This window comes from Hibiscus syriacus, unplaced genomic scaffold (genome assembly GCF_006381635.1).
Source record: "Hibiscus syriacus cultivar Baekdansim isolate YM2019G1 unplaced genomic scaffold, ASM638163v2 tig00111877_pilon, whole genome shotgun sequence".
Taxonomy (NCBI): Eukaryota; Viridiplantae; Streptophyta; class Magnoliopsida; order Malvales; family Malvaceae; genus Hibiscus; species Hibiscus syriacus.
In genome coordinates this window covers 34,483-106,571 of record NW_024063208.1, presented here as the reverse complement: position 1 = coordinate 106,571, position 72,089 = coordinate 34,483, and the positions used below count along the sequence as shown (strand labels likewise).

General features: G+C 33.6%; 7 protein-coding genes and 1 pseudogene across 8 annotated transcripts; all 8 read right to left on the bottom strand.

Annotated features, from left to right (window-relative positions):
* Nucleotides 1–6,678: 6,678 nt before the first annotated feature.
* On the bottom strand, nucleotides 6,679–8,755 carry LOC120172729. The gene is made up of 2 exons (XM_039180127.1): nucleotides 8,725–8,755; nucleotides 6,679–7,704 (listed from the first exon to the last, which is right to left on the bottom strand). Exons 1-2 carry the CDS (start codon nucleotides 8,753–8,755, stop codon nucleotides 6,908–6,910), a joined length of 828 nt encoding a protein of 275 aa, XP_039036058.1. The 3' UTR covers nucleotides 6,679–6,907.
* On the bottom strand, nucleotides 7,693–10,214 carry LOC120172635. 2 transcript variants are annotated; one of them, XM_039180046.1, is made up of 3 exons: nucleotides 9,678–10,214; nucleotides 9,416–9,512; nucleotides 7,693–8,111 (listed from the first exon to the last, which is right to left on the bottom strand). In XM_039180046.1, exons 1-2 carry the CDS (start codon nucleotides 10,050–10,052, stop codon nucleotides 9,504–9,506), a joined length of 384 nt encoding a protein of 127 aa, XP_039035977.1. In that variant the 5' UTR covers nucleotides 10,053–10,214; the 3' UTR covers nucleotides 7,693–8,111; nucleotides 9,416–9,503. The 2 variants fall into 2 exon arrangements, with proteins under 2 accessions (XP_039035977.1, XP_039035978.1); XM_039180047.1 differs by having other exon boundaries at nucleotides 7,693–8,042.
* Nucleotides 10,215–21,673: 11,459 nt separating this feature from the next.
* LOC120172674 lies at nucleotides 21,674–24,412 on the bottom strand (annotated as a pseudogene).
* Nucleotides 24,413–32,817: 8,405 nt separating this feature from the next.
* On the bottom strand, nucleotides 32,818–40,344 carry LOC120172637 (disease resistance protein RPS6-like). Its single transcript, XM_039180050.1, has 4 exons — nucleotides 40,334–40,344; nucleotides 33,679–34,114; nucleotides 33,278–33,586; nucleotides 32,818–33,182 (listed from the first exon to the last, which is right to left on the bottom strand). Exons 2-4 carry the CDS (start codon nucleotides 33,802–33,804, stop codon nucleotides 32,895–32,897), a joined length of 723 nt encoding a protein of 240 aa, XP_039035981.1. The 5' UTR covers nucleotides 33,805–34,114; nucleotides 40,334–40,344; the 3' UTR covers nucleotides 32,818–32,894.
* LOC120172636 (disease resistance-like protein DSC1) lies at nucleotides 39,376–43,002 on the bottom strand. Its single transcript, XM_039180048.1, has 4 exons — nucleotides 41,863–43,002; nucleotides 41,459–41,788; nucleotides 39,794–41,320; nucleotides 39,376–39,709 (listed from the first exon to the last, which is right to left on the bottom strand). Exon 3 carries the CDS (start codon nucleotides 40,822–40,824, stop codon nucleotides 39,832–39,834), a length of 993 nt encoding a protein of 330 aa, XP_039035979.1. The 5' UTR covers nucleotides 40,825–41,320; nucleotides 41,459–41,788; nucleotides 41,863–43,002; the 3' UTR covers nucleotides 39,376–39,709; nucleotides 39,794–39,831.
* LOC120172728 (disease resistance-like protein DSC1) lies at nucleotides 41,033–42,890 on the bottom strand. Its single transcript, XM_039180126.1, has 4 exons — nucleotides 42,068–42,890; nucleotides 41,881–41,963; nucleotides 41,459–41,788; nucleotides 41,033–41,320 (listed from the first exon to the last, which is right to left on the bottom strand). Exons 1-4 carry the CDS (start codon nucleotides 42,888–42,890, stop codon nucleotides 41,033–41,035), a joined length of 1,524 nt encoding a protein of 507 aa, XP_039036057.1.
* A 43-nt stretch (nucleotides 43,003–43,045) lies between the features above and the next one.
* On the bottom strand, nucleotides 43,046–45,028 carry LOC120172727 (TMV resistance protein N-like). The gene is made up of 3 exons (XM_039180124.1): nucleotides 44,938–45,028; nucleotides 44,719–44,794; nucleotides 43,046–43,532 (listed from the first exon to the last, which is right to left on the bottom strand). Exons 1-3 carry the CDS (start codon nucleotides 45,026–45,028, stop codon nucleotides 43,046–43,048), a joined length of 654 nt encoding a protein of 217 aa, XP_039036055.1.
* A 1,065-nt stretch (nucleotides 45,029–46,093) lies between these two features.
* On the bottom strand, nucleotides 46,094–46,999 carry LOC120172726 (pollen-specific leucine-rich repeat extensin-like protein 3). Its single transcript, XM_039180123.1, has one exon. The coding sequence runs from the start codon at nucleotides 46,997–46,999 to the stop codon at nucleotides 46,094–46,096; it is 906 nt and encodes a 301-aa protein (XP_039036054.1).
* Nucleotides 47,000–72,089: the final 25,090 nt, after the last annotated feature.

Below are 72,089 nucleotides of genomic sequence, written 5' to 3'. Positions count from 1 at the left end.
AACTAATAGATTATATAAGTTATAAAAATTTAAGATATTATTATATTATATCATATTAAACATTTATTTTAATTTTAATGATATAATTTATAATAATATTTTAATCGAGTGATAAACCAAAATATCTTAATGATTATAAGATACTCATTATCTCTAAAAATTACCGGTTCAATCTCCCGTTATTACCAAAGTATTTAAATATTTATTATTAAATAATTAAGAGTTTTAAAAATAAATACTACTAATTAGAATCACTCTAGATTAATACAATAAAAAACCTAAACTGTATTATACCCTTAAAAATAAAATACACAATGTTGTATTTAATGCTTGGATGTAGTGCAGGTCCGTATTTATACCTGGTAGTGCTATAACTTTGGAAAACGAGCCCATAGGCAGTGAAAGAGAAACGATGGGACGAAGAAAATCGAGGTTCAGTTATCTATGTAAAATAATGGGTAAAATACAAAAATATCCCCAATTTATATAATACAACTTTGTTGAATTACAAAATAATTCTTTAATTATATGGTGCTATTATTTTTAGTCTATCCGATTATCAAAAGTTATAAATTTATTTTTCGACAATTCATATATTATGAATTCATCTTTTTCATTAAAAAAGTAATGATAATTTAAACTGGATGTTAATATAGTGGAATATGATGTCAAATCTGATTTTATTTAAAATATAGGATAATTTATGTATTTAGTACATAAACTATAAATTTTAATTAGTTTTAAAATTTAAACTTTAATTTTTTTAAATCATGCCTAAAGTTCACTTTTTGTTTCATTTTAGTACATGTCGTTAAAAACTTTAGTTTTTGTTTAATTTTAATATCTGTTCAAAATTTAACGTTAAGTTTTGAAGTTTTTTTTAAAGTTTAAGTTCTAAAAATGACCAAAACTGACAGTTAAGTACTAAACACGTTAAGTTTATAACGGCAATGTACTAAAAGTAAATGAAAAATAAATATTAGCCATGATTTTAAAAAAACTAAAAGTTTAAGTACTAAAATAGATCAAAACTAATAATTTAGGTACTAAATATGTAGTTTACCTTAACATATGAATCCTAAGTTTGTTTTTTATTAAGGTAAAGTGATTACAAAGTGATATCTGTTATAAATGTTGGAAAATACGAATGAATTGATTATGACTATTCATGAAAATAATTAATTCTTTTCATTAAAAATAGTTATTTCATTTCACCCCAAAAGTAATGTCTTTTCATGTTAACTTTTTGATCAAAATGTTATGATTTTTAATCAAATGGTTAAGTCATTTCATTTAAAGGTCCTAACATTTCAATAAAGGTCTTAACATTTCAATACAAATTCTTATCCCTATATAAAGGCTAAATTGTGACACATCTCAACACAACTTTTTACTATTCCTTTCAGTTACTTTCCTTTTAATTCTCCGATTCTTCCAAAGTCATTTTCCGGTGATAGATAAAGACAAAGATTGTGTTTGATTGTTCACTACGGTTGTGCTTACTGTTGTGAACGTTTATTGTTGTATCTTGGGAGACCGACGTCCAACATTACTCAAAGCACCGAGGAGAGGACAAATCTGTCTTAAGGAAACTGTTCATTCAGGCCTCAACAAAACTCTTCTTCTATTTATTCAATTCCATCCGATTACAGGTTCTATTTTAATTTCAAATTTTTTTAACTTTATTATTGAAACGAAATTTTTATATTATAATACTACAACACTATTTTTCAATAATTTTCAACAATCTTAAGACATATTCCTTGTGTTGTAGTTCAATCTAAAATCAAACAGATTATCGTGGTAATAGTTAGGTTAATATGTATTTCGTTTCATATTATATTTATTATTTCGGTTTTGATTCCGATTACAGAAAAATGTTTGATACTTCATCCAATTCACAATCTAACGCGGTTGTCGCTACACAGACTCAGACTACGAGCCAAACGTTACCTATGACCATGAGTCATAATGAAAAGCCTGCGAAATTTAATGGAGAGAATTTCAAAACATGGCAACAGAAAATGTTGTTTTATTTGACGACATTGAATCTGGCCAAATTTTTGAAGGATGATCCTCCTATTATTAGAGAGGATGAAGTGGATGCTGCAACCACATTCAACATTAACGAAGCATGGAAGCACTCTAATTTTCTATGTCGTAACTACATCTTGAATGGTTTATCTGATGCACTTTATGAAGTATACAACGTAAAAAAAATGACTAAGGAACTATGAGAATCATTGGACCATAAGTACAAAACTGAATATGATGGTGCTAAGAAATTCTTAGTTGCCAAATTCTTAAACTTTGCAATGGTTGATTCTAAAAATGTTGTGAATCATGTGCAAGAATTCCAACTGATCATTCATGGTATTCTCGCAGAAGGGATGATTATAAGTGAATCCTTTCAGGTGGCAGCCATTATTGAAAAACTTCTGCCTACTTGGAATGACTTTAAGAATTATCTTAAGCATAAGAGAAAAGAAATGACAGTGGAAGATCTGATTGTGAGACTTCAGATTGAAGAAGACAATCGATGAACGGCTAAAAGGCTAAACAAAACAGCCAATCATAACATTACCAAGGCAAATGTGATGGAAGTCAAAAAGGACTTCAAGAAAAGAAAGCAAGCTTAAATTGAGTCTAAACTAGGACCAAGAGGCGGTATTTCTAAGAAGAAAAAATTCCAAGGGAAATGCTTTAATTTCAATAAGATGGGACACATGTCATCTGAATGTGGGCTTCCAAAAAGGTCCAGAACAAAATAGGCTAATGTTGTGACAAAAATTTCCAAGGAAGTATCTAAACTTGACCTATGTGTTGTGGTCACTGAAGTTCACTTGGTCGATTCAAATCCAAGAGAATGGTGGCTTGATACTGGTGCCACACGCCATATTTGTTGTGACAATGACTCCTTTGCAGAGTTGGTTTCTTGTGAGAAAGGAGAAAAGCTCTATATGGGCAATGTTGCAACTTCCAAGATCAAGAGGAAAGTCACTGTAATTTTAAAGATGACTTCTGACAAAGAGTTGAAACTTCAAAACGTGTTGTATGTGCCTGACATACGAAAGAACCTTGTCTCTAGGACCCTCCTAAGTATACATGACTTTATGATGGTGTTTGAATCCCATAAGTTAGTTTTATCAAAAGGGGGAATATTTATGGAAGGGGATATGTATTGAACAATGTGTGGAAACTCAATGCTATCTCTGTAAAAGCTAAAAATATAAATAAGAATGTTTCTTCTTCTTATGTTTATATGATTGAGTCATTAAATTTATGGCATGGTAGACTCAAACATGTTAATTAGGATACTTTACGTAGATTAATTAACTTAGAACACAATCCCCTATTTAACATTAATTATAATCATAAATATGAAACATATGTTGAAGCTAAACTAACAAGGTCTTCATTTAAACCTGTTGAAAAAAATACATAACCTCTTGATCTAATACACAGTTATGTTTGTGACTTAAAATTTGTTCAAACTAGAGGAGGGAATAAATATTTTATTACCTTCATTGACGATAGCACAAAATATTGCTATGTATATTTGCTTAAAAGCAAAGATGAAGCTATAGAAAAATTTATTCTCTATAAGCAGGAAGTTGAAACCCAACTTAACAAAATGATTAAGAGGGTGAGAAGTGATCGTGGTGGTGAATATTTTGAACCATTTGGTCAATATTGTACATAACATGGTATTATTCATGAAGTAACGCCATCATACTCTCCTCAATCGAATGGAGTAGCAGAGCGAAAAAATCAAACATTAAAGAAAATGATGAATGCTATGCTAGGAAGTTTTGGGTTGTCACAGAACATGTGGGGGAAGCTGTCTTATCAGCAAATTACCTTTTAAATAAGGTATCCCGCAAGAAAAAAGACAAGACACCATATGAGTTGTGGATAGGCAAGAAACATTCTTACAATTACTTGAAAGTGTGGGGGTGTCTTGCAAAGGTAATGACTCCTTTATCAAAGCAAATGAAAATAGGTCCTAAAATAGTGGATTGTATTTTCATTGGCTATGCTCACCACAACAATGCATATCGATTTCTTGTGCATGAATTAAAGAATCCATAAATTCATAAGAATATGATATTAGAATCTAAAAATGCCTCATTCTTTGAAAATATATTTCCTTGTAAAATTAGAGAAGTTGGCTCAAGTTCAAGGAAACGAACTTTAGAAACTATTAATGATAATAGTTAAGACTTCCAACAAGAGGTTGAAGTCGAGATAGAGCCAAGAATAAGTAAAAGGGCACGGGTAGAAAAATCCTTTGGATCGGATTTTCTAACCTATATGCTAGAGACTGAACCTGTAACTTATAGCGAAGTTATACGTTCATCTGAAAGTAATTTTTGGAAAGAAGCCATCAAGAGTGAAATTGATTCCATCATGCAAAATCATACGTGGGAATTAGTGGATCTTCCTCATGGAATTAAACCATTAAATTCTAAATGGATTTTCAAACGAAAAATGAAAGCAGATGGAACAATTGATAAATACAAAGCCAGATTGGTTATTAAAGGGTACCGACAAAAGGAAGGTCTTGATTACTTTGATACATATTCACTCGTATCAAGAATAACTTCTATAAGAATGATACTTGCAATTATCGCTTTACGAAATTTAGAAGTACATCAAATGAACGTTAAGACCGTTTTTCTTAATGGAGACCTTGATGAGGAAATTTATATGGAACAACCTGAGGGTTATGTAACTCCAAGACAAGAAAAGAAAGTATGTATGTTGGTAAAGTCATTATATGGACTTAAGTAAGCACCAAAGCAATAGCATGAAAAATTTGATAGTGTTATGATATCATATGGATTTAAAATAAATGAGTGTGACAAATGTGAGCATGTCAAAATCACTGTTGATAGATATATAATCCTATGCCTATATGTTGATGACATACTCATTGTTGTAAGTAACAATGAAATGATAAAACGTACCAAAAATATGTTAAATTCCAAATTTGACATGAAAGACATGCGACTTGCTGACATGATTTTGGGCATCCAAATCTAAAGGTCATATGAAGGTCTCATATTGACTCAGTCACACTATGTAGACAAGATTCTTGAAAATTTTAGCAAGGATGATTCTGGTGTAGTCAAAACTCCGATAGATATAAGTCAACATCTATCTAAAAATAAAGGTGAAAGTGTTAATCAAGTGGAATATACAAGGATCATAGGCAGTCTAATGTACCTTATGAGTTGCACTAGACCTGATATTGCTTTCACTGTAAGCAGTTTAAGAAGATTTACAAGAAATCCAGGGGAGAAACACTGTAAAGCAATTGTAAGGGTATTGAGATATCTCAGATATACTCGAAACTATGGATTGCATTATTCTAGAGATCCTGCTGTGTTAGAAGGATTCTCTAATGCCAATTGGATATATGATATTCAAGATACCAAAGGCATAAATGGTTATATTTTCACATTGGGGAGAGGAGTTGTGTCATGGAAATCCTCAAGACAAATAATTATAACCAGATCCACGATGGAATCTGAGTTTGTAGCCTTGGACAAAACTAGAGAAGAGGCATAATGGTTACGAAATTTTTTGGAGGATATTCCTGAATGGCCAAACATGTACCCAAAATATGTATATATTGTGATAACCAAACAATAATTGGTAGAGGACAAAATGTAATGTATAATGGTAAGTCAAGACACATGTGACGTCGACACAATACCATTAGATAACTGATCTCAACTGGAGTTATTTCTATTGATTTTGTAAGATCAAAAGATAACATTACGGATCCGCTAACTAATGGGTTGAATCGATATCAAGTTGATAAACATCAAGAGGAATGAGACTAAAGCCCATGAATTGTTAAGGCTTTATGTGAAGGAACACCCAACCTAGTTGACTTGATATCCCAAGATCTAGGTTCAATGGGACAACCTACTTGCATAGACCTGGTGAGGTCATTGTGGGGGGGTTTTCATCCCCAAGCCTATTCCTATGATGAAAACAGTGGTTAAAATGTGGATAAGGTTAAACAATGATTTTAATGACCAATATGTGTTTCGTTGAATCGAACAACAAAGTCACCTATGTGAGAGTGAAGTGGAGAAACTTCAAAGAGACTATTGGGGCATAGTTCTCTAAGCTCTTGCAGAACCAAGAGATATCCACTGCTATATGGACATAACCATGAGAACCAAACTCTTGTCAGTAAGATCTTTGTGTGAGGTATGTCATCGCTTACACAAACGACAGGACAGTTCAAAGACATCACATTTACTGGACAGCCAGTAAGGTAAACACATTTTCATAAGGAAAGGTTCAAAGGGGGACGCTACCTATCCTATGCAAATATTTAGCGTCCCCCTTTTTATACGTAGAATCTCCATATATATACGTAGGTCAGATACATTACAACACTCATCCCGTTCCGGATGAAGTTGTTAAATTCTAATTTTTATCTGACCTTTTTTTCTTTCAACTTTTAACTACTTACTATTTAAAGTATCTTATTGATTTTATAAAACTATTTTAAATGTAGTAGTTATTAAATATATATTTATAAAATTAAAATATTTAAAATCGTTGATATTAAAGTTAAAAAATTTGATCAAGTCAACTCTAATATTTTAACCGAGATAGAACAAATATAATATAATATATAAAAATAAAATAACATATTATAAAAGTGAATAGATTTCATGAACGAAAGCCATGGAGCCACGCTCAATGAATCTCACTTGCATTCAAGAAATGGTAGAAATTAGAAATATGACGAACTGCAGATTGCGTTACAGTTTTCACTTTCAACCAACAAAAGATCTACACGGAAAGCAAAAACATTGCCTATTCGTTTTATTTAGACCACTAAACTCCTTTTCAGTCCGAAAGCTTAGCAGCACTGCCATCACTGATTGAACAAGAACCTTCCGAGCATAGATTCCCTCGGCTTCTTCGTATCGGGATTATCATGACTGCTGCTACATTGTCTTATAAAGCTATCTTCCATGGAGGTTGACGAAAGTGTAGCGAAACTCATGGTGGCAATGCCGCTAACATCTCTAGTTCCACCGTACAGCCCCCTGCTTCCAGTAACAAGGATACCCTTTTTCTCGTCGGTAGCAGTTAGAACCGCTGGTAGTACATCAATCAATGGAGGGTTGCTCTGAGTTGAGCTGCTGATGAGCAGCCGGAGAGTTTCTCTTGCACCTTTCTCCACCACAGAATTGGTAGCATCGGGTAATAATGGGTTCACAAGGTTTGGATGCAATGGAGGGATTGTAGTTGATATGGTAGGACCAGCACTAACCAAGTAGCCTTGTCCTGAAGAGCAAACGCCGATGACCGGAATATGAACTATGGGATCACAAATCAAAGGTGTGAAGGTTGGAATTTGCTGTGACTTGCCAAGGGCAGTCGGACCAACGGTTCTGGGAGGAAAGCTGGAAAAATCAAGGGAGGGAACATTGGCACGACCAAGAGGAAGAGGAGGTTTCAATGAGCTGGATACACCATTTGTTGGCAATATTGACGAAAGTGGCGGAAGCTTGAAAGATCCGATTGAGGAGGCAGGGAGATGAGAGGCGGCTGTGTGTTGCACAGTAGATGATCCAGGGGGCACCAACAATAGTAAGGAGAAAAGAAGGGAGAACCTAAGGTGGAAACTTGGGAAACACTGCTCAGAGTTGGAGGAACCGTAAATTTCTCAAGTGATTCAAGGAAACTTGGAGTAAATGAACAACTCTTGTCGATTTCACATTCCAAAGAATTGTTTGTAATAGGTGAAGCAATTGTAAGGTTCTCAGCTACCAGATGATAGTTATCTCCGCGCCTTCGTAACTTATCCTTGGCAGTGCTCCTTGGGAAAGATAAGTTTCAAGCCAATTCCTCTTTGAAAGAACTCGATCTTGGACTTAAGCAACCTTGATAAAGAACCGTATATCCACGAAACAGCAGCAGCCAATCATATACATAATATAGGAGATGAAACTACCTTTATTTCCTCAAAATTCAGAGATCATTACAGAATACGCCCACTTTACCTACAAGCGAAAAGATATATTTATTTGGAAGCATGAACATGATGACCAACAACAAGCTGAAATAGAACCCTGCAATTTCTACTAATTATCAACAACAAGATATACACCTTCCATTCAAATTGTCAAGTACAGTAAACGTGGTACTACAGAACAGATTTCAACACATGAAATCAATTCAACTAGTTGCTAGATTAGAACACTATAAGCAAATGTTAATAGAAGATACAGATATAGAGTTTTTTACAGACAAAAGTAACCAAAGCATGATAAATTAGACAAAACTCCAAACTTCTAACCATGCTTTGAATGCAACCAGATAAGATGCACCAATATAATAAATCATGAAATTGATCAGATATGGACTCAACACAAGGCTATATTAAGAATAATGCCTTTAGTAAACATCAATCATGATCAAAAGAGAAACAATCACCACAATTAAGAATTAGACCAAATTCAAAGATTAAGAAAAGGGTTGGAGCCGCCAATGTAGCGAAGTTGAGTTAATATAAGAAAAACAAGGAAATATGTTACTTGCAAATGTCAGTAAATGTGTGATAATACATTACATGCAAACTTACATTATTATATATGGGTTACATACTATGACAACCAGAACATTCTAAATCATATATGTTTTATAATTATATCAGCTGCCTGCATGGAATATTGAAAGCATTACCGTATAACATTATGCGGTTGATTAAAACCATCTTAATTCCCAAACAGAGACAGAAAGGGTAGAAAAGAGTTGCAGTAATCCAAGGCAATTTGCCTAAATGCTATAAGCTTAAAGACTATGAAAGATAAAAGGTATCACTAATGAATAAGAATTATGGAAGAAAATCTAGGGAAAGGTGTGCTATATCCATAATTAGTCTGTAATATTTCAAACTAAGCATTAGCTCACTAATTTGATAGTTCCATAATTTCAAAAATAAGATCAAAACCCTAAAAGGGCAGAAAAGAGTAGTAGTAATCCAAGGTAAATTGCGAAAGTACTATATGCTTAAGGATCATGAAAGGTCAAAGGAATGAGACCATTACATTATGGATAAAAATCTAGGGGAAAATGTGCTACATCTATAATTTGTCTTTAATATTCCAAACTAATGATTAACTAACTAATTTGACGATCCCAGATTTAAGTGAAACAAATATACCATGAAAGAATAGTTTCTAGAGAGAGCAGAATGTAAAAATTCTATAGAACTTGTTGACAATATATAAGCATATGGCTGTGTGACATATGTCATGGATAAATGCTCATGGTTTGCAACAACAAAGAATAATATATATTCATAAACTGAACACGATATCCAGGCCAGGTTAATCTATGATAAATCCAACAATATCAATAAATATTCAATTACCTTAAAGCAGTAGGCTGAAAATGAATCCCTTGTTTGTTGATCTTCCCCACTCGAATTGAAACCAAAGGTATGCAAAAACACGTCGCCATCATACCAACTTCCGATGGCTCAAAGTGTTGAGATTTTATGAAAACAAATCAAATTAAACACACAAGCAAACCAAATCGAAAATTTTACGAAGCAAGTACAAATTTCAACTAAATTTTCATGTTAAGAGTTCAATTAAAACGGATAAACAAAAGCTTCAAATTTATCAATATACCTGACTCAAATGAGCTAACAATCGATCCTCGGCAACGCCGTTTGAGACACTGGTTTTCAACAAAGGCTTTAACCTTTCATTGGTCCGACAGGCGCCTATTACTTGCACATCCAAAGCTTGTAACCATAGCAAAATCCTATCCTCTCGATCGCTTTGTTGAAACAGCAAATCTCCATCGTTTTCCTCAACGATTATGTCGGTTAACCGCTCCGTGAGTCCGATTCCGTTCCTTTCCTCGCCGTTCTGTCTCGATGCCATTCCAGAGGCCTCAACAATGCCGTTCATTGAAGATGACGCGTCCGATGAATCGATCATTTCGTTGCCGCTTTGATCCAAGCGATCGTCAACGAATTCACGGTTTCTAGAATTAGACATCTTAGAATTCAAACAATCAAAAAATTACCTCAAGAAATCAAATTCTTCGATTGATTGCGAAAAGAAATAGGAAATTAAACGGGCCAAGTTCGAACGGAGAAAGCATCAAACGAAGTGATTTTACAGAGAGTGAGAGGGGAAGATTTTAGAGAGAGACGAAAATATCTGCCCCACAAAAATGGTTTAATTAAATATTAAGGCGATCCCCTGGAATTGGTTATAAACCCTATATCCTAAACCATAACTTTATTACCCCCTAACACTAATTTAGGGTTTAAAATTAATCTTATTACATATTTACATTTTAACACTGACTTATAATTTAATATTTTAAGTTAGGAGAATAGTTATACATTAATGTAATGTAATTGAGTAATTTCGATGATTAAATTAATATAAAAATACGATAGAGACAAAAAATAATAAATTAAATTTACTACAAAAACAAAAATTACTCTTTTACCTATAATATATCTAGCGAATGTTAGAGTGCTCTTAGAATACAATTAATTGTTGTCATTTGAGATTCGTGTTTGATTTGATTAAATTAATCACTTATTTTATATTTTTGTTTAATTTATGTTATCTGTTACAGTAGGATGATTGAGTATTTACAATCAAATGGTTGATAGTATATATAACATATATTAATTTGTAATCAGCTTAATAAAATAAAAAATCATAATTTTATTTAAAAAATAAAATTTTAATATTTTTAATAATAAAATAGATAAAGAGTGAATACCTAAATCTAAATATATTATTCAATAAAATAAAATTAATTCAAATGATAGAAATATTAATTTCACACTATCTATCTATCCATCTATCTATTTATCTAAACTTACCTACTTACCTATCTACTTATCTACTTACCGACCTATCTATCTATCTATCTATTTATCTATCTATCTATCTACCTACCTATCTACCTATCTGTCTATATTATTATTATTATTATTATTATTATTATTATTATTATTATTATTATTATTATTATTGAGTCTATTTTAATTTGACATATTCATATTAATAGTTTGATTGCTTGTAATTAGATTGATGGTATAAATTATTTTCTTAAATAATCTTAAGCATTTCGTTGACAGGTTAACATATAAATTTATTACAAATTGAATATAATTGATTGAGTTTTCATAATTTTGATTTTAATTAAATAATAATAAATAAAATGTTTGATCTTCACTTTAATCGACAATAACTATGCCAAAAATTAAAGCCTACGAAAACACTAGCGGGTGTTGATGAAAATACTTTTATTTATTGGTATGAAAGTTTTATCTCTAGAAGACAAGATACACAGTGATCCCGAAAGCAATTTACTATCTTGTTCGAAGAATGCTAGACATGGGAATTAAGTTGAAGAACAACCATGAATTCCACAATCTTGGACTGCATTCTCCGACAATTTCGCCTTCACCGTCCATATACAGGTCATAGTTCTTGAGTTGTAACACACAGACAACTTGGAGACGATCCGGTACCGCTCTTTTCTGAGAAAGAAACTCCTGAGACACACACTTCATCGTTGGCCGGAACTTTGCGTTCGACCTTAAGCAAGCAAAGGCAATTGTTGCCTCGCCTCGACTCAAACCTTGGTATAAGCAAGCTCTGCATTCACAAAACTTCGACAATTGATGAGACAGTTAAAATAAGAGAAAAAAAAACAAGTAAACCCTAAGCTTGGAAAGTTTACCTGGTGCAACATATCCGTAGGTACCAACAAGCATTGTTTGATTGGATGAATCAGGATCAAGGAGTCTAGCGGTGCCAAAGTCCGAGACACAAGCCTCAAAATTCGAGTTCAATAAAACGATATTGCTCGATATGTCTCGATGAACTATTGGTGGGTGGCAATCATGATAGATAAGCTAAAACGCTTGCTGTATCTTTGATTACTTTTACTCTTTTGCTCCAATACATCTCCTCTGCTTCCGCATCGTCCATGAAGATAGAAAATAAGCTCCCTCGGGGCATGTATTCGTAGATTAGAAATATGCAGCGATTGTGGAGACAAAAACCATGAAGCTTCACGATGTTCTTGTGTTGTATCTCAGATAACATTTTGGCTTCGTTCTTGAAACTCTTGCCAAAAGCTGGGACCTCTGTTCTCTGCGGTGAAGTTTCTTCAAGGCAACAATCTTTCCGCTCGGTAACTGTGCTCTATAAACACTACCATAACCGCCGGTGCCGATACAGTATCAGATGTCAAAGTCGTTTGTGGCCTCAATGATGTCCTGGAATGCAATTCTTCCATCAAAGTTCCAAATGGAGAATAAATCTCCATTTTTTGTGGCATTTGGTTCAGGGGTTTTATATTTTGGTCTGCATCTAAGCCAGAGTAAATATGCTGAACATAGCAAGGCTAAAAGTCCGAAAACTGGAACAATGATTTTCACCTTGTGTATCACTTTGCTGCTTGCTGTAGTGCTTCCAATGGGAGGATAAGGGCAATCAGGGAAGCCTATGACATGTCCACATAAACGGTTGTTGCCCCGAAATGAGTCAGATCCAAATGAACTCATGTAATATGTGATGGGACCGGACCCTCTAGGGAATTATATGATAGATTGACCTTTTCCAAAGGGAACAAAGATTCAGGGATCAAGTCAGATTATTGTGACTAAGATCCAAAACCCTGAAGCAAGTCCGGTCACCATATCGTGGAGGTATTTTTCCTTGTATGAAATTATGGCTTAGATTAAGAATACTTACACTAAGAGTACCAAGACAATAGAATAATTGAATGGGAATGCTTCCAGTTATATGATTGTTACTCGGAGACAATTCTTGCAAAGTCCCGCAATCCCCAATATGAGATGGAATTGGTCCAGTCAATTTGTTATTGGACAAGTGAAGGTAGCTTAAAGCTTTGAAATTCCCCAGTTCTAAAAGATTTGAAGCAAGGTACAACCATTCCAAACTGGATAAATTAGATAGCGATAAAAGGATCAAAACATTGAGGATGTTGTTGACGAAAACGGGTAAAGAAAACGAAAGAACACGAGAATTTTACGAGGTTCGGCAATGTGCTTACGTCCTCGGTGCCTAGGCGGCGCTAGAAGTTTTATTCAATGATATTTTAGGTCTAGGTTACATCTCTATTTATAATAGAAAACCCTGGTACATAATTACAAAATCAACCCTGTACCGTACCGCGGGGGCTGCGCCCCCACACCCCCAACCCACATAATTCGTAACCCCACAACGAGACTTTTTATGAGCCATACATAACAAATCTCCACCTTGGCGAATATCCTGCCCCTTGGAAACTTCAATGTGGCTTGGGTTACCTTGCTTCTTTAACAACTCGAAACATTCAACAAGTCCAAGCAATGCTTGAACTTGTCTGTCGTAACTGGCTTGGTGAACATATCAGCGGCATTCTCATCAGTATGTACCTTCTGAAACAAAACCTCTCCAGATGCAACCAACTCTCTGATCTTGTGGAACCTTACATCAATATGTTTAGTTCTAGCACGATACACCTGATTCTTAGCCAAGTGAATAGCACTTTGATTATCACAAAGCAACTGAACTCCACCTTGTTGAACACCTAACTCCTTCACTAAACCAGTAAGCCATAAAGCTTCTTTTGCAGCTTCAGCCGCTGCCATGTATTCAGCTTCAGTTGTAGATAGTGCCACGACAGATTGAACAGTAGACTTCCAATAAATAGGCCCTCCACCAAGAGTAAACACATACCCTGTCGTAGATCTTCTATTATCCAAGTCACCTGCATAATCTGAATCCACATATCCTACAACCAAAGGATTATCCCGCTGACTCCCAAAAACAATTCCATGTCCCACAGTACCCTTTAAGTACCAAAAGATCCACTTGACTGCATCCCAATGTTGCTTACCAGGTTTAGACATGTACTTACAAACTTGACTAACAGCATGAGCTAAATCAGGACGAGTACATACCATCGCATACATCAAGCAGCCAACAGCATTAGAATACGGAACCTTTGCCATATTTTCAGCTTCCTTATCTGTCTTAGGACACTGTTCTGATGAGAGCTTAAAGTGATTCGCCAATGGAGTGCTAACTGGTTTCGCGCTGCTCATCGCAAACCTTTCTAGCATTTTCTCAACATAACCCCGTTGAGATAGCCGCAGTTTCCTTGAGTCTCTGTCCCTGCAAATTTCCATTCCAAGAATTTTCTTTACAGCACCTAAATCTTTCATATCAAATTCCTGACTCAATAAAGTTTTCAAACCGATAACATCATCCATGTTCTTCGCAGCAATCAACATATCATCAACATACAGTAATAGAAAAATAAGAACCATCATCAAGGCTCTTAACATAGACACAACAATCATACTCACATCGGTTGTAGCCAATCTTGATCATATAGGAGTCAAACCGTTTATACCACTGTCTCGGAGACTGTTTCAACCCGTACAAAGATTTCTTCAATCTGCAAACTAAATGCTCGTTTCCAGGTTGAGTGAAACCTTCAGGTTGCCGCATGTAGATCTGCTCCTCTAAATCACCATGCAAAAAAGCAGTTTTAACATCCATCTGCTCTAAATGCAAATCCCAACTAGCCACCAATGCAAGTACTGCTCGGATTGAAGTGTGCCTGACCACAGGAGAAAAGATTTCATCATAATCAACTCCTTTCTGCTGTGAAAAACCCTTCGCTACCAAACGAGCCTTGAACTTCTCCCCCTCTTTTTCTGTTACTACTGGTTTTCTTCTTATACACCCATTTGCAACCAATCGGCTTCTTACCCTCAGGAAGGGGAACTAACTCCCATGTGCGATTGTGATTCAAAGACTCCATCTCCTCAACCATGGCTGCCATCCACTTGTCGTTTTCCTGACTAGTAACGACATCATGAAAAGTAACTGGATCATCACTGCTAACAGTAAGTGCAAAAGATACCAAGTCTTCAAAACCCAATCTGTTCGGAGGCTTTATATTCGTCCGTCTCACCCTGTCTCTGGCGAGACTATAATCCTGCAAATCATCCGTAGTGGAACCACCAGAAGTCGGTTGAGAAGTTTCTGGTTTCTCAACTGGAAACTGCTCGAAATCTACCACTGTCGTGTCTTGCTTCTGCTGCAACATAGACTGTTCATCAAAAACGACATCTCTACTAATCACAACTTTCTTCGCAACTGGATCCCAGAACTTGAATCCTTTGACACCTTTCTTGTAACCCAGAAAAATGCACTCCTTCGATTTTGCATCAAGTTTGGATCTCTCATCAGCAGGTACATGCACATAAGCAGGACAACCAAAAATCCGTAAGTTATCAAAACTAACATCATGACCAGTCCATACCTCTTCTGCAACTTTCCCAGCCAGCAATGCCCTTGGCAATCTGTTGATAAGGTAACACGCCATGTTAACAGCCTCAGCCCAGAAGTGTTTGGGAAGCCCCGCATTCAACCGCAAACATCTGGCTCTTTCATTCAACGACCTGTTCATTCGTTCCGCAACACCATTCTGTTGTGGTGTCTTGCGCACTGTAAAATGCCTCTGAATCCCATGCTCCTTACAGAATTGTAGGAACTGTGAATCTGTGTACTCCGTACCATTGTCAGACCGCAAACACTTGATTTTTCGTCCTGTTTGGTTTTCTACCTCAGCTTTCCACAGCTTGAACTTCTCAAAAACTTCAGATTTCTGTTTCAAAAAATACACCCAAACTTTCCGTGAAAAATCATCAATAAAAGTAACATAGTACCTAGATCCACCCAAAGACGATGTCGTGGAAGGCCCCCATACATCAGAATGCACATAATCAAGAATCCCTTGAGTTGTGTGCTTCGCAGTCTTGAAACGGACTTTAGTCTGTTTACCAAGAACACAATACTTGCAAAAGTCGAGCTTACAGCTTTTGACACCATGCAACAAGTTTCTCTTGTGTAATTCTGCCATACCACGTTCACTAAGATGAGCAAGGCGCATATGCCACAATTTTGTCGTATCATCACAGGACTCAACAGAGTGAACTCCACCTGCAACGGTACTCCCTAACAATCTGTAGATATTCCCTGCAGTCATCTTGCCTTTCATCACAGTCAATGCTCCTTTAACAATCCGAATGGTTTCCCTATCCTCGTCAGCCTTAGGGATAAAACCATTCTTGTGCAAAGTGCCCAAGGAAATCAAATTCTTCTTCAAGTCTGGGATATGTCGAACACCACTCAACATCCGAACGGAACCATCGTGCATCTTAATTCTGACATCACCAATACCAACAATATTGCAACATCGATCATCACCCAAATAAACCGAACCAGAATTAACCGGCCTGTATGTCGAAACCATTCCCTATTTGGCGTGATGTGATAAGAACATCCAGAATCAAGATCCAAGCATCCGTCAATTGTGTCGTTGAAATAAAGCATATCACCCTCACTGCAATCAGAATTATCATCCTCGACCACGTTCACAGACTTGGATGAGCCATCACTCTTCTCATCAGTCTGCTTTTTCAACTTCGGACAGTCTCGCTTCATATGTCCCGCCTCCTTGCACTTGTAACAGTGAATCGTCTTCTTATCCCTGGATTTAGATCTGGAATTCCGCTTCCCGGACCCTGCCTTCTCTGGCTTCCGTCCACGATCTCGATTACCCTTGACATATAAGCTATCGGCTTGAGAGCTTTCCCCTGCATTCTGCTTCCGCTGGTTGTCAGCCAACAAGGCTGCAGTAATCTCCTCAACATTGATAGTCTCTTTCCCATATGTAAGAGTAGTCACCATGTGTTCGTAAGAGGAAGGTAACGAACACAACAGAATCATCGCTCTGTCTTCATCCTCAATTTTCACATCAAGCCGAGCCAGATCAGAAACGATTTGATTGAAGACATTCACGTGTTGCGCCAAATCGTGATCGTCCTGCATCTTCAGCCCATACAGCCGCTGCTTCAGATACAGTTTTGTCGTTAAGGATTTGGACATAAACTGACTTTCCAACTTCCTCCAAATTTCGTCTGGAGACGATAGATGCATGACGTGATACATGACCTCGTCCGCCAAGCATAATCGTATGGTTCCTGCCGCTCGCTGCTGCAATTCTTCCCAATCTTCCTCATCCATCGACGCCGGCTTTATAGGTCGCAAAGCCTTCAAGATCCCTTGCTGCGCCAATAGATCCTTCACCCTCGTTTGCCATAATCCGAAGTTACCCTGACCATCGAATTTTGCGACTTCGAATTTTGCTCCTGACCTATGATACCAATTGTTGACGAAAACGGGTAAAGAAAACGAAAGAACACGAGAATTTTACGAGGTTCGGCAATGTGCTTACGTCCTCGGTGCCTAGGCGGCGCTAGAAGTTTTATTCAATGATATTTTAGGTCTAGGTTACATCTCTATTTATAATAGAAAAACCCTGGTACATAATTACAAAATCAACCCTGTACCGTACCGCGGGGGCTGCGCCCCCACACCCCCAACCCACATAATTCGTAACCCCACAACGAGACTTTTTATGAGCCATACATAACAGATGTTGTTACTGAAATTTAATGTAACTAAATTCCTCATCTATCCTATATCACGAGGGATTGGACCTCCCAAAAGATTTGAACCGATGAAGGGACCCGGCCTTTCAAATTATTTTCATCAAGATGTAATACAACCAAACTTTTCACGTTTCCTAATTCTGATGGGATGAAACTACTGATTTGGTTTGAAGTAAAACTCAAAATGTTCAAATTGATTAAGCCACCCAAAATTAAGAGGAATTGCCCCACATGATCGAACCAGCAACTAGAGCTGAAACAGAGCCACCCCCAAATGCAATGGAAACATAAGAAAAACTAAGTGTGATGAACCAAATAGGCGAGATCATTTCTGTAGCTATTGATAATAGCATATGTTAGTGATTATGCAGGCTTATTTCTTAATCCAATTTAAAGCAAGTTTTCATTGCCTTTCAAGTCAAGGTCTTCCCTTGTATCTTTTCATTTGTGCCCAGTCATTACGGCAAGGGACCATTCATGTATTTATTCTAAATTTCTCCATTAACATCATTCCTCAAAATACCCCAAATGCCATGTTCTTCCTCTGGGGTCGGACTCTAATTTTCCTTCCTTGAAACTTCTGATAATGCAACGATGATCAATGTTGTAGACTTCCAATGTTGTTTGAAAGCAAGCTCAGACAAAAATTAAAAGTAACGATCAAGTTCCTTCTTCCTTGAGTTGGGGCAATGAAGGCTGGTTTTAGTTACTAATTTTTTTAGGGTAAACTACAAGTTTCTCTACTGATGTTTTGAAAATGACGATTTGATCCCTAACATTATCGATTTATAATAAATTAATTATTCAGTCATTAACAGCTGTTACTAGGGTAATGGAATGTTAATGTGACACCTTAAATCGACTGACCTGACACCATGCGAGACAGTCATTTAACGAACCATTTTACTCCCCTCTCCAAAGAAGACCCCAATCCCTGAGAAACCCCAACTTACTCATTCTAGCACTTCAAACAACGTTCAAACATTTCGGCAACCTAAGAGGCGCCATAATATCTCAAATAAATGTCATTAGAAGAAAGTGCTTGCATGAGTTATAGAGAATCAACCGCAAATTATCACAACTTAGCATGTTCGATCAAGATTCTAGACAATCACTGTTTAAAATATACTGATGACAAAGAACAAAGTTGCTTTTACAGAAACCTAATATGAGAAAACATGATATTAGCTATATCTTACCTTCACCGTGTGTAAAAAAGATCCCTCATATTATAGAGTTTATTCCATCCAAATGCAAACTTAATTCTTCTTATCACCATATTTTCAGCAGGAATTAGATTATAACAGTTGATGTGTGATTCGCAATGTTATGTGACTCGAATATCTAACTAAATCTGACATACAGGAGTGCTGGTTGGGATCTTGCGAAATCTGACATACAGGTGTGCTGGTTGGGATCTTACGAATAATATAACTACGACTTCTCTTCCGTAAACCCCAGAGTGCTTCTTAGGGAGTGCTCAATTTTGCTTTCTACTCAACACAACCATCCAGTTTGCTGCTCTCTATGCTGCAATTTGTTATACTAGTTACCAGCTATGCAACAGCATTACAGAATCCTCAGATGGACCCTGGCGAGGAAGATCTGTTGGCCGGCACACGGGATTCTCATTAGGAGCGTTCAAAATTCGGTTTTAACCGAATTAATCGACTGAACCGAACTAATTCAGTTAATTCGGTCGGTCACCGAAATAGCTCGATCGGAGAACAGTTAAGGTTTTTATGTATCTTCGGTTAACGATTAATTAGGTTCGAAATCAATTAATTAACCGAATTAAACTTAATATATATATATATATATATTCACCTTAGCCCGTCAGCCAGCTCAATTACCCCAATCCATTTAAAAGTTAAACCCATTTAAAACTCAAATGGCCTAATCTCTATCTATCTCTCTAATCTCAATTTTGCTCTCTCGATTCAGGTTAGTTTCCTAACTTAAAAATTCTAGATTTTCTCTTTGATTAGTTTACTTACCCCTAAAAAATTTAATTACTTGCTTGATTTAGGGTTTGTGATTTGATATCGTTTTTGTTATGTGTTTGAGATTTTTGCTCTTTTCTTTCATTTGTTTAATGTTTTTGGAATTTACATGATTTTTTCCTATCTATTAATTATCACTCGAATCATTATTACTATTTCGTGGAATCATAAGAAGAATTTATCAGAAGATGAGTATGTTTGTTTTGTTGGATCTGCAAAGACCCTGTTTATCCGCTAGAAACAAAAAAGAAAGAGAAACCTGAAGAAAGAGGGGGAGAGAGAGCTTAAGTGGTAGTAGAAGACTACAAAAGAACAAGGGAAAATAAAAAAGATAAAGCAATGGAAAGAGAGAGAAACGTGAATAAATGTGGGGGTTTTGCTTATTTGGGTAAAAAAAGGATTTTTTTAAGCCTATTTCAATTTCCACTCTTGAAAATAACCTGTTATGAACTGGGATGCAATATCAGAAATGGTCATATACAATGGAGATAGTTTCCCGGATGTTTCGAGTCTGAACTATTATTGTCTTGCTCTCGCTTTCATTTCTTTTGTATTCTTTTCTTTTAAAAGTTATAACTACAATGCAATTGAGAAATCTTTCAAATAGCTGCAATCGAGACCGTTTTTTTGGTCGAATGTGTTACTATGGAGAAACAAGAAAGGATTTTGTATAGCTACAATTCAGTATTGTTGGGTTTTTAAACTAAATTGATAGATACAAATATCTTATTTTAATATAATGTTTGAATCAAATTAATTTGATATTGTAAATTGTTTTTAATTTAAAAAATATTAAATTTTAAAATTCTAAAAAATTTAGGTTAATTCGAAAATTAACTGAGTTAATCGAAATTTATTCGGTTCGGTTAATATTTTCATAAAAAAGTTCGGTTCGGTTAATGGTTAAAGAAGAAAGAAAGTTCGGTTAATTCAGTTAATAGTAGTTCGGTCGGTTCGGCCACCGAATTAACCGAATGAACAACCCTAATTCCCATGATATATGTAGTGGACCTGTCTAAATCGAGGATCTAGTGACTAAATTGTTACTTTCGAAACATCAATGGGAAAATAGAAACTTATTCAAATATTAATGATCATTCATGTAGTTTACCCTTTTTATAATACCATTGTTTAATCTATTTATCGATTACATCAATTTCATAATAAAGACCACTTTTTTATTCAAACGTCAATGACCATTTATGTAGTTTACCCTTTCATGAAGATTAGGAAAACCAAACCATTTTGCAACCATGACATGCAAAATATAATGCAGAGAATATAGATGAACTGAAAGGTCAGCCTCCTCAAAATAGACCATATTTAATATCTACAGTATTTCGAGCAAAATTGCAAGATGTCAAAAATATATTTGGAAAAGTAGCTGCTCATGTCCATGTAGGGATGGACATGGGACCCGAACCCGACCCGATAGGATCAGGTTTTTTTTTAAAAAATTTGAATTCGGGTCGGATTCGGGTTCAGGGTGAAAAATATCCGACCCAACCCGACCCGAAAAAATATAATTTTACCTTATATATTTAGAAATAATTACAATAATACCCCTCTATATATTATTTTTTTCAATTAAATCACTGTTTTTATTAAATAAAAATAATTTTTTTATTATTTCGGGTCGGGTCGGATTCGGATTTTCTCTCAAAAAATCGTGTCGAGTTCGGGTCGGGTGGAGGGTATATATTTTTCGAGTCGGGTCAGGTCGGGTGAAGGATATAAATTTTTTGGGTCGGGTCAGGTTGGTCGAAATCCGACCTAAACCCGACCCATGCCCATCCCTATGTCCATGTCATTGAATTTCAGAAAAAGAGGAGTGCCCCATGCAGAAAACAATTTGTTTAGAGAGTTGGGATCATACATCAAAAGCAATGTTCAGAGAGTATTTTGCAACGCAAACAAAACATAGCAAAGCAAGAGAACATTTGTATAGAGAGTATCCTGAGCATTATGTATGGACAGAGACTTCAAATTTGCAAAATTGGATTCTATCCAGTTTATCATCACAATTTAGTGAGAGTACCAATTAACAAGATACTGTTTAGACTTCAGATTTGCAAGCAACAGACACAAACTGAAGCATTCAAAATTACTATTTCACAACTAACAAGCATCTGATACCGAAAGGAAACACAAGAAATGAAGAGACCGAATAACATAAAGATGCCTCGCATTATTTGAAGAATGCTAGACACGCATTAAGTTGAAGAACTTAAATGAATTTCACCATCTTGAACCACATTCTCAGACTGAATTTTCCCTTCACCGTCCATATACCGATCATGGTTCTTAAGTTGCAACACAGAGATAACTTGGAGACGATCCGCTACCGCTCTTTTCTGAGAAAGAAACTCTTGAGACACACGCTTCATCGTTGGCCGGAACTTTGGGTTCGACCTTAAGCAAGCAAAGGCAATTGTTGCCGCAAAAACAATATCCTTTGCCACTCTTCGATCCCTCGGAAGTGATAGACGTGGATCCAATATATCACTCAACATTATATTATTGGAAGATAGTGTTGAGAGTGATACCAAGAGCTCACCAGGATGCTTTCCCACGAGTATTTCAAGTGCCAATACTCCAAAGCTATACACGTCACATTTTTCAGTTACAACCATGGTATAAGCAAGCTCTGCATTCACAAGAACTTTGACCACTTGTTAAGATTGTTAAAATAAGATGAAAAAAAAAAAGCAACTCAAACCTTGAAAATTTTACCTGGTGCAATATATCCGTAGGTACCAACAAGCATTGTTTGATTGGATGAATCAGGATCGAGGAGTCTAGCGGTGCCGAAGTCCGAGACACGAGCCTCGAAATTCGAGTTCAATAAAACATTGTTGCTCGATATGTCTCGATGAATTATAGGTGGGTGGCAATCATGATGCAGATAAGCTAAAGCGCTTGCTGTATCTTTGATTACTTTTACTCTTTTGCTCCAATCCATCTCCTCTGCTTCCGCATCGTCTATGAAGACAGAAAATAAGCTCCCTCGGGGCATGTATTCGTAAATTAGAAACATGCAGCGATTGTGGAGACAAAATCCATGAAGCTTGACGATGTTCTTGTGTCGTATCTCAGATAACATTTTGGCCTCGTTCTTGAAACTCCTGTCAAAAGCTGGGACCTCTGCTTCTCTGCGGTGAAGTTTCTTCAAGGCAACAATCTTTCCGCTTGGTAACTGAGCTCTATAAACACTACCATAACCGCCGGTGCCGATACAGTATCGGATGTCAAAGTCGTTTGTGGCCTCAATGATGTCTTGGAATGCAATTCTTCCATCAAAGTTCCAGATGGAAAATAAATCTCCATTTTTTGTGGCATTTGGTTCAGAGGTTTTATGTTTTGGTCTGCATCTGAGCCAGAGTAAAAACACTGAACAGAATAACAAGGCTAAACCACCGACAACCGGAACAATGATCTTAGTGATTTTCACCATGTGTATCACTTTGCTGTTTGCTGTAGGGCTTCCAATGGGAGGATAAGAGCAATCAGGGAAGCCTATGACATCTCCACATAAACGCTTGTTGCCCCGAAATGAGTCAGGTCCAAATGAACTCATGTAATATGGGATAGGACCTTCTAAAAGATTTGAATCAAGGCACAACCTTTCCAAACTGGATAATTTAGATAGTGATGAAGGGATGAAACCACTAAGCTTGTTTTTACCTAGATTCAATTCAAATAAATTCTTCAAGTTTCCAATATCACGTGGAATTGGACCTTCTAAAAGATTTGAATCAAGGCACAAATAGTTCAAACGAGATAAAGTTGGTATTGACGAGGGAATGAAACCAGTGAGGCTATTGTTACTGAAACTCAATGTAACCAAATTCTTCATATATCCTATAGCATGAGGGATTGGACCTCTCAAAAAATTTGAACCCAGCTTGAAATCCCCCAAATTAGATAAATTTGATATTGATGAAGGGATCCGGCCATTCAAATTATTTTCATCAGATGTAATACAATCAAACTTTTCATGTTTCCTAATTCTGATGGGATGAAACTACTGATTTGGTTTGAAGTAAAACTCAAAATTTCCAAATTGATTAAGCCACCCAAAGTAAGACGAATTGCCCCACTGATTTGGTTATGTGATAGGTCCAACCGTTTCAAATTGGCTAAATATCCCAGGGTAGAAGGGATGTGACCACTGATTTGGTTATTGGATAGGTCCAACTGCTCCAAATTGGTTAAATTACCCAATGTGTACGGGATGGGACCACTAATGTTGCAGCTCAGCATTTGTAGGGACATCAAACTCTTCAAGTTTCCCCAATCTAGGGGGATAGAGCCGTCAAAAGAGTTAAAAGATAGGTCGAGATGTTTCAAACGAGCAAGTTTTGCAAGGGATTGAGGTAACTCGCCTGTTAGAGAATTGTGAGAGAGATTTAGGTGCTCCAGTGATGACCAATCACCTATTTGAGGCGGGATACTTCCATTAATCCCATACGAAGCAAGGTCAAGATAAACAAGGTTGGGGAAGCAAGAGAAATTCAATTTCTCCAGTACATCTACTACGGTTGCCTCCATATAATGTAGATCAATGCGGGTGACGCTTCCGGCTTCATTGCACGTTATACCTGTCCATTCGCAACGCTTTGAGGTGTTGTTTCCATACCGACTCCAGCAACCGGTATGGAGGATAGCTTTTGCTTCCATCTCTAGTGACAATGCCGTGGCTGACATGATCGAACCATCAGCCAGAGTTGAAACGGAGCCAACCCCAACACTGATCAAGACATAAGAAAGAACAAGGGTAATGAACCAAAGAGGAGAGGCCATGTTTGAGCTTGCTTTCTGTAGGTTTTGATGATTGCATATGTTAGTGGTTTTGCAGCCTAACTAATATCTTAATCCAATTTAAACACGTTTTTACTGCTTTGGAAGTCAAAAGTCTTCCCTTCTTTCTTTTCGTTTCAGCCCAGTCGTTACGGCTTGCTAGCCAGAGTGGACCCACACACTGACCCACACGGAAACCCTTAATGTACTCCACGACACTGACACAGTCAGTCATTGCTCTTATGCTCTTCACTTTGAAAATTACACTGCACCAGAAGCAGGAGATCAACATACGTTTTCTGGACCTAGAAAAATTAAATGAAAAGATTCTATGATACAATATCCAGAAGAAGGGAAAAAACATGAAACGAAAATATGTTAAGGCAATTTCAAGTATTTTTTATATAATGCTTAAACAATCATATCCCTAAATTAAGACTCGATTAATAAACTAAATTATTAGCTTGGCAAGTTATATGAAAATAAAATAACACAAACACAATTATGGCCCGAGCATAAAATAAACCAATTTAAGCATGTTTAAGGGACCAAAACCAAAATTTGACCCGAGAAAAATAAATAGCACAATCAATTAGATGAGCAAATCAATATATAATGCCGTAGGAAACATGGTAATGGTAATGGTAAAGAGCTGGCAACCAAGGCAAACGACAATCTGCAGTTTGAAACCCGAAGCTGGTCCTAACACCAATTAAGCTAGGAAGAATAAGATAGATGAAAGCTACTTGGAAATTATCATCACTTATTAAATAAGCCATGACCAACTATACCACAAAATTCAATAAACTAAAGACCAATAATTGTGTTGAACCTATCAGAATTCACGATGTAACCTATTAGAGTAAGGCTTACTATCATGCTAATGGAGTTAGGACTCAATTAGATTAAAGAATAACTTACAGATAAGTGTATTTGAACTCTTGTTTTAAATATTACAATAATTATCATGTTAATTAAGTTGAACTCAATCAATTTATAAATTAAATTATTAATTTGACAAATTATAAAAATATAAAATAACATAAATACAATTAGGTCGAGGGATATATTTTCCAGCACAGATAATTGAAAGATCCTTGTACTATAAGGTTAGTGAACGAACAATCAGTTGATTTAATGAGTTAGGTCTTTTAAACAAAATTCATGGTTTAAATTTCGATATTGTGAATGAAATAAATTGAATTGGGTGGCTTATCCTCATAATGAGACTCTACAACATTCAATATGGATTTTTCGATCAATGAATTGAATACTAATGAAAAAGAATTAAGAGCAAACTAACCATTCAAACGTGTATGACAGGTTTCCATATATGATTACTTGCATTTTAAAAGTTCAAAACCAAATCACATCCTAGTCACACCAAACCAAATCTGAATAATTAGGAAAACAATGCCCAAAAGCCAAAACAAAACAGTTGAAGAGGTCTCTGCATAAGGAAAACACAACAACAAGTGATGGCAGATAGGGATGTAAAATCAGGTAGTCGTTCAGGTTTTAGTCGGATCCTGTCAAGTTAGGTAAAATCGGATACAAGTCATGTCAGGTCAATTTAATGGTTCGACTCGGATCAGGTCGGGTCTAGGTCAAATCAGTTCGGGTCATTTTCAGGTTGATTTGACACCAGACTCAGTTCGGGTTCAGGTCGGGTTAATTTCAGTTCGAATCAATGTCAGTTCAGGTCCGGAGCAGTTAAACACCAGGTTAATTCAGGTTCAAATGAACTTCAGTCAAATCTCGTTTAGATCGGGTTACATCATTGACAGATAAAATTCAGGTTGAATCTTTACCGGATACAATTGAGTTTAGGTTGGGTCATTTTTTATTTTTGGATTAATTATTTTCGTCTTTCGTGAACGTTGAATTGCAATTTGTAAGTGTATATGATTTAGAGTAAATTACTAAAAATATAAATAATCATGGATCATTTTTTACAAAAATATAAATTTAAGGACTAAATTGAACAAATATGAAATTAAAAATAAAAATTTAAATAAATTAAACAACATACATTGATGAGGGACCAATAATTTTAAAATTTAAGGTTGAAATTAATATAAAAAAGGACTAAATTATACTCATTTAAAAAATTATGAGCCAAGTACAAAAATATAAATAAGAAATAAGTATGAGCCAAATTCATATGCAAATATAATTTTAAGGACTAAATTGAACGAATTAAAATTTAAATAAATTAAAGAACACAAAAGGATCAAATCATAATAATTATAAAATGTGAAGAAAATCTGAAAAATAGACTAAATTGCATTCATTTCAAAAATTGAGAAAAATTGAAACAATTATAATATATATATATATATAGTTTATATTTATATACTATATATAAACTATACATTTTATACATAGTATATATAATTTATACATAATATATAGTTCATATATATATATAAATATAAATTACATAGTTTATATATTATATAGTTTCTATATAGTTTATAGTATATATAGTTTACATATTATATAGTTTATATATATATATATATATATATATATATATAAACTATATAGTCTATTTTTTTATATTATGTATAAACTATTTATATATTATATAATTTATATATAAACTAAATACTATATATATAAACTTTATAGTTTATTTTTTTAACCTGGAAGCCAGCTTTTATTGCATAAGTAAATAAAAAGACATAATGAACGGACAAATAAGTTAAGAAACACCGCTTATTCCTAAAAAGCAAAATAGTGAAACGGGTATTAAAGAAATTGCATTCTGCAGCCTAAATGAAATGAAAACAGCTGGCTCCAACCTTCTATGCATTCTCGAAGTGAAACAATGAATCGCCCAGCACAGAGAAGAAACATCACCACACCAAGATCGACTCTCTATGCTCAATCTATCTTCATAATATATATATATAGTTTACATATGAAATAACTATATAAACTATATATGCTATATATATAAACTATATATGCTATATATATAAACTATATAAACTATATATATATATATATAACCTATATAATAAACTACTTTTTATATGTTTCTGTCATCGGAATTTATGAAGTCTTAGAACTCGGGTAGTTGATTTAGTGTTGTCTTAGTTTAGGTTTTAACCCATTTGACTTTATTCCTTCTCGTAGCGTGTTTATCGTTGACTTCTGTGTATCATTCTCTTCATGTTTCCTCATGTTTCCTCTTTTTAAATTTAAACAGGTCTTACGCTTCTGCCTATATGCAGAGATTTTCTCGCAGGTATTTATTTGCAGGGATTACTTCTCATTACAGACGCACATGTGAAGAATGTATATAAATACTATTGAACTATGTATTTATTTATTTATTTATACATGCATTGCATTTTATCTTTATTTTTAATTTTTGACTGCCGGAGGTCTTCTACGGAAGCTGCTCTCAACCTGGCGTTGAGGGCAGCCTACTACCCTACCTCCCCCTTACCCCATTGCATATGGGAATAGGGTTTTGTTGTTGTTGTGTATAAACTACATATTTAAACTATTAATGTAAACTATATATATATATATATATATAAACTATGTATATAAACTATATTATAATCTATATAAACTATATATATAAACTATATGTATATACTATATATATAAACTATATAAACTATATATATATATATATGAACTATATAGTTTATTAATATAAATTATATGAACTATATATAAAAACTATATAATTTATTAATATAAACTATATATATTATGTATAAATTATATATACTATGTATAAACTATATAGTTTATTAATATAAACTATATAAACTATAGTTTATTAATATAAAATATAGAGTTTATAAATACAATATTAATTGAAAGAATTGAAAAATATATAGGGATTAAATTGAAAGAATTAAAAATATAAAGCTTAAATTGTGTCATTACCTTTGGACTAAATTGAACAAATTTAAAACATAGGGACCATGCTACAATGCCAATTAAAATTCAAAAATATGCAGATCAAGAGGCCCGAATTTTAAGTCATACAAACCAAATTTTTTCTAATTTCGATCATTTTCAATTTTTGTTCTCATTTTCTAATTTTTGCTCTCTTTCTACACTCTGTTTCTCTCAAAGTCCTCTGACTTCTCTCTAGAAATCTCATCCACAAACATCTAAAACCCAGAAATCGTTTGATTTTTCGATCAAACACACCAAATTCAACCCTTGTTCATCCATGTTCATTCCAAAAACTCTTCTTTGATCTTTACAAACACCAAAACCCAAACTCTATCCTGTTTTTTCGACCAAACACCAAAAATGCAACCCTTGTTCATTTGTGTTCATCCTCAAACCCCTCTCTTGATCTTTACAAACACCAAACCCAAACACTATATTTGTTTTCGATCAAACACCCAAAATTCAACCCATGTTCATCTGTGTTCATCCCTGATGTGATCCAATTCAGCATCATGTTTACAATGGCTATTCACATAGGGACGATTAGGAGAGCATAAGGAACAATTGGTGAAAAGTTGTCCGGAGGCCCGTGAGCTCATAGCTGGATTGAGCTGAAGATTTGAGCTACAAGATGACCTCATTTCAGCTGGGGAGCTGCACCATCAACATCACCACTTAGGACACTTCAAATATGTCCTAAGTCAAAATTTGTGAAATCGTACCTTTTCGCGAATAGTTGCCACCTCAAGAGGTACCTTTTCACAAGGAGCTGCCATAACGTTCACCATGCTACAAGTCACCTATGGCCAGCTCACCTCTAGCTCATTCACACCAGAAGTAGCTCAAACATGAAGGGTTACCTTTCCCAAACATTGTGACCTTTCATGAATGATGCTACCCATGAAGATGCCTTTTCATCCAATAGCACGTTGGTGAAGAAATTGCAAACATGGAGGCTTAAATCACCAAGAGACATGATATAGAGTTCCATGACTATTCGGCCACACCCCCATGCCTTGCACATGTGATATTTGACGCCAATTTGAGGAGGCATATCACCATTCGGCCAAGGGAGATGTTTCCTCATCATTGTCGAAACATCAAGTCCCTTCTTAAAATTTAATAGTACATTATTTGTTATATCGAAACATCAAAATGCTTTCAACAATCTCCCCCTTTTTGATATAACAAAACATTTAAGTAATTTTAAGATTTTCTTTTTAAAATTCATTTTTGAAAATCATTTTTGAAAATTACTACTCCCCCTTACTTTATTCTCCCCCTTTTTGATATAACAAAACTAAGATTTTCTTTTTAAAATTCATTTTTGAAAATCATTTTTGAAAATTACTACACCCCCTTACTTTATTCTCCCCTTTTTTTGTTAAATCAAAATGACTCTATAAACGTTTAAACAAGATTTTTTAAGAAAATAGCTAATTGATTTATATAATTATAGCTTAAGCTGCTAAGATCACAATCAAGAGAAAGGTTAGCCATTAGTCCATAAACAATATTCATAAATGTGTAATGGTAATTGGTCATATTTCAACTATGATGCAAAAATTAATCAATGTAAACATGAAGTTCAAATTAAATATTCAAACCAAACACACAAACATATCCATAATCCAAAACACACAAATCCTAAAACATCCAAAATGTTTTAACAATAAGTTCAAATTCAATCCAAGAAAACTAAGCAAAAAAAGGTCTAATCATCCATAGGTGGATCAGAAGGAGGAAAACATGCTCGCATCTCGAGTGTAAGCGCATTTAATCGTTCATTTATAGCTTCGTTATTAGCTCGCATCTCCCATTGAATCTCCAATTGTTGAGCCCCCATGGCTGTTAAGTGGGACTCTATGGATGCAAACCTTAAGCCGAATGTCTCCATAAATGATCGAAAGTATAGAGGCATTGGACTTTCTTGTTGGACCGACTCGTCCTCGGGTACATGATCATCGATATCTCGCATAAGTTCTTCAAGCTCTGGATCATCATCAGCTGTCGGTGCCGATGCTGGAGCAGCTCGTGAAGAGCTAGTACCCGGTGTTGTCTGGGTTGATCGAACCCATTGATCCTTATCCCCGGACCATCCCGATTTATGCAAGGTTGTGAAATTTATTTGGCTCTTAAGAGTGATGGCTACATCAAGCTGGACTCTAAGATTGGATTTGATAAACAGATTACTAAGAAGACAACTGTAAACTAAGGTTTTGATGTATTTAAACGGGACGTTGTTTACGGTTTCTACTAGCTCAGCAAAAATGATTTGTGGCAAATTTATTTTCTTATTATGTTGGATACAATGTATCCACCATAAATCTAAAGCTCTAAGGGTGAGTATCTACCTCCGGATGGTCTAAACCACTAAGAGATCATCAAGTGTAGAAAACGATCGTGGTGATCGACTAACGTACTCGCACTAACCTTGGCTTTATAACGTGTAGCCACAATTTCTTTTTCGTTATCTAAACCAAAGGTGTTAGCGATTGTGTCGGAGTCAATATGAATATATTGGCCTAAAAGGTGAGATCGAATACTGACAGTTGCAATGTGGGACTCGTTTTGGACATAAACCGCATTGGAATAGAAAATGCGGACTAATTGGTGATAAACGTCAGGTTTGAGCTGAAAGAGTTTATCAAATTTCCAAGTTTTGAGTGTAGGAAGATATTTGAATTTCATATCAACCATAGCTTGGATTGAGGGGATACGTTCTTCCCAGATTCTATATGACTCGAATAAGTTAACAAACCTATGGTAGAGATCTTCTCGACGACCAGTTCGTTAAAGCAAGAATTAAAGATAGTCATTTCAGGAACGTTTGGGTTTGGATTTGGAGGTGGAATAGGAGGTTGGTTTTGTGGTTGGTTTGACCGACTAGACGAAGACCTAGGGCGTTTGGACATGATGTTAAATCGGAATGGGATTAAGGAATAACTGCAATTTAAAAAATACATGTATGCAATAAAATCAATCCCAAAACTCAATATGAGTCCGCAATATTCAAGGTTCTCTAAAATAATCCTAATGGGTAATTTTGAAAACTTTTGAAAACAATGTTTGAAAAATCATAATACGTATAGTTTTCATGAAAACAACATAATTAAATCAAAAACAACAATTTTAAAATCAAAACAATTTTTTTTATTTCGAAAAATAAAAATTTTGAAAATTTTTGTGTTTTTGATGAAATCAGTTGTAGAATCTAGTTTAAAATCATAATATAAACAATGCCCGATATTTATTTCAACCTAGAACTAATTAAAACTAGTCCTATGTTCAAAAATCAACAAAGTAGTGTTTTTGAAAAGTTTACCTTGAAAATTTCGGATTTGAGTGAAATAAGATGTTGTTTGCACGAATTTGTTGATGCTATCAGGATTAGAAGTTGAAGAATGAGTGGAATCCGATTTAAAAATGTCGATTTTGAGCAAATTGAGAGATTGGAGTAGAGGGGGCAAAACGGCGGGAGTGTTTTAGGTTTTGAGGGTTTGGTAAAATGTTAATTTTAGGGATTTAAAGCCAAAAACCCGACGGGTGTATCGGTACACTCATGAGTGTATCGATACACATTCAAGGAATGTATCGGTATATATTCATAGTGTATCAATACATAGCGAGGGTATCGATACACTGTGCACAAAATGTCAAAATCTGTTTTTAAGCACTTAGAATGCTAAATTAATTAGCTCTAATGGTATTGGCAACTCATATTTCGAAAATTAACAATGTTCAATCAATCAAATCTATCCTTAAATTTTATTTGAACATATTATTAATTTTCACTCAAGATCATAAACTCCCCCTAACTATTAGCATATAATGCATTCAAAAATGTTATTTTTATAAGCATTTTTCATCTTCTAATTAAAAGTGCTAAAATTATTTTAAACACTAAGTCAAGGTAGGTTGGTTAAACCTAATTCTCTCCTAAGTGTCCAAAATCTTTCTTTATCTAAAGGTTTTGTAAAGATATCCGCTATTTGTTGCAAAGTATTTACAGATTCTTGAACTACATCTCCTTTAGTGACATGATCTCTAATGAAATGATGGCTTATTTTAATGTGCTTAGTTCTAGAGTGTTGGATGGGATTTTTAGTGAGACAAATAGCACTAGTATTGTCACACTTAATAGGTATGGTCCCAACTTTAATTCCATAATCTAAAAGTTGTTGTTTCATCCATAAAACTTGTGCGCAACAACTACCGACTAAAATGTATTCCGCTTCAGTGGTAGATAATGCAACACTATTTTGTTTCTTTGAAAACTATGAAATCAACATATTTCCTAGGAATTTACAAGTACCGGAGGTGTTTTTCCTATCTATTTTTCATCCTCCATAATTCACATCAGAGAAGGCATGCAACCTAAAGCTAGAGTCTCTAGGATACCAAAGTCCTAAATTACGAATGTCCTTAAGGTATCTAAAGATTCTCTTAATGGCTAGTAGATGTGATTACCAAAGTCCTAAATGACAGTCGCAATCAGAAAATTATGGTAATTACCTATACAACTGGAGGCTTAGACAATTTCTTCCACATACGATGCACATTTCCTCAACTCATAGATGTTTTCTTTTTCAAAATTACACACTAAAGAGATGCTCAATTGAATTAGGCACTTCCTCATTTCCAGTGAATGATAAATCCAACTCAGAAAGGTTATTTGGGAGCTCAGGAAACTTCTCCAGACTACTACATCCAGAAAGTCGAAGGGTTTCAAGAGATGTCAAATGAGTGAGGCGAGAAAGTTCAACCAAACTTTCACACCCACTACAGTCCAGGCTTTTGAGGTTGATAGCTCCCAAAAGGTTAGGGATCTTTCTTAAATTCTTGCAATCAGTAAGGTCAATTTTCCTTAAATAAACAAGATCCTGTGCAATGAAAATTCAACATAGCTATATTATCTATATTCATCATCTACCAACTTTAGGCTGTAAAAAATTAGAGAAAGTATAAAAGTGCATACCTGATGATCATCATTCCAAAGATGTTCCATGTTGCAACGCCATAATTTTAATATGACAAGATTCTTTGGGTTAAGACTTGGTGATAAAGATTTGAAAGGATAAAAATCCCAACCAAGATACCTTAACTCATTTGGAAGAGATACACTATCGACTCCATCTACAAGTAGCTTCTCATTTTCCAACAATCTCCAAGGAACACAAAAGTCCATATATCTAAGATTAAGCATGTTTCCAAAAATTGTAGGGCATAACTGTATGTTTTCAGTTTCAATCATGTGCACATTTATTCCTTCAATTGATTTATTCACCTAATAACAAAAAAACAATTTACAAGTATCATAATGGAGAAATTTATGGAAATTCCATAAAATAAAAGAATATAAGTACTATTAGTGCTTACTTTATCATATTTGGACACTTGATTCATGTCTTTGAGACTCCATAACCTATTACGCTCTTCCAGGTCCTCTTGGCGAACGATGTCCTTGCCCATCTCTTCGAGCATATCATGCATAGACGTATCCATAATTGATATCAATTAGGCATTTGTCAACTAAGTTGCTTATTCCAGACTCTACCCCCTTATACAAGCAACTTAGAATTTCTTTTACTTCTTCCTTGGATTCTCTTTTAAAGAAGCATGATATGTCAAGAAATATCTTCTTCTCAAGCTCATCCAACCCATCAAAACTAGTCTTCAAAATCTGGGATATTTGTGGTTGGGCATATTCCTTTAGTTTATCCACCTCGCTTTCCCACTCTATTCTAGACTTCCTATATAGTTTAGAACCCAAAACTTTAAGAGCTAGTGGTCTGCCTTGGGCGTAATCTCTAAACTTGTACGATAGATCTCGAAAACCAATAGGAGGATTCAAGAGCTTAAATGCAAATGTGGAAAAAAGTTGAAGGGAATCGTTCTCTTTTAACTTCTTTACCTCATGTATTTTGTTAGCTCCTCCATTCCTAAGCACTTGCCTATCTCTTGATGATACAATGATTTTATTTCCATCACCGAAATGTTTAATACCCATACAATGTATTTGCTCTGAATCATCAACATCATCAAGAACAACAATGACTCTTTTATTGCTCAGCCTCTCTTTGATAAGATTGGATCCTATGGAAGGGGTGTCTCTCGATTTTGTCGTCTAATAGTTTGGAAAGAAGTTCATTCCTTACGGATACCATCCCTTTGTTTTTTATTCCCTCCCTAACATTCTGAAGAAAGCAACGACTTCGAAACGTTGGAGAGACTTCATTATATACAGCATCATCAAGAGTAGTTTTGCCTATTCCACCCATACCCCAAAGTCCTATTATACTACTGTCTTCTTGCTCAACTAACCCCAAAATCACCTTTTTCTGATCATCTATCCCTACCAAGTCTTCAGAAACACCTGTAGACTTGCGATTCAACTTTTTTATGGCATATTCAGTAATATCTTTGATGTGTCTGGGAAATGATTTAAAAACGATAGTTAAAAGAAACACAATTCAAATATAAAAAGATGAAACATATATATATATGTGTGTGTGTGTGTGTAGATAGTTACCTATCGAATTTGCTGCCTTCTATATGTCATCCTTTTAATTTACCAACTCGAGTGAAGGCCTTTTTCCACTGATGTGCTTAGTTTATCCCTTTTGATTCATAGTCATCAAAGGATGTTTTGAAACTCCCATTCATATCCGTACATTGGAAGGATCAACGTGGTAAAAGATGGGAAGAACAATTATTCCTTGGTTGTCCTTTCGGTCCATGATCTCATAGAGCTCGGCCAAGCATGATCTAGAAGAAGCATAATTGACAGACAAAACAATTATTGAGAGATTTGAGACTGATACTGCTTGAGAAAATTATTCCCCTTTATCGGAAAATACGTTTATTCCCCTTTCTTCCAAAGCTTTCAGTAGATGAGCAGTGAAGCTCAGGCCTGTGTCTTCGCCTCTGAAGCTCAAGAAAACTTGGTGCTTCATCAATTTTTGCATAACAAATTCAACAATATCGTTGATGTGCTCAGTTTCAGGTTTAGAAAATAATCAAAACCAAAACATATATCAAATCCAAAATAAAGTCTAGTCGAATATATAGAGGGGATAGAAAATATAGTTACCTGTCGAATTCGCCTCCTTCTATATACCGCCCTTCTAATTTACAGACTGCAGCGAAGGCAGCCTTCCATCGATGCACTTGATCCAGCCCTTTATGTTTCTATACGTTTAATTAGGAATTAGAGATTTAAAGATTATATTGAATGATTAGAGAAACAGGGATATTTTTATGGTATAGACGAAATCGTTGGTTGTTAAAACCGACTTTCATAAAATTACCAATAATTATTGGTGATTTTATGTAAGATAAACTATTCAAATGAACTCTAATTTAATTTAATATAAATTATTCGAATGACCATTTAATTATAGGTTGATATTAAAATGATTATCATACTTTTAATTTTGACGAAATGACTACATATTTATTTAAGTGGTTTCAATATAATCACTTGTCATCAAAAATAAATGGTGTGGCTAATGTGGACCTTTGACTCACCATTAATTAATAACAACCATATCAACTACAACGTTTGTTTTTAAAGACAAGTTGCTACATTGAAACCACTTAAATAATTATGTGGTCATTTTGTCAAAACTAAAAGTATGGTGATCATATCAATACCAACTCCATAATTAAGGGGTTATTTGAATAGTTTATCCTTATATATATATTAGGAACTAAACTGAAAGAAAATTAAAAACACAAAAATAAAAATAAAAAATTATATAAGAAAATATAATAAAATGGAACGATGAATTTAAGGGGAAAAAGGACCAAAATTTACTTAATGTTAATTTATGGAAAAAATCTTATTTTAGTTATCTATTTTTATTTTTTTTTAATTTGATATCAATATGTTGAAAAATTAGAGTAAGTTGTCGACATTTGTTGACAATTTTACCAAAGTCGCTCTCAACATTTGTCGAAAACTTTGTCAAAGTGATCCTCATTTGTCTATAATTTTATCAATAACTGTAGAATTTTATCTGTATGATAAAAGGAAAGAGAGAAGTAATGTTAATTAAAACATCGTAACCTCATTGAACATGATAAGATTACAATCTCTATCATCAAAATTTTGATATTATTATATTTAAAAAAAACTAAAACTCAAAATTATTATCAAGTTAAATATAATTTACCCTTTTGATTATTATTATAATCCCAAAATAGAAAACTTGACTAATTCCCCCAATAGCCCAAAATAGCTCAGTCCCTCCCCTATAAATTATTCCCACTTGTTTCACACAAAAATCAAATCATACAAAGAAGCAAAAGCAATGGCAAAAGCCTCCATGGTCACAATTATTTCCTTGGCAATATGAGCTTCGTGCCTCTTTAGCATCGCCCATGGCCTTACTTTAGTGGGCAGAGTTCTGTGCGACCCTTGCCGTACCAGAATAGTCACCGAAATCACCGAGTTCCAGCCGAGTAATAACCGAATCACACACTACTTGCAGTTCATCACACTGATCACTACGTATCTGTTCACATATGTTATTGTTGTTTGATTTGCAGAGGCTCAAGTGTCATTGATATGCGCGGACAACAAGGGCGTATGGGTGGTCAACAAGAAGGCGACTGCGGACGCAAAGGAAGTATCCAATTCGATTCCAACAAATGCCATGTCGCCTTGGAGTACAATCCCAATAAGAAGTGTGATGCCTTTGCCTTCAAGGATTGACCAATACGCAAACCGGCCGGTGGACTAACCTGGCCTAATGTTCTTCATGCCCCCGACGTCTTCTTCCAGCACCCTTCTGATAAAGTTCATGCCGATACAGAACAATGTGGACCGATACTTAAGAAAATGGGCGTGCTTCCACAATGGGCAAGAAGGACCTTTAAAGATAGGGACATCACCTTTTTTTAAAAAAAATTATAGATTCAAATACCAATGGCGTCAAGATGGGGACATCACCTTTGGTCTTCACCAATAAAGCACTTTTTGTGATATTTCGAAAGTACTGTTTATTGTCCGTGTAGATCATCTGTTCAAGTGCATTTAAGTACTTTTTAAGTGCAAATTCTTTTTATAATAAAAGTAACTAATTTTATTAAAAATCCAAAGTAACAATTAGGTTTTATAATCATAATCGTAAAGTAAATATATAATTAAGATATTTTTTTATAATCATTGATATAAGAAAATAGTGAGATCATATAATCTCATACAAGGAAAAATGTAAAAATACTTATCGAAAAAAATTCGAAAAAATAGATATAAACAGATTTGACTGCATCGACAAACGAATCACAATATGAGATCAAACTACTCAAAGACCATTGACAAACCCAAATCAAAGCTAAGCATCATGAAAAAATTATCTATAAATGCAAACCATGTATCTAACTAATCTAAAGTTTCAAAGTAGAGAAGATCAACATGATATCCTATCCAATAAGCATTATCTTGATTAGTCGCAACGAGATCAAATCCAACCCTGAGAAAAACGAACAAAAGGAACATTCAAATGACTGATAAAAAAGACTAAAAACGTTTCAAAAAATAAAAAAATACAATAAAAGAAGAGGACAACATACCATAAGGGTGCGTTTGGTTCACGGAATGTAAGATTACCAGTGAGAATAAAAGATTACCAGTAGGAATAAAAGATTACCAGTGGGAATAAAAGATTACCAGGGAATAGGATTACTGGGAATATTGTATTTTGTGTTTGGTTGGTTTAGCAGGAATGTAAGATTACCGTGTTTGGTTAAAGGAATAAAAGATTATTGGAATGAAAGATTATTGGAATGTATATTTAACCAAATTGTCCTTATTATATATTTGTTTTTTTAACAAGTTGAAAAATATTTATATATTTTTTTTAAAAAAATTTAAATTCATAAAATTTATATAATTTTTTTTACAAAATTGAAAATATAAAAAGGTTTAATGAAATGGTAAAATTTTATTTTAACCCCTGAACTTCATATAAAATTTTAATTATAGACTTTTTTTGTAAATCTAAAATAGTTTATGGATAAATTTGTAATTTAACCTTCGTAGAATTTTTATTATTCAATGACAGAATAATTATATTTTTGAAAGAAAAAAAATTCAAGGACATTTTAGTCCAAAACATAGGTAATCCAACAATACCTAAGGAAGGGAAGTAATGACATTCCAGGTAATATACCCCAAAAAATCCACTATTGGTAATGTAAGATTACCGGGAATGACATTCCCGGCTAACCAAACGGTCAATAGTAGATTTTTTGGGGGTATATTATCGGGAATGCCATTACCTCCCTTTCCTTATGTATTGTTGGATTACCGGCGTTTTGGACTAAAATACCCTTAAAAAAATTCAAAAATATCATTCTTCTGTCATTGAATAATAAAAATTATACGAAGGTTAAATTACAAATTTATCCTTAAACTATTTTAGATTTACAAAAAAAAAGTCTATAATTAAAATTTTATATGAAGTTCAGGGGTTAAAATAAAATTTTACCCTTTCATTAAACTTTTTTATATTTTCAATTTTGTAAAAAAATATAAATTTTATTAATTTAAATTTTTTTAAAAATATATATAAATATTTTCCAACTTGTTAAAAAAACAAATATATAATAAGGACAATTTAGTCAAATATACATTCCAATAATCTTTTATTCCTTTAACCAAACACGGTAATCTTACATTCCTGCTAAACCAACCAAACACAAAATACAACATTCTCAGTAATCTTATTCCCTGTTAATCTTATATTCCACTGATAATCTTACATTCCGTGAACCAAACGCACCTAAAGGTAGAATTACTAACACGAAGACTGGTGTTACTGCTTGTCAACCAAAGTGAAAAAGAAGGAACAAGCGACTAGAGTCTCTTTTTTAAATGTAAATTTTACTTTTATTGGGACGAGAAGTGTTTAGCATTCAGAACGGAACCCTTTTTATTTCTTATTTTATTCAATCATTTGAGAAGGTTCGATATTACACAATTACATTGTTTATATGTACACACACATATTAGTAAATCAAATTATGTTTCTTAAAGAAAACTTCTTTAATGAAGAAAGTATGGAAGCATATTCCAAATGATCATCTTCATTCCAAAGTTTAAATTAGTTAATATGAAGAATTCGGTCACAATCTCTAACAATAACATATAAATTAACCAACTTTAAAGGAAATATTAAACATAAATCAATGGATGAAGACAACATTGAAGGAAAATGCAGAGAGTATTGAGATAGGAGATGATTAAATCTCTACTTACTGCCTATGGCATGAGCACCAATGCTGGAAACTAAACAACGAGGCTGAACGAATTCTGTACGATTCTTAATATCTCCGGTTGCCTCCGACTTCCTCCAAATTAGTTAATATGAAGAATTTCGTTCATGGACACTATCTTCTAAACCTGCATTTACAAAGAAGAAATACAAGGCTTCAGTTTCTCAGAAAATGGCATAGCCCTTTCTAAATGACAATGAAACCAACTTACCTCTGCATTGGATGACACCATCATGGTTAAAGTCGATTTTATGCATCATCATTGACTTCCTCAACATTACCATCTTCAGCAGAGTAAAAACTGCCATCGGATGTCTCATCGAAGTTGAGCATTTCTTCGGATTTGACAGCACTATCGGCAAAACTCTCTGCATCTATGTAAAATACATGTATACCACATTTTTCCACCTTGACATCATCGAGTTTAACTTCTTCACCGCCGTAATCGCAGTTTTTGATGTGGAACTCAAATGATGCCTCCTCATAATTCTTGTCTTCTTTAACAAAATCTTTACTAAATAGAATCAACACGTGATCACCCCTGTACGTCAAGTCCAACTCAAAATCTTGCTCTTTAATTAGTTCACTTTTGAACTTTTCATCACCACCACCGGCGGCTATCAATTGATATTCACAGATATATTCAAGATTTTCAAGGCGATTGCAGTGAGTGAGATCAGCCACAAGGCAGATAGCAAAAACCAAAAATCTCCTCCCACTACACCCATTTAAGGCTATCTTCAAATTCAACGAAGAATTCGAGCTCTGAAACTCGAACTTATTTGCTGAAACTTTGTTTCCCGGAAAACAACAAAAAAATTTTAGTAGGACATCAGGCTGGAAATCATAATCATAACTCGATGCCCATTTCTTAGCCAGGGACCCAATATTGAGCATTGCATTGGCCTCGATGTTATCCTTTGAATCTTGATTCAAGCTGAAGCAATTAGAGAATAACATGAAAAGTACATCATCATCATAGCCTAAAAAATCGAATTGATACAAGTTTTGATCTGCGAATGATACATTTTCTAACAACTCGCAGCCACATGCAGCCAAGAACCGCCGATATGGTGGAAGCTCCAACAGTAATTTAAGGCTCTTGCAATAATTCATTTTCAAACATATAAGGCTTTTGAACATTGAGGTTGCTGAGGGCACATCAACTGTTGGAATTGCTGTCGAACTCGAACCAGACAATACAATATTGCAATGTAACTTTTGAATATTTGAGCCGCTCATATCAAAGTGCAGAAGATTACTTACAATGTAGAAAGATGAGGCCACTTCTTCAATTTGAGTCCCAGATAAGTATAATTCTGTTAAGCTTAACGGGATTTCCGGAAACTCGACAATGGGGCAATCACTAAGATTCAGATATTCAAGGGATTTCAACTTTGAAATATTGCTCGAAACAGTTTTAACCCTTGAGTTTGTCAAAGACAAGGTTTTAAGTCCCAAGGAATTTCTCAATTGAATCAGGAACTTCTCCTATTCCAGTTTGTCCCAAATATAAGGTAGAAAAGTGAGTTGGGACCTCAGGAAACTTCTTGAGATTAAGACATCCCTCAAGTTGAAGGGTTTCAAGAGATGCCAAATGATTGAGGCAAGGAAATTCAACCAAGCTTCTACACTCCGTACAGATTAGGCTTTTGAGATTGATGGCTCCTATTAGATTCGGGATCTTCCTTAAATTCTTGCAATAAGACACGTTTATTTTCCTTAAATTGGCAGGATCCTGTGCAATGAAAATATAAAGGGCTACATTATTTCAAAATATATGTATGTACACATGCATATATGTATTAATAAATCAACTGATGTAGTTTCTTGAAAAAAAACTTCTTGGATGAAGAAAGTACGGAATAGCATATACCAGATGATCATCTTCATTCCATAGTTGTTCTATGTTGCCACGTGTTAATTCCAACACGACAAGATTATGTGGATTAAAACTTGATAAAGATTTGAAGGGATAATTAGGCCAATGGAGAACCCTTAGCTCATCAGGAAGATATATACTATCAACTCCGTCTGCATATAGTTTCTTATAATCAACTTGGTCTGCATGTCTCGCAGCACTAAACGGAGGAAAATAGAAGTGAATATATCTAAGATTATGCATCTTCTCAAAAACAGTAGGACGAAACTTTAGGTTACCAATTTGACTCATGTCTAACTTTATTCCTTCAATCAAGTCAGTCCCCTGATCAAAAAAAAAAGTTTATCAAGTATTATAATAGGAAAAATAAAAAGAATATAAATATAATTAGTACTTACTTTATTATATTTGAGCACTTGAACCACGTCTTTAGGATTCCCTAACCTACTGCACTTTGTAGGGTCTTTACATTCTTGGCGAACAATGTCATTGCCCATCTCTTCAAGCATATCATGCATAGAAATTCTTTCAAAGGGTGTTATATCAAGTAGGCACTTGTCGACCAAGTTGCTATTACACACACTACACCCTTATACAAGCAACTTAGAATTTCTTCTATCTCATATCGGTCTTTCCGTTTAAGGAAGCATGCTATGTCAAGAAATATATTCTTCTCTAATTCGTCCAGTCCATCAAAGCTACTCTTCAAAATCTGTGAAATTTGTGGTTGGCCATACTCCTTTAGCTTATCCGCCTCGCTTTCCCACTCTCTTTTAGGCTTTGTATAGAGTTTAGAACCCAAAACTTTAAGAGCAAGTGGATTGCCTTGGGCGTAGTTTACAAACTTGTTCGATAGATCTTGAAAATCAACAGTAGGATTCAACAGCTTAAATGCAAATGTAGAAAAAAGTTGAAGAGAGTCGACCCTATTTAACTTGTTTACCTCATGTATTATGTTAGCTTCTCCATTCTTAAGTACTTGTCTGTCTCTAGATGTTACAACAATTTTACTTCCAGGACCAAAATGTTTAACACCCATGTAATCTATATGGTCCTGGTCACTAACATCATCAAGGACAACAATTACTCTCTTATTGTTCAGCCTCTCTTGGTAAGGATATTCTATCGAAATGGTGTCAATACGAATTTCCTTTTCATTTAAGAGCTTGGAAAGAAGCTCATTTCGTAAAGTTACCCACCCTTGGTTTTTTATTTTCTCACTTACATTTTGAAGAAAGCAACGAGATCCAAAGTTTGGAGAGGCTTCCTTATAAACAACATCAGCAAGGGTTGTTTTGCCTATACCACCCATTCCCCACAGTCCTATTACACGACTCTCTTCTTGCTTAATCATACCCAAAATCATGTTCTTCTGATCATCTATTCCAACCAATTCTTCAGAAGTTCTTCTAATCTTGCTATTCATCAACCTTTTTAATACATACTTAATGATATCCTTGATGTACTCGGTTTCAGGTCTATCAGATAATTAAAAAAAATTGTAATTATATATGAAAGCTAAAACAAAGATAAGTCAAAAAAATTGAGTTACCTGTCAAATTTGCCTCCTTCTATATGCCATCATTTTAATTTACCAACTCCGGAGAAGGCAACTTTCCATCTATGTACTTGATCTAGCCCTTTCAATTCATGGTGTTCAAAGGATTTCTTGAAACCTCCACCAAGATTTCGCACATCAGAAGGATCAACATGATAAAAGATGGGAAGAACAATATGTCCTCGAGTGTCCTTATAGTCCATGATGTCAAAGAGTTCAGCCAAACATGATTTCGAAGAAGCGTAATCATTAGATAGAACGATTAAGGAGAGACTCGAGGCTGCGATTGCTTGAGAAAGTGCTTGTGAAAGTTGCTCCCCTTTTTCCAATTTCTCTTCATCGAAGAAGACGTTCATTCCCGTGGCTTTCAAAGCTTCGAGTAGATGACTGGTGAAGTTAAGGCGCGTGTCTTCACCTCTGAAGCTCAAGAAAACTTGATGTTTCATTGGACCAGAAGATAAAGATGAAGAAGAAGCCATGAAAAAGTATGGATTGACTGATTGGAGCCGACTGCAGAAGAGAGCAAAATACAATACTGACGACTTGAGCTTAGCCAATATCTATTACCGACAAAAGTGATAGAGTGCGCTTTGATTGAGAAAGGGATAATAATAAATGTGCTTGTGGGCCTTAAAAAGCCCACCAAACATGAAATTCTTCAATTCAAAAAGGATCAAATTTTGATTAGAGTCCCCTCTACTTTTCTCAAATGACATTCAATCCTACTATTTTAATGACATAACCTAATTTTTAATATATATTATTTTCATTCAATCAAATTGATAATATCATTAACTAATTAAAAGCTTAATACAAATTAAGTGTCTAAACTATACTCTAAATTGACTGTTGGTGTCAAAAGAATATTTCGTTAGAAATAGGTGTCTATCATTTCCAACGTTACACTTTTAGGTGTCTAGATCATAACCACCATTAAATTTGATCAAACACATATCATGCATATAAAATTTTAAAAAATTATTTAAAACACACTTAATATTATAATTTAAAAATAAAACTCAATTTATTTTTTCACAGTCAATCGGCCACCGTCGGCCCGTGATCGTCACCGTACCATCAGAATCGTCTCGTTGTCGCCACCAAAACCTAATCTCCCACCCACCGTGAAACTATGCCAATCGTCGTGGAAAGTGTTGCGAAAGGTCACCGGATATTTAGATTTTCCTTTGCTGTTTTACGACGATTCCTTTAGCTCCAGCTGCTTGTGTGTTACACAGCCGTCACCAAAATCACAATTTGACCATTTATAAAGCCTTTAATCTATTTTCTACTCGTAAACCTAAAGCAAAAATTAAAAATGAATGAAGAATGTGAATTATTGTGAAGCAGGTACTCCAAATTCAGTCCCGACTAGCTTCTTCAATCTTTGGCTAATATGATTATTATTACGGCATTCAAGAGGACGGTTCGAGTACGCTTAAACATTTGGCATCCTCTGAATTAAAAGTTTGGAGACGAGAAGTATGAATAATTTAAGCATTATGTGAAAAAAAAATGGTTTCCAACTCTTTCGACTATTAGCCTATCGATTCTCGATTCAATTACTCTAAATTTTTGTTCTAGGCTAATACTATCGTATCTCTTGCACTTATTCTGAACGCGTCCACAACAGATTCAACATCATGCAGCAGTGGTTAAAAGACTATAGAATGCAGCACGAAAAGAACAGATTAACCTGTTCTCTCGCATCCTTGTGCTCCACGCCCTATATATATCTGTAATTCTGTACTGAGTATGATCCTCCAAAGACCCTACAAATAACAACTGAAACATACATTAAGCTGACTAAAATATAAACGTTAAGCTTATTTCCACTAGGTTAAGCTGCGGCTTCAAGTTACAATTAGCATTATCAATCTGTAAACAAGACATACAGATGGGGCAAATAATTTACCAGAGGAAGATAATTGTGACTTCCTTCCAGTGACCAGTGTCAACCCCCTTCCTCGTTTTCTGGATTGGAGTCGAGGTCTTCCCCCTTCCATTTCATAGTCTCATTAGGTGCACTGCCAGAGGTGTGCTTACATCGACACTACGTCTGGTAATTTCAGACAAAGGCTCTACAACAGGTAATGTTGCTCTCACAGTAGCGACACTAATACTTGACTCGAAAAGTAAATTTGGGCATTAATAATCCAGAGTATGTCCCAGATCCTTTCCCAGTTATCCCAAGCTGTTGCATATAGTAAGATGAAGACCCCTATCACGATGCCATAGCATCCATTTGATCCATGCATTTACCTTGAATAACCTATACTTGAATTTGTCTTCAAATCGACTTACAAGTCAATGTTAACTAAAAGGATAACTCTATTTGTTCTAGAATTCAATGTAATATCAAACATGCCATACAAATTGTAAATGCTATCGCTAGACAGTTAAAAAGCATACAGATCTTGGCAGCAACATGAAGAGGTACAGAGACTACTATCTATATCAAAGGTAGTAATAAGTCAATAAAGAACTTGTTTCCTAGTTCGTATTCCTCCGAGCATCAGATATAAGGTACTAGGAAATGCGACTCTGACATTTAAATCCCCAAGAAAATCAAATATGACTCAATCGACATGACATTTAAACCTGCATAAATCACATGGAAATCTCATTGTACGATAAGCTTCTAAAATGCATACAATTCAACATATACCGATAGAAGTCTTTTGAGCATTATCCGGCAAAGCTTGATGAAGCAAGCATTTGTAAACCACACTGTCAATCCTATTTTTCATGTTCAATCGCCGACGATCACATTCAATAAGCCAGAAATCATTCAACAACTAACTAACAAAAAGGCAAAAGATTAAACATAAAACGTACAACAAATGTTAAACTTTTGAAGTAAACACTAACAATTTATTCTTGTAGCAGAAGAAATTAGGACATAATACACAACAAAAGAGTTATTCTCAGCTCACTCTGTGATCAATTTAATCCAAAACATAAAAACACAAACCCATTATCAGATCACAAATTATATACACAAATACTTATAAATGTAAGACATGACCATCATAATCTTCATCACCATCATCATTGCCTTAAAAAACCCATCAATAATCAGGGCGGTGATAATCACTATAATCATCCCTTTCCTTTGAAGTCACTTCATGCTCGACCCTTTCACCAATCTTTTCTTCTTCGTATTTCAATCCTTCTTCTAACGCCATTCCACCTAAAGCCCCGGCCACAGCTCCAACAGCTAATCCAGTTCCCAGCCCAACTTTGGAGCCTCCTCGAGGCTTTTGATCGTACGGGGAGTAATCTACCGGCGCTGATGGAGTGCCATATCTGGAAGCTCGTTCAAAGAAGGGACGTGGAGGCATGGGCGGGGGCGGGGAGGAGTAGCAATGGCTGGAGTAATAGGGAGGGTAACCCTCAGGGACGGACGAGTAAGGCGTTGTTGGCGGAGGAGGAGAGGTTGACGGCGGGGGAAGAGAGACGTAGGGTGGGGCAGAGTATCTAGGTGGAGGAGGGGCATTTGTGTAATAATAGCTAGGAGGGGGAGCAAAATGGTAATCATGAGGTGGAGGAAGGGGACGTTCTCGGATCCCGAGTTTCACTCGGATCTTACCTTGGAGACGACCCGATGGTCGGAGAGAAAAGGTTCGGATCTTGGAACTGTCATCCGGGTCCGGTAAGTCCTTGAGTTCAACCCGGAAGGTGGCCACCAAAGGCTTCGGGGTTTCCGAGGGTTTGGAGTGGAAGATCTCGAGGGTCAAAACGGCGTCGTGGAAAGGAACAACGAGGGGAAGGGTGAAACGCTCGTTCCAAACCGGTCGGGTTGAGCCAGAATCGTCTGATCGGGTCGAGAGACGTCGGTCTGGATCGTGCCAGAATACTGCGTAGGGCTTTAGATCGCCGTTTTGCCAGTTGACGTTTTTCAGATGCTTGGCTGACACGATCGTGAGTTCGAGGTCGAGTGGTCTCGGTGGAGGCGGTCGGGAGTGAGTCGCCATGACGGTAGCGGTGGCGATGGCTTTTCGTAGGAGATTATGCTAACGTGCACCGACTCGAGTGGTGCGCAGGATATTTTTGACAAATTGGGAGGCCTGAAGTTTGCTTAGGATTTAGGAATGGGGGAAAGAAAAGAGGAATACAATGACGATTTTAGCCTTAGTGGTTGGCAGGTTTCTATGCGTGTATCCGTCTGCAAAAAGTATACTACAGGGTAAACTATTGGAATGGTCACTTTTATTTGATAAGTGGTCACTTTTTTATCATTAAATTATAAAAATATTATGTAATTATTTATATTATTTATTTAAAACTTTTTATTATTTTATTATTTATTTAAAACTTTTTATTATTTATATTATTTATTTAAAACTTTTTATTAATTAAAATGTGAAAATTTATTAATTCGATGAAATTTTATGATAGTAGAAAGCAATGTTATTAAAATCAGATTGGATCGGCCGATTCGATCGATTGAACCGTGAATCGGTGATCTGTCCGGTCCGGTTAACTTCCAAAATCGGATTAGCACATAATCGGTAAAGAACCGGAAGAACCGGCTGAAAACCGGGAAAATCGGGGTGAACCGGCTGAAAACCGATTTGAACCGCCGATTCACTTTTTTTCTTAAAAAAAAAATTAAATCAAACGACGTTGTTTGTTTAACGAGCCGAGTCAAATTCGAGTATTGCTGAGCTCAACTCGAACTCGAAAACTTTAAAAGTAAGCTCAACTCGACTCAAAAACTCACGAGCTAAAAATTATCAACTCGAAATATAATATTAAAACTTGAAACCGAAAAGGCTCGAACTCAAAAAAAAATCTAGAAGTTCGATTGAAGCTTAAAATTTGAGCTCAATTGAAGCGAAAGAATAGTTCACTTTGTGCTCACCAAAAGGCTTTATGATTTTGAATGTCAAATTACCTCTATTATTTATAGAAGTAAGTTGGGATGTAAGATACTCTTCTATGTTTCTTAGTCATGTGGAATTATTTTTTTTAAAACAATTAAACCAAATGACATCATTTGTTATGATTTTTTTAAGCCCCAATTTTATTTTTTGATTATAGTTATATAATTAAATTTATTATTTAATATGTTTTACCTTAAATATTATGTTATAGTTTATTTGAATCATTTTGTTTCACTTGATTTTATGGTTTTTCATTTATACATGTTATGACTTGTGATATTTTTATACTTTTTAATATTGTAAACTTAAAAAAAATGTTACATATATATTAATATTGCTTTGAATATTATGTAAAATTAAAAAAATATATTATTTTATATAAAATTCGGTTCAACCGCGGTTGAACTCGGTTAAACCAATGAACCAATACATTCATCGGTTCAATGTCCGATCCGATTTTAAAAATATTGGTAAACAGAGTTAATTATTATTATTTTTTAAAATTTAGATAAAATATTAATTAAACCTATGAATATGATCAAAATCTCTTATCAGTATTAATTGTATATCATCATCATTAATCACTATTAATGGTCGCTTATCACCATCATCGATAGTTGTCTATCGCCATCGTTTTTATTGCTAACTATTATTGAACTTAAAATTTTCAATTTATTTATTTTTTTACCTCCTAAATGTAAATCTATGGTATATTTCATAAAAAATATCCTAAATTCTATAAATCTAGCATATAATTTTTTATTTTATTTTAAATTAAATTATAATAATAAATTATAGTTAATTTTCAGAAAAATAAAATATAAAAAAAATTAAATCTACATCATAGTTAAATCATGAGTTTTATTAAATAACGTATTATACTTATTTAAAAATGCTTAATGTAAAAATAAGTACTCAAATTATATTTAAAGTTAACTTTAGGTGTAAAGTTTTTTTGTTTGTTAAAAATAGATGTATAACGTTTTTTTTTTGTTACAATTTTAAGTATCTAACGTTTTCGACGTTTTATTTTTAGGTATCTGTGCTATAACAACTATTAAAAAATATTGTTATTTGACCAGTGTGAGACATATAATTTTTTTTAAAAATACTTAAAATTAAATTTTATTTTAAAAAAATCTAATATTTCTTGAAATTATAAAAAATCCCAAATCTAAAGAAAACTCTAATTTTAATCTCTTATAATCGTCGTCTACCACCAACGCCGCTAATCGACCGAAACCTTGATGTCGTGCGATTCCCTATTTTCTGAGATGAGAGCAAATGAAAGGGGTTTTGGCCATTTTTGACCTTGGGTATTATTTAAATATCAAACTCAAAACCTCGTCGTTTAGGCCAAAGGGGTTCCGTGTTTTCTCATTATGGGATAACTACACGTTTAGTCCTCCATTCTTTATAATATTTTTGTTTAACCATGAAATGAAAGTTTATTTTATTTCTTTTTGAGAACTTATGTTTCTGTACTTATATTTTAGTCACTGTGTTATGTATTATACATTTCTGTAACTATTTGACTATAATCCTAATATTTTTAAATGTTTCATTTTAGTCACTGATGTTAGGTGTTGTGTATATTCTTTGATATTCGATTTTGGCCTTGTATTTGTAAACATTTTATTTTAGTAACTGTTTGGGCATTTGGTTTAATTATTATCTGATCCTTTATGTTTATGTTCATTTTATTTTGGTCCCTAATATGATTTATGGATTATTTTCATTTATAGTACCTATACTGTTTAATATTTTCTTTTTTGGCTCTTGTTTATGTATATTTATGATTCAATCCTTTAAATTTTGTTTGTGCTATTTTGGTCCTTTAACTTTATATTTTTGCTATTTAGTCCCTTAAGTTTCTATTTTTGTTATTCTAGTCCTTTAAATGTCTGTATTTATTATTTAGACCCTTAAGTTTCTGTTTTTACTATTTTAGCCATTTAAGTTTTTTGTTTTTTTCCATTTTAGTCCTTTAAATTCATGTTTGTACTATTTTGGTCCTTTGAGTTTATGTTTTTGCTATTTGGTCCTTGTAATTTCAAGTACTTACTTTTTGGTCATTAAATTTTGGTTTGTAATATTAATTTGCTTTTATTTTAATTCCTTATGTATGTACATTTTATATGTTATGTATTCACTTGTATCACATATAAATAAATATGTTTATCTCTATTTATTGTAAATATTTTTATTTCGCATGTTTCAAATTGTCATTGTTTATATTGTATTCCCTTAAATATTAATATTATTCAATATTTTCAAGAACACGTATGTGTAGAATGAGCGTGGAAAGCATCACTTGGTTGAAGTGGTGCGATCCAGTACGACATTTTAATGACATGGAACTTGAAATAAATCTATTTTATTTTATCAATTAAATATTTTTGTGTGAATGATTCAATGTGTTTTTATTAATTTATTTTATTTTTATGCAAAAGTCAATATTCATTTTTATTTTGATATGCGTTATTCAGAGATAGAATATTCTTTTACGAATGAGAAATAGTTAAAATAGTTTTACTGACGGAGGGTTACGAATTTTAAGATTTATTATAGAGTAAAAGGATTTTTTTTAAATAATTAATTCGAAGAAAATTAATTAAATTTCAATAAATGGATAATATTTTAATTTAAAATTCGATTCTTAATTTTCACCATTTACGACAATGTGCAAGCGATTTAAGTATCAATTTTGGGCGTTGTGGGGTGCTTATCATTCCTCATGAGTAACAGACTCCCGAATCCGTTTTAAGTGAATCTTTGTAAACGAAGACCAGCTTTTTGTCTTAAAAATAATTTTTCTTAAAATTATTTTTAAAAGACGTTTTTAGTTATTCGACCTACCTAACCCAAATATCGATGGCAACTCCTATCAATTTAATCCAAATCAATTCAAAATCCTCAATTTTCAAAATTAAAGTTATAACCGTTTATAAAATAATATTTTAATTGTTTAATAAAAAATGATTATGATAGACTTTATATCAAATTTCAGGGGATCGCCTTAATATTTAATTAAACCATTTTTGTGGGGGGATATTTTCGTCTCTCTCTAAAATCTTCCCCTCTCACTCTATCTAAAATCACTTCCTTTGATGCTTTCTCCGTTCGAACTTGACCCTTTTAATTTCATATTTCTTTTCGCGATCAATCGAAGAATTTGATTTCTTGAAGTATTTTTGTTGTTGTTTGAATTCTACGATGTCTAATTCTAGAAACCGTGAATTCGTTGACGATCGCTTGGATAAAAATGTAACGAAATGATCGATTCATCGGACGCGTCGTCTTCAATGAACGGAATTGTCGAGGCCTCTGGAACGGCATCGAGACAGAACGGCGAGGAAAGGAACGGAATCGGACTCACGGAGCGGTTAACCGACATATTCGTTGAGGAAAACGATGGACATTTGCTGATTCAACAAAGCGATCGAGAGGATAGGATTTTGCTATGGTTACAAGCTTTGGATATGCAAGTAATAGGCGCCTGGCGGACCAATGAAAGGTTAAAGCCCTTGTTGAAAATCAGTGTCTCAAACGGCTTTGCCGAGGATCGATTGTTAGCTCATTTGAGTCAGGTATATTGATAAATTTGAAGCTTTTGTTTATCCGTTTTAATTGAACTCTTAACATGAAAATTTAGTTGAAATTTGTACTTGCTTCGTAAAATTTTCGATTTGGTTTACTTGTGTGTTTAATTTGATTTGTTTTCATAAAATCTCAGCACTTTGAGCCATCGGAAGTTGGTATACTGGCGACGTGTTTTTGCATACCTTTGGTTTCAATTCGAGTGGGGAAGATCAACAAACATGGGATTCATTTTCAGCCTAATGCTTTAAGGTAATTGAAGAAACTTCACTGCAGAACAGAGGTCCCAGCTTTTGACAAGAGTTTCAAGAACGAGACCAAAATGTTATCTGAGATACAACACAAGAACATCGTGAAGCTTCATGGTTTGTCTCCACAATCGCTGCATGTTTCTAATCTACAAATACATGACCCGAGGGAGCTTATTTTCTGTCTTCATAGACGATGCGGAAGCAGAGGAGATGGATTGGAGCAAGAGTAAAAGTAATGAAAGATACAGCAAGCGCTTTAGCTTTTCTGCATCATGATTGCCACCCACCAATAGTTAATCGAAACATATCGAGCAATAATGTTTTATTGAACTCGAATTTTGAGGCTCGTGTCTAGGACTTTGGCACCGCTAGACCCTCGATCCTGATTCACCCAATCAAACAATGCTTGTTGGTACCTACGGATATGTTGCACCAGGTAAACTTTCCAAGCTTTGGGTTTACTTGTTTTTTTTCCTCTTATTTTAACTGTCTCGTCAATTGTCGAAGTTTTTGTGAATGCAGAGCTTGCTTATACCATGGTTTGAGTCGAGGCGAGGCAACAATTGCCTTTGCTTGCTTAAGGTCGAACCCAAAGTTCCGGCCAACGATGAAGTGCGTGTCTCAGGAGTTTTTTTCTCAGAAAAGAGCGGCAACGGATCGTCTCCAAGTTGTCTCTGAGTTGCAACTCAAGAACCATGACTAGTGGCGTAAACGAGCCGAGTCGAGCTCGAGTATTGCTGAGCTCGACTCGACTCGAAAAGTCTGAAATGGAACTCAACTCGAAAATTCGCGAGCTTAAATTTTCAAGTCGACTCAAACTCGAAATCCTAAATTGAAGCTCGTGAACAGTTCGAAAAGGCTCGAAATGAAAAAAAAATCTTAAAATTAACTCGATTGAAGCCTCAAACTCGAACCTGAACCTTAAATACATGAAAATTTTACTGTATTTTTTTTAAAAATCAATACTTAAATGTTAATATTATTAATAATTTATTTCTTTTAAAAAATAAAATCTTAATATATTATATTTTCGAGCTGCTCACGAGCTTATCGAGTCGAATATCAAGAAATTCGTTTCGGCTCATTAAGAACTCGAGTCGAGCTCGAGCTTAAGTCGAATCTATTCGATCCGATTATTTATCGAGCCCTGATCGAATCAATCTCGAGTAGCTCGCGATTTGTCTCATCTCATTTACAGTCCTAACCATGACCTGCATATGGACGGTGAAGGCGAAATTGTCGGAGAATGCAGTCCAAGATTGTGGAATTCATTGTTGTTCTTCAACTTAATTCCCATGTCTAGCATTCTTCGAACAAGATAGTAAATTGCTTTCGGGATCAGTGTATCTTATGTCTTCTAGAGATAAAACTTTCATACCAATAAATAAAAGTATTTTCATAAACATCCGCTAGTGTTTTCGTAGGCTTTAATTTTTGGCATAATTATTGTCGATTAAAGTGAAGACCAAACATTTTATTTATTATTATTTAATTAAAATCAAAATTATGAAAAATTCAATCAATTATATTCAATTTGCAATAAATTTATATGTTAACCTGTCAACGAAATGCTTAAGATTATTTAAGAAAAATAATGTATACCATCAATCTAATTACAAGCAATCGAACTATCAATATGAATATGTCAAATTAAAATAGACTCAATAATAATAGATAGATAGATTTATTAAAAAATACATGACTAAATCTTTAAATTTTAAACATATTTGTATTTTTTAGTATTTTAATCCAATTAAATTAATAAAACTTTGTATTAAAAAATTATTTTTTTGAATTAATCAAATAACTTCCGCTATTAAAAGATTTATTATTATTTCTTGGAGTTTTAGGTTTGAGTGTATCATAAATATTAGATTTTATTGTCAAGAGTATGTGTGAGCAAAACTCGACTTGAAATTTTTTTTTTCAATTTCGATTTATTCGAGTCGAGTTATTTGAGTTAATTCGAATTATAAATTCGGTTTTTGAGTTTGAATCGAGTTGAAATTTTAAATTTTCGAGTTACTCGGAAAATCGACAATTTGACCACGTACTTTGACAATTTTTAGTCTCTAATTTCATTATTTCTTCAATTATTCATTCATTTTAAGTTCATTCCATTTTTTTACCAAATTTGAACCACATGCTCCTAAACCATAGTAGAATATATGTGTACTTTCAATTTCTCTTTTTGATAATAAATTTTTTATTTTTCAATTTAGTCCTTCAATTTTTCATAATCTCCTTATTTATTCAATTCATCACTTATTTTAAGTTTTTTTTACCAAATTTGAGTCACGTTCTCCTAAACCATAGTAGAATACATGTGTACTTTCAATTTCTCTTTTTGATAACAATTTTTTTTATTTTTCATAGTCGTTCAATTTTTCATAATTTTCTTATTCCTTCAATTTGTGATTTATTTTAAGTCATTCTTTTACTAAATTTGAACAACATGCTCATATACCACAATAGAATACCTATGTAACTTTAATTGTTATTTTTTAACTAAAGATATACTATCTTTTTTATCTAGTCCCTAAACTTTTTATTTTACTCAATTTGGTCTTTTGACTACAATTTGCAAATTCTTTATTCTCATCAATTTCTTGACTCATTTATACTCTTATCAATATTTTACCCTCAAAATACTTTCTTTAAAATATAATATTATGAATACATTTAATAATTTTAGATTGTATTTGATATATTAAATAACATTATAATATGAAATAATATATATATATATATTATGGTTAGATAAAGTCAAAAAAATCTGAACAAATCATTGTCTTAATATTATAAATAATTATAATAAAATTAGTACAAAAACCCGAATAACTAGACTTGACTCCAAATTTTTTTAAGTTAAGTTCGATTTGTAAAATACGACTCGTCAACTCAAATAACTCAAATTTTTTTGACTCGTCTCGATCGAATGTTCACCCCTAGTCAAAAGGTTAAAAATTTTATATACTACCCCTTGTATTCATCCCAAATTTATATAAAGAAAAATACATCTTTCCTTTTTATTTTATTTTATTTTTTTTGAAAAATAAGCAAAAGTGAAATAAATATGCCTTTCAATTTGTTTTCCTGAAGGAAACAAAACAAGCAAAAAAAAATGTAAATAAACAAAAATAATGTCTTATACGCTTCTTCGCTAGTCGCTACGTTATACTAAGTCGGGATTGTCTCAAGAAAGGCGGGCTAATATACGGCGTTACCGGTTACATTATAATATATTTAATAAATTCGGTTTAGCGCTACCTGAAATATCGAGTAATAACAATGCTGTAGGTGGAAATCATGAAGAAAATATTAAAAAATTTGGCAACCGGCAAACTTAGCTTGTCGGTTTGTGTCGATACAAATTAAAAATGTATCGATCCATAGCAAAATAACAGCTAAAAATATGATAAAACCGGTAAAGCGCTACTGAATATATTGAAAGTGTCGATAAATTAATATAAGTATCGACACTTTTGTAATTTAAAAGAGAAGAAGTTATAGCGCCGAAAAAGTGTCGATACTTTATAAAAATGTGTCGATCCATAGCAATATAACATGTAATAATATGACAAAATAGGTCTCGAAATGATAAAACCGGTAAAAAGCTACCAGATATATTGAAAGTATCGATAAATTAATATAAGCATCGACACTTTTGTAATTTAAAAGAGAAGAAGTTATAGCGCCTAAAAAGTGTCGATACTTTATACAAATGTATCGATCCATAACAATATAATAGGTAAAAATATGACAAAATCGGTATCGAAATGATAAAACCGGTAAAGCGCTACCGGTTATGTTGAAAGTGTCGGTACTTTAATATAAGTATCGGCACTTTCGTAATTTAAAAGAGAAGAAGTTATAGCGCCTAAAAAGTGTCGATACTTTATACAAATATATCGATCCATAACAATATAATAGGTAAAAATATGACAAAACCGGTATCGAAATGACAAAACCGGTAAAGCGCTACCGGTTATGTTGAAAGTGTCAGTACTTTAATATAAGTATCGACACTTTCGTAATTTAAAAGAGAAGAAGTTATAGCGCCTAAAAAGTGTCGATACTTTATACAAATGTATCGATCCATAATAATATAATAGGTAAAAATATGACAAAACCGGTATCGAAATGACAAAACCGGTAAAGCGCTACCGGTTATGTTGAAAGTGTCGGTACTTTAATATAAGTATCGACACTTTCGTAATTTAAAAGAGAAGAAGTTATAGCGCCTAAAAAGTGTCGATACTTTATACAAATGTATCGATCCATAACAATAGAATAGGTAAAAATATGACAAAATCGGTATCGAAATGACAAAACCGGTAAAGCGCTACCGGTTATGTTGAAAGTGTCGGTACTTTAATATAAGTATCGACACTTTCGTAATTTAAAAGAGAATAAGTTATAGCGCCTAAAAAGTGTCGCTACTTTATACAAATGTATCGATCCATAACAATATAATAGGTAAAAATATGACAAAACCGGTATCGAAATGACAAAACCGGTAAAGCGCTACCGGTTATGTTGAAAGTGTCGGTATTTTAATAAGTACGCGTAAACAAGTATCGACACTTTAAGAGAAATAGGTAAATATCCTATCGAAAGTATCGACACTTCACATAAAAGTATCGACACTTATGTAATTGTATCGATTAAATATAAATAACATATTGGATACTTGGAGTATTGAGTGTTCCCATTCGTTTGAAGGAAATAGGGAGGTTTTGGGACCGATTATTATATAATATTATAGGTAGAAAATAAATATGGATACATGTATATAATATTATAGGTAGAAAATGATATTTTAGGTTGTATAAATGTGCCGACACTTGTTGTAGTGGCCATTCAAATTCTATTGAAGACCAACCGTTTTACCACAAGAGTGGTTATCGATTTTTGTATACAAGTATTTGATTTGATTTGCGTAAACTGATATATGAAGGAAAAATGAAGTCAATAGGTGAAAAGCAACCAAAGGATGGATATATGTACTTCTAGTAAGTATCAATTTCTTTTTGTTATTGAAATGGTAATTGGATTAAAGTATTTAGGAACTTTAAATTGATTACAAATTTTAAATGTTGACAGTATGGACGAATGCAAAAGGATGAAGGAAGATAACACACACAGCGGTTCGGTATGTAAAATGAAATTGACATTGAGTATTATTTAGCGTTAATGTATTGATTAAGAAACGTTTATGCTTAATATTAGGTGAAAAAAGATGTGAGGTCAAAATGGAATTCGATGAGTGATGCTCAAAAGGAACCTTACATCACACAGTCAAGGAATGATAGTAAAGAATACAAAGAACGGAGGAAAGCACATGAAAAGAAGCTATTCATTAAACTTGTAAATACGTTGATACTAGATATATAAGAACAATAACATTATATATTGTTAAAAAATATAGGATGTGTCGACAAGATTGTAACACCCATAACCCGTATAATTATACCTATACAGATTATAGATGTTATCCGAATTTTCTAAAAACCATTCCATAATTTGAGAGCAATTTAAAATTTATTTTCTTAAAATGGTAAATGATACTATAAAATTATCATATCATAAAAATTACGTTTCGTTGTAACCAATTTAATTCAAAATATTTTTATTTATAAATAGTGAATAGCACCCGAATAGTGAACAGTGGGGGAATCGATTCCCTGTAGCAGGGGAATCAATACCCCTTTAACAATATGGAAATTTAGCTTAAAAACCGTGGTTACTGTTCATGCTACAGTAATTTCCGAAAATTTACATATAAATTCATAAAAATTAACCTTTCATCACTATAAAAATTTCCAAAATTAATTCAACAAATAAATTGAACATTTTCAAATTACATGCCACTATCTAAAATCAAATTTCACAATAGGATGTCTTACTGATATTGAAATATACCTCTCGATGCTTGATGTCGTTCTGAACTCTTTATTCTTATTCTTTGCTTTTTACCTACGCGTGAAAATCATCACACGCTAAGTATAAACTTAGTGAGGCAATTAAAACATTTAACAGTGCAATACAATTCATGCATGATTTTTAATGTCAAAAACAATTTCCATAAAATCATTTTACTAACATATCCAATATTTTACCATGATCAAAATAATATAAAATCTCTTACCATTTATCCCATAAGCTCGTAAGCTTATTTTACCAAAATACTTACCATTTAAATTCTATAAGCTCGTAAGCTTATTTTTCCAATATACTTGCCATTATTCCGTAAGCTCATAAGCTTATTTGCATGGTTACCATTATTAACCAATAAAACATAATCCTTAGTCAATAAACCGTAGACAATAGCCCAATATAACACCCTGAGGACCCTGGGTATACGAGTAAAATACCTGCACCGTAATGCTAAACCTGCACTAAGCTTACGCCATAGTGCTAATCCGGACAATACACATAAGGTCGTGCCTACCACCTACACTAAGATTACGCTATAGTGCTAATCCGGATATAAACCTGCACTTAGTGTCCTTACACACTATATTGCTAATATAAACCTGCTGCTGCTATACTCTATGGCATGCCAACTATACCCTGTCCCTCAATGACTTACTTTGGGCATATAGTCTATTTTATTCAATCCATCCATGGCAAAGTATATCATCTATATTTAACATTGGGCAGTTCATACCCGAAAACATTTATGGTAAAATATCACATTTTTCATGATCAATGCATTTTAGTTTCATACTCTAACATATCAATGTCAATTTATAAAAATGATATAAAATCTTGCCGATATAATCAAGGTCGACTTATCGCAAGTCTTCCTTATGATGTATAAAACATCCATGTATAATTTCATGCATGTATTGCACTCACCTTGACACTTTATATCTTTCAAAATATATAAGCCTCACTATTGTCCACCATAAGCCCTTTTATATTTGATTTGCTTCGATTACAAGTCAATCACAATCTGTATAAATCATCAATTCATAATAATCCATATGTTAGTATTTTACTAACATAAATACATTCCACCATATCTCCATACTATATTTGAAATTCATCATCTAACAAAATATTCAACTCTTAAAAATTTCTTATAACATTGAACCAACTTTTCCAATTTACTCAAAATGGTCTTAACCATTTTACCACTTAAATTCTTAATACCAATAATTCCAACATTGAAATTATTTCCATTCAAATGCTTTTACAAAAGCATAAATACATTTAAGTACCCCAACTATGCAATTGTTGTACTTAAATCACCAATCATTTCAATCTTCCCAAAATAATCAATTTCACATCTAACACTCATTTCAATTCTCAAACAACAATTTCCAGCATAGTACATTAATTATACAACTCTTACACAACAACCCATTAATTTTCCAGAATTCAGACAACTCGCACTACCCTTAAAGAATCATTATTCTGTATTGATATAAACACTGGAATTCAATTCTGTTTCTTCCGTTAAAAACTAGACTTGAATTCAAATCTATCCATATAAAGAAATCCTTTTAATTCATTCTGTACAATTTATGACGAATTTTCAAAGTTGACCAACATAATCTGTTTTGTACAGAATTCTGCTGTCCGATTTTTCTGACCTTTCCTCGGTTAAAAATTCATATCTATTTATATACAACTTGAAATTAATCCCCGTTTGTTTTAAACAAAACTAGATCGATATATGAACACAATATGTAAAAATAACCTCGAAATTATTTTTATATAATTTCTAATGAATTTTCGAACCTACTGCCAGAATCAAAATCCAAACTGTTTTCTTTAACTTCATTCATACTTCATCAATTCTTACAACCAATTCTTTAAAATCACTTAACTCTTCTAAACCCATAAAACACCAGAAAAAAGCATCCCCTTCATCATCTCAAGATAAACTTGAACATAAACCCTAGTAATATTCATGTCAAAACGTAGAGAATTGAACGTAGAATATTTTTCCTAACCACACCAAGTCTAATTCTCAATAACTTGCTTCAAAATTCAAAACAAAATAATTTTACCTTTCAAGCTTGAAGAACCATATGAATCGGTGGAGAGAAAGCCTTTGTTGCTGAAAGTTTCCACTTACTTTAAATATGCTAATCAATAATAGTCTTATCCCATTACTATTATAATATAAATGAATTTTAAATTCATTTAATCCTCTTTTACCATGTTACCCTTAATGAATCTTCCAAACTACAAATTTGCCACTCTAACATCATCTCTTACTTCATCATCCAGAAAATATCTTAATTTTTATTTTATACTTCTATCCTTGAAATTTTTAAAAGTTGCAATTTAGTCACCAAATTCCACTGGTTCAATTAAATCTGAAAAATTCCACATTTCCAAACCAAATTTCTCTGATCTAAAATATTAACATAATATTTCCAACCATTTTATAACATCCTTCAATTTTTTTTTAATTCCAATTCAATCGAAATTATCGATTCCTTATCGGCTTTAACCCTTTCTAATTTTTCTTTACTAAAATTCCAAATCTATAAATGCGATTTCTATAAAACCCCAATCTCAAGATTAAACCATCATTTATGGAATAAAAATCTTTTTAGGAAATTTATCAATTAATTCCGTAAACTTTTTCCAAGTTTTATACTTTGACCATCAAACTTTCAAAATTTTCATTTTGGTCATTGTCTAAATTTTTGGGGTATTACAATTCTCCCATCCTTAAGAAAATTAGTCCTCGAATTTTAAAACTTTCTATGAAAACACTAACTCCTCTTTTCCCTTGAAAATTCATAACTCCCTTTTGGACTTGTCAACTTCTTGAATTCCGATTTTTCCTCCTTAATTTGATAATTTTGAGAAGATCATGCTAATTATTATATTTTGAACTTGTTTAATCAAATTCTTCAATCTGATTTAAAAATATCTACACATTTTCATATCATCCTCTCTATCCCAAGTAACGTCCTCTACATTATGATTTTTCTAAATCACTTTGACTAGAAGAATCATCTTATTACGCATTTCTTTGATTTCTCAAGCTAATATCCGAACTGATTCTTCTTCATAAGTCAAATCCGTTTGTATCTTAATTTCCTCTGATGAAATAACATATGAAATATCCAATCGATACTTTCTAAGCATCAACACATGAAAAATATTGTATACTTTGTCCCACTCTGGTTCCCAATTACCTCCAGAGTTAATGTTAACTGATAATCCAACAGTCCAACTCTTTTTAATATCTCATAAATTCCAATGAATCTTAGACTTAGTTTTTTTTTCTTTGCATTTTAGGCGCAACATCTTTTTCCAATGTGATACTTTAAGAAAAACTTTATCACCTTCATGAAATTTCAATCTCTTTTCACTTCAAGTCTGCATAAGACTTTTGCCAATCAACTGTCATTTTGAGATTATCTTGAATTATCTGTACTTTATCCTCAATTTCTTTCAATAAATCTGTGCCAACAAGATTTCAATCTTTTAATTTGAACCCATTCAATGGTGTTTGGTATTTTCTCCCATATCAAGTTCCATACTGAGCCATCTTGACACTCAATTGATAACTGTTATTGTAGGGGGGGAAAATTCTACTAAAATCAAATAATTTTCTTTTCCCATGATTCCTTGGAATCCATCACACATGCACATCAGCATATCTTCTAATATTTGAATAGTACCTTTCTGACTTACCATCCGTCTATGGATGAAAAGTCGTACTGAAATTCAATCAAGTACCTAACACTTTATGCAAATCTTTCAAAAATCTTAAAGTGAACTTTGGATCTCTGTCCGATATAATGGAAACTGACATTCTATGTAGTCGAATTATCTCCTTGATATACAACTCTGTATATTTATCCAATGCATAGTTCATCCACATCGGAATTAAATGTACCGATTTAATAAACCAGTCATTATCACCCAAATGGAATCCTTTTTATTTAATGTCAAAGGTAGTCTTCTAACAAAATCCATAGTGACTCATTACTATTTCCACTCTGGACTAAAAATCCATTGCAACAATTACAAAAGCACTTTATGCTCAGCTTTTACTTGTTGACATGTCAAACATGTAGCAACAAACTCAATAATGTTTCTTTTCAAACCTGGCCACCAAAATGACTCTTTACATCCTGATATATTTTGTTCCCACTTGTATGCATAGTCAGTGAACAATAATATACATGAGAAAGAATATCTTTCTTCAATTCATCATTACGAGGGAAACAAATTCTTCCTCGATAAAATAGACACCCATCAGAGTTGACTTCAAGGTCTTTAGTCTCATTTTTTTTTCGTCATTCATTTTGTTTTCTCTATTATCCGATATAAAAACATCGATTTTATTTTCAATTCATCCAATAATGCACCATTTTCTTTCGACAATAATCTCACATCCATAGCTCGCAAAGCTGTAAAAGTTTTCCGACTAAGTGCATTTGCTACAACATTTGTCTTACCTAAATGATAATCAATGATCAAATCATAGTCCTTTAAAAATTATATCCAGATTCATTGTCTCCAATCGAGCTCTTTTTGAGTCAATCAATATTTCAAACTCTTATGATCCATGTAGATGTGGCATCTCTCACCATACAAATAATGACGCCAAATCTTTAGAGCAAAAACAACCGATGCTAACTCAAGATCATGAGTAGGATAATTGCTCTCATGTGCCTTTAATTATTAAGAAGCATAAGTTATCACCGTACCTTCTTGCATAAGTACATAACCTAAACCATTATGAGATGCATCACTATACACCACATACTCTTTGTCCGATTCCGTTTGTACCAGCACTGGTGCTTCCGATAAAATATTCTTTAAAGCTTTAAAACTCTCTTGACATTTCTTAGTCCAAGCAAATGAAACATCCTTTCTCCAAAGCTTGATCAAAGGAGAAGCAACCATCGAAAAGTTTTTCATAAACCTTCTATAAAAATCAACAAATCCCAAAAACTTCGGACCTTTGAACCTTCTTTGGAGGTTTCCTTTTAAGCTAATAAAACAAGTCATCAATCATAAAAATAGGATATTTGTTCCTGATAGTTACTTTGTTTAACTATCAATAATTTTTTTTCCAATAATCTATGCATAATTGCATATATCCATTTTTCTTTTATAACCAATACCGGTTTACCCAAGGTATAAAATATTCAGTCTAATGCATCCTCCATTTATCAGCTCTTGCATTTGTTTATTTATTCTTTTAGCTCAATCGCAATCATTCGATATGAATCCATAGATACAAGATCAATGCCTTAATAACCCTTAATATTGAATTCCACCTCTCAATCTGGAGGTAACCTATAATAATAAATCTAAAAAGACTTATGGAAATTCCCAAGTTATGGAAATATCATTTGATCTTACTTCAGATACTTGAGTATCTATTACCTTAGCTAGAAAAGCTATGCATCCTTTTTACATCATCTTAATCGTAACCATTGCTAATATCACTTATTGATGATTTCACTTTTTCATCAATCATTAAAATTTTTAATTTCTCTGCATTTTTTTTCACTTCTTGCGACCATTAACCCAACCTTATTACAGAGACCACCAACTTATGATCAAAATGGTCTAAAACTCGTTAATGATAATCCCATCATATTCATCAATAACATAAGCTTCTGAATCTTTATCAGACATTTACTATTTGTCCTTCTACCCCTTGTGTCATGACCATGACCATGACCATGACCCATAGGTCTTCCACAATAATATCACTCGATATCAAGTAGAATTGAATATCTCTACTTTGGAATTCCTTATTTCTTCTTAAGGAAACTTGTATAACCTATCCAGATCCATAGAAATTATTCTCGAACAGTTGAAACATTTTCAATTTCTTGAGAATCAATCTCGATCCATACAATAATTCATTGCAGCATGGAATGTTAGACAATCCGTTTTCGCATATTTACCTTCACAAGGTAACTCTATCCAGTTTTAATGGACTTGATATATATTCCTAATCCAACTCATATACATTTGATTCACTAATAACTCAACTTTCTTTAAACTTTTAGCGGATAACTTATTACCGCTTATTCATTTCTTCTTACTCAAATTATCAATGATTTAAACAATTTAATGCTTAGCTTAAATATTTCTCACTTATTTAAGCTTACCTGAAGAACCTCAAAATCATTCACTAGATTCAGATATCTCTTCTGGATCCTCATCCGATTCGACTTTTCTTGTAAGTCATTCAAACTTTTTAATCAATTCTTCCAATTCATAAACTTTGTTAAACACTGTGACAATTCTTCCACAGAATGAAGAAAAATCCCTTATAACATCCACCCTTCTAAGGTGTTTTACATAAGTCATGTCGGGTCCCTTTTTGATCGATTTCAATCTCGACTTTCTTTTCAACATTTTCAACTTTCTAACCTTTTTCTTTAATTCCAACATCTAAACATAGTCAGAATTATCATACATTATTAAAAGTAACTTTACTCCCAATAAACATCATCACAGTATATAAACAAATATCAGTAACTTTTGACATCCTAGTGGCATGTATACACTTTTTAACTCAAAAACAACCTCGGTTTAGTCCTAGAATCGGCTAAACCTGTAGCTCTGATGCCAATAAATGTAACACCTATAACCCGTATAATTATACCTATACATATTATAGATGTTATCCGAATTTTCTAAAAACCATTCCATAATTTAAGAGCAATTTAAAATTTATTTTCTTAAAATGGTAAATGATATTATAAAATTATCATATCATAAAAATTACGTTTCGTTGTAACCAATTTAATTCAAAATATTTCTATTTATAAATAGTGAATAGTACCCAAACAGTGAACAGTGAACAGTGGGGGAATCGATTCCCTGTAGCAGGGGAATCGATACCCCTTTAACAATCTGGAAATTTAGCTTAAAAACCGTGATTACTGTTCATGCTACAGTAATTTCCGAAAATTTACATATAAATTCATAAAAATTAACCTTTCATCACTATAAAAATTTTCAAAATTAATTCAACAAATAAATTGAACATTTTCAAATTACATGCCACTATCTAAAATCAAATTTCACAATAGGATGTCTTACTGATATTAAAATATACCTCTCGATGCTTGATGTCGTTCTGAACTCTTTATTCTTATTCTTTGCTTTTTACCTACGCGTGAAAATCATCACACGCTAAGTATAAACTTAGTGAGGCAATTAAAACATTTAACAGTGCAATACAATTCGTGCATGATTTTTAATGTCAAAAACAATTTCCATAAAATCATTTTACTAACATATCCAATATTTTACCATGATCAAAATAATATAAAATCTCTTACCATTTATCCCCTAAGCTCGTAAGCTTATTTTACCAAAATACTTACCATTTAAATTCTATAAGCTCGTAAGCTTATTTTTCCAATATACTTGCCATTATTCCGTAAGCTCATAAGCTTATTTGCATGGTTACCATTATTAACCAATAAAACATAATCCTTAGTCAATAAACCGTAGACAATAGCCTAATATAACACCCTGAGGACCCTGGGTATACGAGTAAAATACCTGCACCGTAGTGCTAAACCTGCACTAAGCTTACGCCATAGTGCTAATCCGGACAATACACATAAGGTCGTGCCCACCACCTACACTAAGCTTACGCTATAGTGCTAATCCGGATATAAACCTGCACTTAGTGTCCTTACACACTATAGTGCTAATATAAACCTGTTGCTGCTATACTCTATGGCATACCAACTATACCCTGTCCCTCAATGACTTACTTTGGGCATATAGTCTATTTTATTCGATCCATCCATGGCAAAATATATCATCTATATTTAACATTGGGCAGTTCATACCCGAAAACATTCATGGTAAAATATCACATTTTTCATGATCAATGCATTTTAGTTTCATACTCTAACATATCAATGTCAATTTATAAAAATGATATAAAATCATGCCGATATAAACAAGGTCGACTTATCGCAAGTCTTCCTTATGATGTATAAAACATCCATGTATAATTTCATGCATGTATTGCACTCACCTTGACACTTTATATCTTTCAAAATATATAAGCCTCACTATTGTCCACCACAAGCCCTTTTATATTTGATTTGCTTCGATTACAAATCAATCACAATCTGTATAAATCATCAATTCATAATAATCCATATGTTAGTATTTTACTAACATAAATACATTCCACCATATCTCCATACTATATTTGAAATTCATCATCTAACAAAATATTCAACTCTTAAAAATTTCTTATAACATTGAACCAACTTTTCCAATTTACTCAAAATGGTCTTCACCATTTTACCACTTAAATTCTTAATACCAATAATTCCAACATTGAAATTATTTCCATTCAAATGCTTTTACAAAAGCATAAATACATTTAAGTACCCCAACTATGCAATTGTTGTACTTAAATCACCAATCATTTCAATCTTCCCAAAATAATCAATTTCACATCTAACACTCATTTCAATTCTCAAACAACAATTTCCAGCATAGTACATTAATTATACAACTCTTACACAACAACCCATTAATTTTCCAGAATTCAGACAACTCGCACTACCCTTAAAGAATCATTATTCTGTATTGATATAAACACTGGAATTCAATTCCATTTCTTCCGTTAAAAACTAGACTCGAATACAAATCTATCCATATGAATAAATCCTTCTAATTCATTCTGTACAATTTATGGCGAATTTTCAAAGTTGACCAATAGAATCTGTTTTGTACAGAATTCTGCTGTCCGATTTTTCTAACCTTTTCTCGGTTAAAAATTCATATATATTTGTATACACCTTGAAATTAATCCCCGTTTGTTTTGAAACAAACTAGATCGATATATGAACATAATATGTAAAAATAACCTCGAAATTATTTTTATATAATTTTTGATGAATTTTCGAACCTACTACCAGAATCAAAATCCAAACTGTTTTCTTTAACTTCATTCATAGGTTCTTCATCAATTATTACAACCAATTCTTTAAAATCACTTAACTCTTCTAAACCCATAAAACACCAGAAAAAAGCATCCCCTTCATCATCTCAAGATAAACTTGAACATAAACCCTAGTAATATTCATGTCAAAACGTAGAGAATTGAACGTAGAATATTTTTCCTAACCACACCAAGTCTAATTCTCAAGAACTTGCTTCAAATTCAAAACAAAATAATTTTACCTTTCAAGCTTGAAGAACCATATGAATTGGTGGAGAGAGAGCCTTTGTTGCTGAAAGTTTCCACTTACTTTGAATATGCTAATCAATAATAGTCATATCCCATTACTATTATGATATAAATGAATTTTAAATTCATTTAATCCTCTTTTACCATGTTGCCCTAAATGAATCTTCTGAACTAAAAATTTGCCACTCTAACATCATCTCTTACTTCATCATCCAGAAAATATCTTAATTTTTATCTTATACTTCTATCCTTGAAATTTTTAAAAGTTGCAATTTAGTCACCAAATTCCACTGGTTCAATAAAATCTGAAAAATTCCACATTTCCAAACCAAATTTCTCTGATCTAAAATATTAACATAATATTTCCAACCATTTTATAACATCCTTCAATTTTTTTTAAAATTCCAATTCAATCGAAATTACCGATTCCTTATCGGCTTGAACCCTTTCTAATTTTTCTTTACTAAAATTCCAAATCCATAAATGTGATTTCTATAAAACCCCACTCTCAAGATTAAACCGTCATTTATGGAATAAAAATCTTTTTAGGAAATTTATTACTTAATTCCCTAAACCTTTCCCAAGTTTTATACTTTGACCATCAAACTTTCAAAATTTTTATTTTGGTAATTGTCTAAATTTTTAGAGTATTACAAAGGTGCAGCATAAAAATGGTGTATTCATTAATTGAACACCTTAAAAAGAATGATCAGTTGAATGTGCTGAGTGAAATGGGGTTTGGATTATTGATAGGAGTAAAAGATCGACCAATTCGGAGGGAATTATGTCGATCCTTGATGGAGCAATTTGATGTCAAACAATGTATTGCTAAATATGGCGATTATTCATTCCCTCTGAGGGTATCGACTGCTGCAGCCGTCTTGGGGGTACAAAACAAAGGCAAAAGTGTTGTAGAAGTCTGTAGGAGTAAGAACTGGAAAGCACTTGCCTCCAAATATGGTTTGAATCATAAGGTGACATATGATGAAGTTGAAGAGGATATCAAAAGTGGATCTTACCGGGGGGATGAGCTGAAGGCCTGAGTTATATTGTACCTTGTCGGGATATTTCTTTGTCCAACGGGTGATACGTCAACGAACAAGGACAATATGAAGCTTATTTGCGATGAAGGCTTGAAGGGTGATTTCAATTGGGCTGAATATGTCCATTCGAGATTGATTGAATCAATAATCACCTTTCAAAAGGGCAGCCAGAGATACCTCAAAGGGTGCATAGCAATCTTAGAGGTAACTGAGTTGAAAAATATTTTTGTTTTTTTATATAAAATGATGGTATAGTTATTATATAAAATGATTAATTTTATTATAAATACAGGTTGCACTGTTCGATTATTGGTCGGGCTATGATAGTTTGCCAGCTTATGAAATACACGAAGTGGCACGCATCCGTGCATGGGGGAAAGAAGAGGTGGTAAGAGTGATGGCGAAGTTGAAGGTGGATAGACCGAGGAAGCTAGAAATGGTAATAAATGAAATAAAATAATATTAAGAATATAATCAATGTCTTAATACAAAATTAATTTTGAAGGTTATTTTCAAGGACGTAGAGGAGGCAGAGGAGGCAGAGGAGAGGGAAGAAGATATGGTTGGAGGGGTGGATGGCGGTCAGGGAAAACAGAGTAAATTTGACATTTTGATGTCTGAATTGGCTGATATTAAAAAAATCGTTTTTGATATTCATCAAAGACAATCAAGAGTCGAAGAGACACATGAAAGACATAAGATGGAAATGGAATGAAAGATAGATGTATTGGTGAAAAAAGTTGAGGTGTTGAGTGGTGAAGTTAATATGTTGAAGGGTGGAAAAATTGATGGAGTTGTCAAGGAGGTTGTGGAAATAAGGAGTGAACTTTCGGGGGTGAAGGATGTGGTTTAGAAAAACTTGGATGAAGGGGGGAAATTGAAGGGTGAAATAAAAGAGATGAAGAGCTATGTAGAGAACAAATACGATGAACTGAGAAAATTTGAAGAAGAAAAGATGGAGGAAATGAGGAGAAAGGATGTCACTAACATCTATACACCGGAGAGTGTTATAGATGCAGATTTGGATTCGGAATGTCCTGCACCTCAGAAGAAGAAGCAGAAGGTAAGTTGAATAAAAGATAATTTAATTTGATTTTTATCATGTTGTTGTGACACAAATTTGTATGCAAAACTGTAGGTTGTAAAAGCGGATATTCCAATCGAAATTGAACCGGTCGAAGCTGCAATTTGTGATTATTTATGGAATAGTGGGTTAGAATCGGGGTAAGTCACTTATATTGCTTTGTGAGTGATATTTAAATATTTCATGAAAAGATCTTAATCATGAAAAGATATTAATCCTAATGATTCAATACGCACAAGTATCCGACGTTGCAACGTTGAAGCCTATGGAATGAGTTGGCGGTGTGGTAAGTAGAAATCAATTAAAAGACAAAACCTATTGAATATGTTCTGATTGTGTAATTAATTTTGTTAGGTTATTGATTTGCTCGCCTGGACAGTATGCTACGATTCTAAAAAGTCAGGCCGGATGATTGGCTACATTCCATACCACTTAGCGGTGAGTTAAATTAATAAATGTTGAAAAGTAATGTTACAGACGGTAAATTAATAATGATTGTCGTGAAATTGCAGCAATAAGCGTTGGACAACAACGGTAATGTTGAGGGTATTGCGAGCTTTTGGGGTGCCATGTTGCCTAACTATATGAAATTCACCAACTGTGAGAAGGTAAGACACCATACGAATAGGCATAAATGATGTTTTTGGATATATAATGTGAATTTTGTCAAATTGTGTGTGAAATTTGTTGCAGATCATGATCACAATAAACTACAATAATTCACATTGGTATCTGTTGGTGTTGGATATAAAACAACGTGTTGGAACTGTATATGATAGTCTGTTTAAATCTGAAGTAGCTAAACAGAGAGTGAAAGATGCTAAGAGATTGGTATGTAGGAAAGGAAATTATGTAAATTATAATGCATAATTTGTTTGGATCATAACTTCATATTTTTTAATGCATATGAAAATATTAGATAGTTATAATGAGAAACACATTTGGGTAGAAGCATGTGGCTCTCTAGGAAAAGTCCCCTTGCAAAGATTCAAATTCGTGGAGCATAAGATGACCGAACAATTGAATGGATATGATTGCGGCATCTATGTGATGATGTGGATGGAATCGATCGGTTCTAGCGGGGCTACTGGTGATTTTGTAAGTAGAATTAAAAATTAGTTTGCCGTTACATTGTTAAAAGTCGTAGATTGAATGTTGTGGTTTACAATACTTAACATACTGTCAATTTGAATATAGGTTGTTGGAGAATGGGATCGTATGCGAATATTAAACGATCTCATATGCCACAATCAAAATCAACTAAGAGAGAAGATGACAAAAGCTGCCATGCTACACAAGAATAACAAAAGGAAGCGATGATGTAAATATAGGGTTAATTTTGTATAAGATTTTTAATTTTGTATGTGAATGTAATTATGTATGAGATGTGAAAAGTTATCAATTGGTTGTTGTACATGTTTCTTATACACAGTAGGATTCTGCATTATTCCAAGTGTCACTAACATAATTGTCATCATGTGCGGGATTGAATGGACATTCCATATCTAGGTATGTTCAATAACTACAAAATGCAATAACTTTAAAGTAATAGGTAAATTTACAATGTAGGTAGTAAAAATAGAAAATAACACTGAAAAAATTAATAAACACCAATTTGATACCAACATTTTGTCCAAGTATACCGGTTTATGAGAAAACAGGTGTACATAAAGTATCGACACTTGTTTAATTTGTGTCGATCCCATACTTTGTGTCCAGAATGATTTCCTTACCAAGTGCATGGAAATGTGTCGATACATTTATACAAAGTATCGATCCCAAAAACATCGAGACCTATAATTATAATGTTATAGGTAAATTATCAATATAACCGGTCTAAATACACCGGTTTATGAGAAAATAGGTGTACACGAAGTATCGATACTTTTTAAATTTGTGTCGATACTTTGTGTCTAGAATGATTTCCTTACCAAGGTCACCATAATGTGTCGATACATTTATAAAAAGTATCGATCCCAAAAACATCGAGACCCATAATTATAATGTTATAGGTAAATTATCAATCTAACCGGTCTAAATACACTGGTTTATGAGAAAACAGGTGTACATGAAGTATCGACACTTTTTTAATTTGTGTGATACTTTGTTACTAGAATGATTTCCTTACCAAGGTTACCATAATGTGTCGATACATTTATAAAAAGTATCGATCCCAAAAACATCGAGACCCATAATTATAATGTAATAGGAAAATTATCAATCTAACCGTCTAAATACATCGGTTTATGAGAAAACATGTGTACATGAAGTATCGACACTTTTTTAATTTGTGTCGATACTTTGTGTCCAGAATGATTTCCTTACCAAGGTCACCATAATGTGTCGATACATTTATAAAAAGTATCGATCCCAAAAACATCGAGACCCATAATTATAATGTTATAGGTAAATTATCAATCTAACTGGTCTAAATACACCGGTTTATGAGAAAACAGGGGTACATGAAGTATCGACACTTTTTTAATTTGTGTCGATACTTTGTGTCATTGACCTGAGTTTCTTGTTCGATGGTAAATATGATTTTAGTTTTAAATCCACATTTACATAGTGGGGTTGGCTTGAATTCCTCGGTGTAGAACCAACATATTACCCCAACCTAGTTAGAGTATTCTACAACAATGCTTCCTTCAAGTATGAGCCTAATAAGAGTAATATAATATGAATTAATTCCCATGTCATGGGGAAGGATATATATATCTCCGGAGACTATTGCTTCTGGTATAGGTGTCGAGAATAAAGGGGATTCAGATGAAACTGACTTAGATACTACAATAAAACGGGTTGATAGAAATAGCCCAATTAACCTAGATGTAGAGGCGAGAGTGTTTCACAAAATGCTGACTTGGTTTATTCAGCCTTCTGGGGGAAAACATTCAACGATTCGAGACAGCGATTATTGGTGGATAGCAAAGTATAGATCCAAAACGGCTCCATACATTGCTAAACTGATGTTTAAAACATTTTTATATATGGTCACAAAGGGAGCATCAATTTCAAC

Bases quoted from the DNA above. Each gene is read 5' to 3' on its own strand.
- LOC120172637 (XM_039180050.1), bottom strand. From the start codon at position 33,804: ATGGATACGTCTATGCATGATATGCTCGAAGAGATGGGCAAGGACATC. The intron at 33,587-33,678 runs GTAAGCACTAAT...TTTTGTTATTAG, and splicing joins AAGTGTCCAAATATGATAAA to GTGAATAAATCAATTGAAGG. The intron at 33,183-33,277 runs GTATGCACTTTT...TTCATTGCACAG, and splicing joins TTTGGAATGATGATCATCAG to GATCTTGTTTATTTAAGGAA.
- LOC120172729 (XM_039180127.1), bottom strand. From the start codon at position 8,755: ATGGTTTTAATCAACCGCATAATGTTATACG. The intron at 7,705-8,724 runs GTAATGCTTTCA...GAATCACTTGAG, and splicing joins CAACCGCATAATGTTATACG to AAATTTACGGTTCCTCCAAC.
- LOC120172726 (XM_039180123.1), bottom strand. From the start codon at position 46,999: ATGGCGACTCACTCCCGACCGCCTCCACCGAGACCACTCGACCTCGAA.
- LOC120172727 (XM_039180124.1), bottom strand. From the start codon at position 45,028: ATGGAAGGGGGAAGACCTCGACTCCAATCCAGAAAACGAGGAAGGGGG. The intron at 44,795-44,937 runs GTAAATTATTTG...TGTTATTTGTAG, and splicing joins GTCACAATTATCTTCCTCTG to GGTCTTTGGAGGATCATACT. The intron at 43,533-44,718 runs GTTAATCTGTTC...TCTCTTCTGCAG, and splicing joins ACAAGGATGCGAGAGAACAG to TCGGCTCCAATCAGTCAATC.
- LOC120172728 (XM_039180126.1), bottom strand. From the start codon at position 42,890: ATGAATAGCAAGATTAGAAGAACTTCTGAAGAATTGGTTGGAATAGAT. The intron at 41,789-41,880 runs GTGCTCAAATAT...TTTTTTGATCAG, and splicing joins ATCCTAAAGACGTGGTTCAA to GGGACTGACTTGATTGAAGG. The intron at 41,321-41,458 runs GTATATGCTATT...TTCATTGCACAG, and splicing joins GGAATGAAGATGATCATCTG to GATCCTGCCAATTTAAGGAA.
- LOC120172636 (XM_039180048.1), bottom strand. From the start codon at position 40,824: ATGAGCGGCTCAAATATTCAAAAGTTACATTGCAATATTGTATTGTCT.
- LOC120172635 (XM_039180046.1), bottom strand. From the start codon at position 10,052: ATGTCTAATTCTAGAAACCGTGAATTCGTTGACGATCGCTTGGATCAA.